This window comes from Triticum aestivum, chromosome 3B (genome assembly GCF_018294505.1).
Source record: "Triticum aestivum cultivar Chinese Spring chromosome 3B, IWGSC CS RefSeq v2.1, whole genome shotgun sequence".
Taxonomy (NCBI): domain Eukaryota; kingdom Viridiplantae; phylum Streptophyta; class Magnoliopsida; order Poales; family Poaceae; genus Triticum; species Triticum aestivum.
In genome coordinates, this window is record NC_057801.1 from 106,307,029 (window position 1) to 106,379,117 (window position 72,089).

A 72,089-nucleotide genomic window follows, 5' to 3' on the forward strand; every position below is an offset into this window, starting at 1 on the left:
TTGAGATAAACCGGAGAGGAAATGATGTGTTTGAGTGAGCGGTGAGTCACTTTGGTGAAAATCAAGGACTTGCCCAAGTGGTTAAGTCCAACTGAGTTGATTCAAAACTCCAAATTCAAATCAAATGGCAATGAAATCCAGAAAAAGAAGGAGGGCAAAAACCAGGATGTCACAATTTACGATGAGTTCTATGTCACCTCCATAAACGAGAAACATATCCTTGGTCCTCTTCAGGTACTTCAGGATAATCTTGACCATTGTCCAATGATCCACTCCTGGATTACTTTGGTACCTCCCTGCCATACTTATGGCAAGGCGCACATCAGGTCTGGTACACAGCATAGCATACATGACAGAACCTATGTGAGGCATAGGGAATTACTTTCTTTTTCTCTCTATCTTCTGCAGTGGTCGGGCATTGAGTCTGACTAAATTTCGCACCTTGTAACACAGGCAAGAACCCTTTCTTTGACTGGTCCATTTTGAACTTTTTCAAAACTTTATCAAGGTATGTGCTTTGTGAAAGTCCTATTAAGCATTTTGATCTATCTCTATAGATCTTGATGCCCAATATATAAGCAGCTTCACCAAGGTATTTCATTGAAGAACTTTTATTCAAGTATCCTTTTATGCTATCCTGAAATTCTACATCATTTCCATTCAACAATATGTCATCCACATATAATATTAGAAATGCTACAGAGCTCCCACTCACTTTCTTGTAAATACAGGCTTCTCCAAAACTCTGTATAAAACCATATGCTTTGATCACCTCATAAAAGTGTATTCCAACTCCGAGATGCTTTCACTAGTCCATAGATGGATCGCTGGAGCTTGCACACTTTGTTAGCACCTTTAGGATCGACAAACCCTTCTGGTTGCATCATATACAACTCTTCTTTCAGAAATCCATTAAAGAATACAGTTTTGACGTCCATTTGCCAGATTTCATAATCATAAAATGCGGCAATTGCTAACATGATTCAGACAGACTTATGCATCGCTATGGGTGAGAAAGTCTCATCGTAGTCAACTCCTTGAACTTGCCAAAAACCTTTTGGGACAAGTTGAGCTTTATAGATAGTAATAGTACCATCAGCATCAGTCTTCTTCTTGAAGATCCATTTATTCTCTATGGGTTGCCGATCATCGGGCAAATCCACCAAAGTCCACACTTTGTTCTCATACATGGATCCTATCTCAGATTTCATGGCCTCAAGCCATTTATCAGAATTTGGGCTCATCATAGCTTCTTCATAGTTTGTATGTTCGTCATGGTATAGTAACATGACTTCAAGAACAGGATTACTGTACCACTCTGGTGTGGATCATGCTCGGGTTGACCTACGAGGTTCAGTTGTGAATTGATCTGAAATTTCATGATCATCATCATTATCTTCCTCTCTAGTTGGTGTAGGCATCACGGGAACGAATTTCTCGGATGAGCTACTTTCAAAATTGAGAGAAGGTACAATTACCTCATCAAGTTCTACTTTCCTTCCACTCACTTCTTTCGAGAGAAACTCCTTCTCTAGAAAGGTTCCATTCTTGGCAACAAAGATCTTGCCTTCAGATCTGTAGTAGAAGGTGTACCCAATTGTTTCCTTAGTGTATCCTATAAAGACGCACTTCTCCGATTTGGGTTTGAGCTTATCAGGCTGAAGCCTTTTCACATAAGTGTCGCAACCCCAAACTTTAAGAAACGATAGCTTAGGTTTATTGCCAAACCACAGTTCATGCAGTGTCGTCTCAACGGATTTAGATGGCGCCCTATCGAATGTGAATGCAGCTGTCTCTAATGCATAACCCCACAACAACAATGCTAAATCAGTAAGAGACATCATAGATTGCACCATATCTAATAAAGTACGGTTAGGACGTTCGGACACACCATTACGCTGTGGTGTTCCAGGTGGCATGAGTTGTGAAACTATTCCATATTGTTTTAAATGAAGGCCAAACTCGTAACTCAAATATTCGCCCCCGCGATCAGATCATAGAAACTTTATTTTTCTTGTTACGATGATTCTCCACTTCACTCTGAAATTCTTTGAACTTTTCAAATGTTTCAGACTTGTGTTTCATTAAGTAGACATACTCATATCTACTCAAATCATCTGTGAAGGTCAGAAAATAATGATATCAGCCGCGAGCCTCAACACTCATCGGAATGCATACATCGTATGTATTATTTCCAATAGGTCATTGGCTCGCTCCATTGTTCCAGAGAACAGAGTTCTAGTCATCTTTCCCATGAGGCATGGTTCGCAAGTATAAAATGATTCATAATCAAGTGATTCCAAAACTCCATATGCATGGATTTTCTTCATGTGTTTTAAGCCAATATGACCTAAATGGCAGTGCCACAAATATGTTGCACTATGACTATCAACTTTGCATCTTTTGGCATCAATATTATGAATATGTGTATCACCACAATAAAGATTCAATAGAAATAAACCACTCTTCAAGGGTGCATGACCATAAAAGATATTAATCATATAAATAGAACAACCTTTATTCTCTGATTTAAATGAATAACCGTCTCGCACTAAACAAGATCCAGATATAATGTTCATGCTCAACACTGGCACTGAATAACAATTATTCAGGTCTAAAACTAATCCCGAAGGTAGATGTAGAGGTAGCGTGCCGACAGCGATCACATTGACCTTGGAACCTTTCCCGACGCGCATCGTCACCTTGTCCTTAGCCAATCTTCATTTAATCCGTAGTCCCTGTTTTGAGTTACAAATATGAGCAACCGAACCAGTATCAAATACCCAGCCACTACTAGAGCATTAGTAAGGTACACATCAATAACATGTATATCAAATATACATTTGTTCACTTTGCCATCCTTCTTATCCGCCTAATACTTGGGGCAGCTCCGCTTCCAGTGACTAGTCCCTTTGAAGTAGAAGCACTCAGTTTCAGGTTTGGGTCCAGCTTTGGGCTTCTTATTGGGAGTGGAAACATGCTTTCCATTCTTCTTGAAGTTCCCTTCTTTACCTTGCCCTTTTTCTTGAAACTAGTGGTCTTGTTAACCATCAACACTTGATGCTCCTTCTTGATTTCTACCTCCGCAGCTTTGAGCATTGTGAAGAGCTGGGAATTGTCTTCTCCATCCCTTGCATATTATAGTTCATCATGAAGCATTTTTAGCTTGGTGGCAGTGATTGGAGAACTCTGTCAATGACACTATCATTTGGAAGATTAACTCCCAGCTGAGTCAAGTGATTATGATATCCAGACATTCTGAGTATGTGTTCACTGACAGAACTGCTCTCCTCCATCTTGAAGCTATAAAACTTGTTGGAGACTTCATATATCAAAACTCAGGCATTTGCTTGAAATATCAACTTGAACTCTTGGAACATCTCATATGCTCCATGACGTTCAAAACGTCTTTGAAGTCCCGATTCTAAGCCGTAACGAATGGCACACTGAACTATCGAGTAGTCATCGGCACGCGACTGCCAGGCGTTCACAACGTCCGCAGTTGCTGGAGGGGGTGGCACACCTAGCGGTGCATCAAGGACATAATACTTCTATGCAGCAATGAGGATAATCCTCAAGTTATGGACCCAGTCCATGTAGTAGCTACCATCATATTTCAACTTAGCTTTCTCTAGGAACACATTAAAATTCAAGGGAACGGTAGCACGGGCCATTGATCTACAACATAGATATGCAAATATTATCTAGACTAAGTTCATGATAAATTAAGTTCAATTAATCAAATTACTTAAGAACTCCCACTTAGATAGATATCCCTCAAGTTATTTAAATGATACGGGATCCAAATCAACTAAACCATGTCCGATCATCACGTGAGATGGAGTAGTCATCAATGGTGAATATCTCTATGTTGATCATATCTACTATATGATTCACGTTCGACCTTTCAGTCTCCAGTGTTCCGAGGCCATGTTTGTACATGCTAGGCTCGTCAAGTTTAATCCGAGTATTCCGCATGTGCAAAATTGTCTTGCACCCGTTGTATGTGAACGTAAAGCCTCTCACACCCGATCATCACGTGGTGTCTCAGCACGAAGAACTATCGCAATAGTGCATGCTCAGGGAGAACACTTATACCTTGAAATTTTAGTTAAGGGATCATCTTATAATGCTACTGTCGTACTAAGAAAAATAAGATGCATAAAAGATAAACATCACATGCAATCAAAATATGTGACATGATATGGCCATCATCATCTTGTGCTTTTGATCTCCATCTCCAAAGAATCGTCATGATCTCCGTCATTATCAGCTCAACACCTTGATCTCCATCGTTGCGTCGTGGTCGTCTCGCCAACTATTTCTTTCTACAACTATCGCTACCGCATAGTGATAAAGTAAAGCAATTACAGGGCGTATGCATTTCATACAATAAAGAGACAACCATAAGGCTCCTGTTTGTTGCTGATAACTTTTACAAAACATGGTCATCTCATACAATAATGTATATCGCATCATGTCTTGACCATATCACATCACAACATGCCCTGCAAAAACAAGTTAGACATCCTCTACTTTTTTGTTACAAGTTTTACGTGGCTGCTACGGGCTTCTAGCAAGAACCATTCTTAACTACAACACAAAAACCACAACAGTGATTTATCAAGTTTGTTGTTTTAACCTTCAACAAGGACCGCCCGCAATCAAATTTGATTCAACTAAAGTAGGAGAAACAGACACCCGCCAGCCACCTTTATGAAAAACTAGTTGCATGTCTGTCGGTGGAACCGGTCTCATGAATGTGGTCATGTAAGGTTGGTCCGGGCTGCTTCATCCAACAGTACCGCCAAATCAAAATAAGACATTGGTGGTAAGTAGTATGACGATCACTGCCCACAACTCTTTGTGTTCTACTCGTGCATATCATCTACGCATAGACCTGGCTCGGATGCCACTGTTGGGGAATGTAGCATGCAATTTCAAAAAAAATCCTACGCTCACACAAGATCTATCTAGGAGATGCATAACAATGAGAGGGGGAGAGTGTGTCTACGTACCCTCGTAGACCGAATAAGAAGTGTTTGAAAATGCGGTTGATGTAGTCAAACTTCTTCTAGCTCTGACCGATCAAGTACCGAATGTACGGCACCTCCGAGTTATGCACACTTTTAGCTCGATGACGTCCCTCGCCTTCTTGATCGAGAAAGATGTCGAGGAAGTAGATGAGTTCCGTCAGCACGACGGGCATGGTGACGGTGATGGTGATGTGTGCTACCTCTTGAGCTTGCGTTGGTTTTTCCCTTGAAGAGGAAAGGGTGATGTAGGAAAGTAGAGTAATTTTTTCCCTCAGTTTGAGAACTAAGGTATTAATCCAGTAGGAGACAACGCACAAGTCACAGAATACCTGCACAAACAATCAAACAAACTTGCACCCAACGCGATACAGGGGTTGTCAATCCCTTTACGGTTACTAGCAAAAGTGAGATCTAATAGAGATAGATAAACGGTAAACTAAATATTTTTGGTATTTTTGGTTTATAGATCAGAAAGTAAAAGATTGCAAAATAGTAGATCAGAAACTAATATGATGGAAAAGAGACTTAATATGATGGAAAAGAGACCCCAGGGCCATAGGTTTCACTAGTGGCTTGTCTCAAGATAGCAAATAATACGGTGGGTGAACAAATTACTACTGAGAAATTGATAGAAGAGCGGTTAATTATGACAATATCTAAGGAAATGATCATGAACATAGGCATCACGTCCGTGTCAAGTAGACCGAAATGATTCCACATCTACTACTATTACTCCACACATCGAACGACTCTTGCCTGCATCTAGAGTATTAAGTTCATGGAGAACAGAGTAACGCATTAAGTAAGATGATATAATGTAGAGGAATTAACTCAAGAAATATGATGAAAACCCCATCTTTTTATCCTCGATGGAAACAATACAATACGTGCCTTGTTGCCCCTACTATCACTGGGAAAGGACACTGCAAGATTGAACCCAAAGCTAAGCACTTCTCCCGTTGCAAGAAAAACCAATATAGTAGGCCAAACTAAACCTATAATTCGAAGAGACTTGCAAAGATATCAAATCATGCATATAAGAATTCAGAAAAGACTCAAATAATATTCATAGATAATCTGATCATAAATCCACAGTTCATCGGTTCTTGGCAAACACGCAAAAGAGTATTACATGAATAGATCTCCAAGAACATCGAGGAGAACATGGTATTGAGAATCAAACAGAAGAAGCCATCTAGCTACTAGCTATGGACCCATAGGTCTGTGGTAAACTACTCACGCTTCATCGAAAGGGAATTGGTGTTGATGTAGAAGCCCTCCATGATCGAATCCCCCTCCAGCAGGATACCAGGAAAGTACCCTAGATGGGATCTCATAGGTACAAAAGGTTGCGGCGGTGGAAAAGTGTTTTCGTGGCTCCCCTCATGGTTTTGGGTTATAAGAGTATATTTGGGCGAAAGAATTAGGTCAGGAGACCCATGAGGGGCCCACGAGGTAGGGGGTGCGCCCTACCCCCCTGGGCACGCCCTCCACCCTCATGGCCGCCTTGTTGCTTCTCTGACTACATCTCCAAGTCTCCTGGTTTGCTTCTGGTCCAAGAAAGATCACCGCGAAAGTTTTATTCCGTTTGGTATTCCTTTTCCGTGAAACTCTAAAACAGGCAAAAAACAGAAACTGGCACTAGGCTCTAGGTTAATATGGTAGTCCCAAAAATAATATAAAATAGCATATTAATGCATATAAAACATCCACAACAGATAATATAATAGCATGGAACAATCAAAAATTATAGATACATTGGAGACGTATCAAGCATCGCAGACTAAGGCATAGCCTAGTGGTGGGAAGGGGCTGATGCCTTCCCACCCACCCAGGTTCAAGGCTTGGTACTTGCAATTTGGGTTTGTTGCACCAATTATGCTGTAGGGGGTTCCCTTACAGTCTTTCTATCAAAAGAAAAAAACGTATCAAGCATCCCCAAGCTTAATTTCTGCTCGTCCTCGAGTAGGTAAATGATAAAAACAGAATTTTTTATGTGGAATGGTACCTAACATATTTATCCATGTAATTCTCTTTATTGTGGCATGAATGTGCAGATCCGAAAGATTCAAAACAAAAGTTCAATATTGACATAAAAACAATAATACTTCAAGCATACTAACAAGGCAATTATGTCTTCTCAAAATAACATGGCCAAAGAAAGCTTATCCCTACAAAATCATATAATTTGGCTATGATCCATCTTCATCACACAAAATACTCAAATCATGCACAACCCCGATGACAAGCCAAGAAATTGTTTCATACTTTTGATGTTCTCAAACTTTTTCAACTTTCACGCAATACATGAGCGTGAGCCATGGATATAGCACTATGGTGGAAGAGAATATGGTGGTTGTGGAGAAGACAAAAAGAGGGAGATAGTATCACATCAACTAGGCCTATCAATGGGCTATGGAGATGCCCATCAATAGATATCAATGTGAGTGAGTAGGGATTGCCATGCAACAGATGCACTAGAGCTATAAGTGTATGAAAGCTCAAAAATAAACTAAGTAGGTGTGCATCCAACTTGCTTGCTCATGAAGAGCTAGGAAGATTTTAGGAAGCATATCATTAGAATATACAAGCCAAGTTCTATAATGGAAAATTCCCACTAGTATATGAAAGTGACAAAATAGGAAACTCTCTATCATGAAGATCATTGTGCTACTTTGAAGCACAAGTGTGGAAATGGATAGTAACATTGTCCCTTCTCTCTTATTCTCTCTCTATTTTTTCCTTTTTTTCTTTTTTTCTTGGCTTCTTTGCCCTCTCTTTTTTATTTTGGCTTCTTTGGCCTCTCTTTTTTATTTCCTCGCATGGGACAATGCTCTAATAATGATGATCATCACACTTCTATTTACTTACAACCCAAAAAAATTACAACTAGATGCATAGAACAAAATATGACTCTATGTGAATGCCTCCGGCGGTGTATTGGGATGTGCAATGAATCAAGATCGACATATACGAAAGAATTATGAAAGATGGCTTTGCCACAAATACGATGTCAACTACATGATCATGCAAAGCAATGTGACAATGATGAAACCTGTCATAGTAAGTAGAACGATGAAAAGTTGCATGGCAATATATCTTGGCATGGCTATGGAAATGCCATAATAGGTAGTTATGGTGGCTATTTTGAGGAAGGTATATGGTGGGTGTGTGGTACCGATGAGAGTTCCGCGGCACAAGAGAGGCTAGAAATGGTGGAAGGGTGAGAGTGTGTATAATCCATGGACTCAACATTAGTCACAAAGAACTCACATATTTATTGAAAAAATCTATTAGTCATCGAAACGAAGTACTACGCGCGTGCTCCTCGGGGGATAGATTGGTAGGAAAAGACCATCGCTCATCCCCGACCGCCACTCATAAGGAAGACAATCAATAAATACTTCATGTTCCAACTTCGTTACATAACGGTTCACCATATGTGCATGCTACAGGAATCACAAACCTCAACACAAGTATTTCTCAAATTCACAATTACCCCACTATCATGACTCTAATATAATCATCTTCATATCGCAAAACAATCATAAAGAATCAAACTTCTCATAGTATTCAATGCATTTTATATGAAAGTTTTTATTATATCCCTCTTGGATGTATATCGTATTAGGACTAAATTTATAACCAAAGCAAATTACCATGCTGTTCTAAAAGACTCACAAAATAATATAAGTGAAGCATGACAGTTCATTAATTTCTCTAAAACAAAGCCACCGCCATGCTCTAAAAAGATATAAGTGAAGTACTAGAGCAATATTGCCTAGCTCAAAAGATATAAGTAAAGCACATAGAGTATTCTAATAAATCATGATTCATCCGTGTCTCTCCCAAAATATGTGTACAACAAGGATGATTGTGGTAAACTAAAAATCAAACACTCAAATCATATAAGACGCTCCAAGCAAAACACATATCATGTGATGAATAAAAATATAGCCTCAAGTAAAGTTACTGATAGACGAAGACGAAAGAGGGGATGCCTTCCGGAGCATCCCTAAGATTAGGATTTTGGTTGTCCTTAAATATTACCTTGAGGTGCCTTGGGCATCCCCAAGCTTAGTCTCTTGCCACTCATTATTCCATAGTCCATCAAATCCTTACCAAAAACTTGAAAACTTCACAAGACAAAACTCAACAGAAAATCGCATAATCTCCGTTAGTTTAAGAAAATAAATCACCACTTCAAGGTACTGTTGAAAACTCATTCTTTATTTATATTGGTGTAATATCTACTGTATTCCAACTTTTCCATGGTTCATACCCTCGATACTACCCATAGATTGATCAAAATAAGCAAAGAACACAAAGAAGACATAATCTGTCAAAAACAGAACGGTCTGTAGCAATCTGTAACTCTCGGATACTTTTGTTACTCCAAAAATTCTGACAAAATTGGAAAACCTGAGAAATTTGTGATACAATCCAGAGCAAAAAGAATCAGATCAATAGAACGTTTCAATAAAATTCTGGAAATTATTTACTGGGCCAAAAGTTTCTGTTTTTCAGCAGGATCAACACAACTATCACCGTAAGCTATCCTATAGGTTTAACTTGGCACAAACACTAATTAAAACACAAAAAAACATCTAACCAGAGTCTAGATGAATTATTTATTACTAAGCAGTAACAAAAAGCAAAGAAAAAAAATAAAATTGGTATGCCTCCCAACAAGCGCTATCGTTTAACGCCCTTAGCTAGGCATAAAACACGAATAGATCTAGGTATTGTCATCTTTGGTATGCAATCCATAAGTGGCTCTCATAATAGATTCATATGGTAATTTAATTTTATTTCTAGGAAAGTGTTCCATGCCCTTGCTTAATGCAAATTGGAATCTAATGTTTCCTTCTTTCATATCAATAATTGCACCAATCGTTCTAAGGAAAGGTCTGCCAAGAATAATAGGACATGTAGGATTACAATCTATATCAAGAAAAATGAAATCTACAGGCACCAAATTCCTATTTGCAACAATAAGAACATCATTAATCCTTCCCATAGGTTTCTTAATAGTGGAATTTGCAAGATGCAAATTTAAAGAACAATCATCAAATTCACCGAAACCTAACACATCACACAAAGTTTTTAGAATCGTGGAAACGCTAGCACCCAAATCACACAAAGCATGGCACTCATAATATTTAATCTTAATCTTAATAGTAGGTTCTCACTCATCATAAAGTTTTGTAGGGATAGAAACTTCCAATTCAAGCTTTTCTTCAAAAGATTGCATCATAGCATCAACGATATGTTTAGTAAAATCTTTGTTTTGATTATAAGCATGAGGAGAATTCAACACGGATTGCAACAAGGAAATACAATCTAGTAAAGAACAATTACCATAATTAAATTCCTTTAAATCCAAAAGAGTGGGTCCATTGCTACTTAAAGTCTTGACCTCTCCAATCCCACTTTTATCAGTTTTTGCATCTAGATCTAAAAACTCCGAATCATTGGGACGCCTTCTAACTAAAGTTGACTCATCTCTAGTCCCATCTTTATCAAGATTTATATTGGAAAACAAATATTCAATAGGAGTCACATCAATCACTTTTAGATATTCATCATTATTCTCATGAAAACTAGAAGAACTCACTTTTATAAACCGATATTTTTTAGCACGCATCTTAGTGGTTCTTTCTTTGCACTCATCAATGGAAATTCTCATGGCTTTGAGAGACTAATTTATATCATGCTTAGGTGGAATAGATCTAAGTTTCAAACAATCAACATCAAGAGAAATTGTATCCACGTTCCTAGCCAAATCATCGATCTTGATAAATTTTTCTCCAATCAAAGCATTGAAATTCTTTTGTGAACTCATAAATTCTTTAACACTATTCTAAAAATTAGAGGGCATATTATTAAAATTTACATTAGAATTGTTATAGGAATTACCATAATTATTAGATTAATTACTACGAAACAGCCTAGGATTAAAATTACCTCTATACACGTTATTACCAAAAAAATTCCTATCAACAAAATTCACATCAATAGATTCATTATTATTCTCAATGAAAGTGGACAAAGGCATATCATTAGGATCAAAAGAAGCACTATTATTAGCAAACAATTTCATAAGTTCATCCATCTTTCCACTCAAAACATTAATCTATTGAATCGCATGCACTTTTTTACTAGTGGATCTTTTGGTGTGCCATTGAAAATAATTAGCCATAATGTTATCAAGGAGTTTAGTAGCCTCTCCTAAAGTAATTTCCCTAAAAGTGCCTCCCGCGGCTAAATCTAAAAGTTTTCTAGAAGCAAAATTCAATCCGACATAAATTTTTTATATAATCATCCACAAATTCAAACCATGTGTAGGGCAATTTCGTATCGTCAATTTCATCCTCTCCCAAGATTTTGCAACATGCTCATGATCAAGTTGCTTCAAATTCATAATATCATTCCTAAGGGAGATGATCTTAGTGGGAGGAAAATACTTAGATATGAAAGCATCTTTACACTTGTTCCACGAATCAATACTATTTTTAGGTAAAGATGAAAACCAAGTTTTAGCATGATCTCTAAGCGAAAACGGGAATAGCTTCAATTTAACAATATCATTATCCACATCTTTCTTATTTTGCATATCACACAAATCAACGAAGTTATTTAGATGGGATGCGACATCTTCACTAGGAAGGCCAGAAAATTGATCTTTCATAACAAGATTCAGCAAAGCGGCATTATTTTCACAAGATTCCGCATTAGTAGTGGGAGCAATCGGGGTACTAATAAAATCATTATTGTTGGTGTTGGAAAAATCACACAATTTGGTATTATCTTGAGCCATCGTGACAAAGCAAGCAATGCAACACACGAGCACATAAAAAGCAAGCGAAGAAGACGAACGGAAGATGGGCGAAGAAAAGGTAAATATTTTCGACAATCATTTTAGAGGCGGGGGAGAGGAAAACGAGAGGCGAATGGCGAATAATGTAATGCAAGAGATGAGAGTTTATGATGGGTACTTGGTATGGCCTGACTTGGCGTAGATCTCCCTGGCAATGGCGCCAGAAATTCTTCCTGCTACCTCTTGAGCTTGCGTTGGTTTTTCCCTTGAAGAGGAAAGGGTGATGCAGCAAAGTAGATTAAGTATATCCCTCAGTTTGAGAGCCAAGGTATCAATCCAATAGGAGATAACACACAAGTCACCAAATACATGTACAAACAATCAAACAAACTTGCACCCAACGTGATAAAGGGGTTGTCAATCCCTTCACGATCTAATAGACATAGATAAGCGGTAAAGTAAATATTTTTGGTATTTTTGGTTTATAGATCGGAAAGTAAAAGATTGCAAAATAGTAGATCGGAAACTAATATGCTAGAAAAGATACTTAATATGATGGAAAAGAGAACCGGGGGCCATAGGTTTCACTAGTGGCTTTTCTCAAGCTAGCAAATAATATGGTGGGTGAACAAATTACTGCCGAGCAATTGATAGAAGAGCGCATAATTATGATGATATCTAAGGCAATGATCATGAACATAGGCATCACGTCCATGTCAAGTAGACCAGAACGATTCTGCATCTACTACTATTACTCCACACATTGACCGATTCCTGCCTGCATCTAGAGTATTAACTTCAGGAAGAATAGAGTAACACATTAAGTAAGATGACATGATGTAGACGAATTAAATCAAGCAATATGATGAAAACCCCATCTTTTTATCCTCGATGGCAACAATACAATACGTGCCTTGCTGCCCCTACTGTCACTGGGAAAGGACACCGCAAGATTGAACCCAAAGCTAAGCACTTCTCCCATTGCAAGAAAAACCAATCTAATAGGCCAAACTAAACCGATAATGCGAAGAGACTTGCAAAGATATCAAATCATGCATATAAGAATTCAGAGAAAGACTCAAGTAATATTCATAGATAATCTGGTCATAAATCCACAATTCATCGGATCTCGGCAAACGCACCGCAAAAGAGTATTACATTGAATAGATCTCCAAGAACATCGAGGAGAACATGGTACTAAGAATCAAAGAGAGAGAAGAAGCCATCTAGCTACTAGCTATGGACCCGTAGGTCTATGGTCGAAAGGGCAATGGTGTTGATGTAGAAGCCCTCCATGATCGAATCCCCCTCCGGTGGGACGCTGAAAAAGGTCCCTAGATGCGATCTCACGGGTACAGAAGTTTGTGGTGGTGGAAAAGTGTTTTCGTGGCTCGCCTTGATGGTTTTGGGGTATAAGAGTATATATGGGTGAAAGAATTAGTTCAGGAAACCCATGAGGGGCCCATGAGGTAGGGGGCACGCCCTCCGCCCTCGTGGCCACCTTGTTGCTTCTCCAACTTCATCTCCAAGTCTCCTAGTTTGCTTCTGGTCCAAGAAAGATCATCGTGAAAGTTTTATTCCGTTTGGACTCCGTTTGGTATTCCTTTTCTATGAAACTCTAAAACAAGCAAAAAATAAAAACTGGCACTAGGCTCTAGGTTAATAGGTTAGTCCCAAAAATAATGTAAAATAGCATAATAATGCATATAAAACATCCAAAACAGATAATATAATAGCATGGAACAATCAAAAATTATAGATACGTTGGAGACGTATCAATTTGATCTGCACATGGCTTCGTCTAAGCACTGCGACAATATGACCGGGGGTGTAAACTATGGAGGGGGCGCCACACACGGCTAACAGTTGATGTTATGTGTTCTAGGGGCGCCCCCCCCCCCTCCACATATATATAGGTTGGAGGGGAGGGGAGGCAGCCATGCGGCGCCCCAAGTAGGCAGAATCCTACTTGGGGTCTTCCCCAATTCAGCCTCCCCCCTTCCATAATTGCTGGAGGGGGGAAATGTAACAGGAAGAAGAGAAGGAAAGGGGTCTGAATCCCCCCCTTTCCCTTCTCCCACTCGGCCTCCTTCCTTGGGGGGTGACACCACTTTTGGGATGATGTGCTTCCCTCTTATGGCCCATATGGCCCATATCTTTCCCCCAGGGGTTCCGGTAACCCCTTCGGTACTCCGATAAATACCTGATACACTCCGGAACACTTCCAGTGTCCGAATACTATCATCACATATATAAATCTTTACCTCTCGACCATTTGGAGACTCCTCGGCATGTCCGCGATCTCATCCAAGACTCTGAACAACATTCGGTCACCAAATCACATAACTCATATAATACAATATCGTTATCGTACATTAAGCGTGCGGACCCTACGGGTTCGAGAACTATGTAGACATGACCGAGAGACCTCTCCGATCAGTAACCAATAGCAGAACCTAGATTCTAATATTGGTTCCCACATATTCTACGAAGAACTTTATCGGTCGAACCATTATGACAACATACGTTATTCCCTTTGTCATCGGTATGTTACTTGTCTGAGATTTGATCGTCAGTATCTTCATACCTAGTTCAATCTCGTTACCGGCAAGTCTCTTTACTTGTTCCGTAATACATCATAATGCAACTAACTCATTAGTCACTTCGCTTGCAAGGCTTCTTATGATGTGTATTACCGAGAGGGCCCAGAGATACCTCTCCGATACTCAGAGTGACAAATCCTAATCTCGATCTATGCCAACCCAACAAACACCTTCAGAGATAGCTATAGAGCATCTTTATAATCACCCAGTTACGTTTTGACGTTTGATAGCACACAAGGCATTCCTCCGGTATCCGGGAGTTGCATAATCTCATAGTCGGAGGAATATGTATTTGACATGAAGAAAGCAATAGTAATAAAACTGAACGATTATTATGCTAAGCTAACGAATGGGTCTTGTCCATCACATCATTCTCCTAATGATGTGATCCCGTTTATCAAATGACAACACATATCTATGGTTAGGAGACTTAACCATCTTTGATCAACGAGCTAGTCTAGTAGAGGCTTACTAGGGACACAGTATTTTGTCTACGTATCCACACATGTATCAAGTTTTCGGTTAATACAATTCTAGCATGAATAATAAACATTTATCATGAAATAAGGAAATATAAAATTGTTGGGGAACGTACAGAAATTCAAAATTTTCCTACGTGTCACCAAGATCTATCTATGGAGAAACCAGCAATGAGGGGAAGGAAAGTGCATCTACATACCCTTGTAGATCGCTAAGCGGAAGCGTTCAAGAGAACAGGGTTGAAGGAGTCGTACTCGTCGTGATCCAAATCACCGGAGATCCTAGTGCCGAACGGACGGCACCTCCGCGTTCAACACACGTACAGCCCGGTGACGTCTCCCACGCCTTGATCCAGCAAGGAGAGAGGGAGAGGTTGAGGAAGACTCCATCCAGCAGCAGCACAATGGCGTGGTGGTGATGGAGGAGCGTGGCAATCCTGCAGGGCTTCGCCAAGCACCGCGGGAGAGGAGAAGGGAGAGAGGTAGGGCTGCACCAAGAGGGAGAGAAACTCGTGTGTTGGGCAGCCCCTACACCTCAACTATTTATAGGGGAAGGGGAGGGGACTGCGCCCCCTCTAGGGTTCCCTCCCAGGGGTGGTGGCAGCCCCCAGATCCCATCTGGGTGGCGGCCAGAAGGGGAGAGAGGGGAGGCGCACATGGGGTGGGCCTTAGGGCCCATCTGCCCTAGGTTTTGCCCCCCTCCCACTCTTCCCCGCGCCTTGGGCCTTGTGGGGGGGCGCACCAGCCCACCTGGGGCTGGTCCCCTCCCACACTTAGCCCATGCAGCCCTCCGGGGAACTCCTCGTGACGTCCGGGATCACATCCGGGACTCCGAACAACATTCGGTAACCACATACAAACTTCCTTTATAACCCTAACATCATCGAACCTTAAGTGTGTAGACCCTACGGGTTCGGGAACCATGCAGACATGACCGAGACGTTCTCCGGGCAATAACCAACAGCGGGATCTGGATACCCATGTTGGCTCCCACATGTTCCACGATGATCTCATCGGATGAACCATGATGCCAAGGACTCAATCGATCCCTTATATAATTCCCTTTGTCCAGCGGTATTATACTTGCCCAAGATTCGATCATCGGTATACCGATACCTTGTTCAATCTCGTTACCGGCAAGTCTCTTTACTCGTTCCATAACACATCATCCCATGATCAACCCCTTGGTCACATTGTGCACATTATGATGATTTCCTACCGAGTGGGCCCAGAGATACCTCTCCGTTAACCGGAGTGACAAATCCCAGTCTCAATTCGTGCCAACCCAACAGACACTTTCGGAGATACCTGTAGTGCACCTTTATAGCCACCCAGTTACGTTGTGACATTTGGTACACCCAAAGCATTCCTACGGTATCCGGGAGTTGCAAAATCTCATGGTCTAAGGAATAGATACTTGACATTAGAAAAGCTTTAGCATACGAACGACGATCTTTGTGCTAGGCTTAGGATTGGGTCTTGTCCATCACATCATTCTTCTAATGATGTGATCCCGTTATCAACGACATCCAATGTCCATGGTCAGGAAACCGTAACCATCTATTGATCAACGAGCTAGTCAACTAGAGGCTTACTAGGGACACGGTGTTGTCTATGTATCCACACATGTATCTAAGTTTCCTATCAATACAATTATAGCATGGACAATAAACGATTATCATGAACAAGGAAATATAATAATAACTAATTTATTATTGCCTCTAGGGCATATTTCCAACAGTCTCCCACTTGCACTACAGTCAATAATCTAGTTCACATCGCCATGTGATTAACACTCACAGGTCACATCGCCATGTGACCAACATCCAAAGAGTTTACTAGTGTCACTAAACTAGTTCACATCATCATGTGATTAAGACTCAATGAGTTCTGGGGTTTGATCATGTTTTGCTTGTGAGAGAAGTTTTAGTCAACGGGTCTGCAACATTCAGATTCGTATGTACTTCACAAATTTCTATGTCATATAGTAAATGCTGCTTCCACGCTCCACTTGGAGCTATTCCAAATGGTTGTTCCACTATACGTATCTTGTTTGCTACTCAGAGTCATTCTGATAGGTGTTAAAGCTTGTATCAACGTAACCCTATACGCCGAACTCTTTATCACCTCCATAATCGAGAAACATGTCCTTATTTACTCCAAGGACAATTTTTGACCGCTATCCAATGATCCATCCCTGGATCATTCTTTGTACCCCTTGACTGACTCATGGCAAGGCACACTTCCGGTGCGGTACACAGCATAGCATACTATAGAGCCTACGTTTGAAGCATAGGGGACGACATTCGTCCTTTCTCTCTCTTTTGCCATGGTCGAGCTTTAAGTCTTAACTTCATACCTTACAACTCAGGCAATAACTCCTTCTTTGACTGATCCATCTTGAACACCTTCAAGATCATGTCAAGGTATGTGCTCATTTGAAAGTACCATTAAGCGGTTTTTGATCCATCATTATAGATCTTGATGCTCAATGTTCAAGTAGCTTAATCCAGGTTTTCCATTGAAAAACACTTTTCAAATAACCCTATATGCTTTCCAGAAATTCTACATCATTTCTGATCAACAATATGTCAACAACATATACTCATCAGAAATGCCATAGTGCTCCCACTCACTTCTTTGGAAATACAAGTTTCTCATAAACTTTTTATAAACCCAAAATCTTTGATCATCTTATCAAAGTGTATATTCCAACTCCGAGATGCTTACTCCAGTCCTTAGAAGGATCGCTGAAGCCAGCATACCTTTTAGCATCCTTAGGATCGACAAAACCTTTCTGATTGTATCACATACAACCTTTCCTTACGAAAACTGGTAAGGAAACTCGTTTTGACATCCATCTGCCAGATTTCATAAATGCAGCTAATGCTAACATGATTCCGACGGACTTAAGCATCGCTACGGATGAGAAAATCTCATTGTAGTCAACTCCTTGAACTTGTGAAAAACTCTTCGCCACAAGTCGAGCTTCATAGATGGTGACATTACCGTCCACGTCTGTCTTCTTCTTAAAGATCCATTTATCTCAATGGCTTGCCGATCATCGGGAAAGTCCACCAAAGTCCATGCTTTGTTCTGATACATGGATCCTATCTCAGATTTCATGTTTTCTAACCATTTATCGGAATTTGGGCCCACCATCGCTTCTCCATAGCTCGTAGGTTCATTGTTGTCTAGCAACATGACCTTCAAGACAGGATCACCGTACCACTCCGAAGCAGTATGCGTCCTTGTCATCCTACGAGATTCGGTAGTGACTTGATCCGAAGCTTCATGATCACTATCATAAGCTTCCACTTCAATTGGTGTAGGTGCCACAGGAACAACTTCCTGTGCCCTGCTACACACTGGTTGAAGTGATAGTTCAATAACCTCATCAAGTCTCCACCATCCTCCCACTCAATTCTCTCGAGAGAAACTTTTCCTCGAGAAAGGACCCGTTTCTAGAAACAATCACTTTTGCTTCCGGATCTGAATTAGGAGGCATACCCAACCTTTTTGGGTGTCCTATGAAGATGCATTTTTATCCGCTTTGGGTTCGAGCTCATCAACCTGAAACTTTTTCACATAAGCGTCGCAGCCCCAAACTTTTAAGAAACGACAACTTAGGTTTCTCTAAACCATAGTTCATACAGTGTCATCTCAATGGAATTACGTGGTGCCCTATTAAAGTGAGTGCAGTTGTCTCTAATGCCTAACCCATGAACGATAGTGGTAATTAGATAAGAGACATCATGGTACGCACCATATCCAATAGGGTGCAACTATGATGTTCGGACACACCATCACACTATGGTGTCCCAGGCGGTATTAATTGTGAAACAATTTCCACAATGTCTTAATTGCGTGCCAAAACTCGTAACTCAGATACTCATCTCTATGATCATATCATAGACATTTTATCCTCTTGTCACAATGATCTTCAACTTCACTCTGAAATTACTTGAACCATTCAATAATTCAGACTTGTGTTTCATCAAGTAAATATACTCAACATCTAGTCGAATCATCTGTGAAGTAAGAACATAACTATATTCGTTGCATGCCTCAGCACTCATTGGACTGCACACATCAAAATGTGTTACTTCCAACAAGTTGCTATCTTGTTCCATCTTACTAAAAACGAGGCTTTTCAGTCATCTTGCCCATGTGGTATGATTTGCATATCTCAAGTGATTCAAAATCAAGTGAGTCCAAACGATCCATCTGAATGGAATTTCTTCATGCGTATACACCAATAGACATGGTTCGCATGTCTCAAACTTTTCAAAAACGATTAAGTCCAAAGATCCATCAACATGGAGCTTCTTCATGCGTTTTATACCAATATGACTTACATGGCAGTGCCACAAGTAAGTGGTACTATCATTACTATCTTATATCTTTTGGCATGAAAATGTGTATCACTACGATCGAGATTCAATAAACCATTCCTTTAGGTGCAAGACCATTGAAGGTATTATTCAAATAAATAGAGTAACCATTATTCTCCTAAATGAATAACCGTATTGCGATAGACATAATCCATTTATGTCTATGTTTAACGCAAACACCAAATGACAATTATTCAGGTTTAATACTAATCTTGATGGTAGAGGGAGCGTGCGATGTTTGATCACATCAAACTTGGAAACACTTCTAACACATGTCGTCAACTCACCTTTAGCTAGTCTCCGTTTATTCCGTAGCTTTTATTTCGAGTTACTAACACTTAGCAACTGAACCGGTATCTAATACCCTGGTGCTACTAGGAGTACTAGTAAAGTACACATTAACATGATGTATATCCAATATACTTCTATCGACCTTGCCAGCCTTCTTATCTACCAAGTATCTAGGGTAATCCCGTTCCAGTGGCTGTTCCCCTTATTACAGAAGCACTTAGTCTCGGGTTTAGGTTCAATCTTGGGTTTCTTCACTGGAGCAGCAGCTGATTTGCCGTTTCATGAAGTATCCCTTCTTGCCCTTGCCCTTCTTGAAACTAGTGGTTTCACCAACCATCAACAATTGATGCTCCTTCTTGATTTCTACTTTCACGGTGTCAAACATCGTGAATACCTCAAGGATCATCATATCTATCACTGATATGTTATAGTTCATCACGAAGCTCTAGCAGCTTGGTGGCAATGACTTTGGAGAAACATCACTATCTCATCTGGAAGATCAACTCCCACTCGATTCAAGTGATTGTTGCACTCAGACAATCCGAGCACAAGCTCAACGATTGAGCTTTTCTCCCTTAGTTTGCAGACTAAGAAAATCGTTGGAGGTCTTATACCTCTTGACGTGGGCACGAGCCTGAAATCCCAATTTCAGCCCTCGAAACATCTCATATGTTCTGCGACGTTTCGAAAAACGTCTTTGGTGCCTCAACTCTAAACCGTTTAACTGAACTATCACGTAGTTATCAAAACGTGCATGTCCGATGTTCGCAACATCCACAGACGACATTTGGGGTTCAGCACACTGAGCGGTGCATTAAGGACATAAGCTTTCTACTGTCCGCATAATCGCTACTGTCAACTTTCAACTATATTTTCTCTAGGAACATATCTAAATAGTGGAACTAAAGCGCGAGCTTACGACATAATTTGCAAAGATCTTTTGACTATGTTCAGGATAATTAAGTTCATCTCATGAACTCCCACTCAGATAGACATCCCTCTAGTCATCTAAGTGATTACATGATCCGAGTCAACTAGGCCATGTCCGATCATCACGTGAGACGGACTAGTCATCATCGGTGAACATCTTCATGTTGATCGTATCTACTATACGACTCATGCTCGACCTTTCGGTCTCTTGTGTTCCGAGGCCATGTCTGTACATGCTAGGCTCGTCAAGTTAACCTAAGTGTTTCGCGTGTGTAAATCTGGCTTACACCCGTTGTATGTGAACGTAAGAATCTATCACACCCGATCATCACGTGGTGCTTCGAAATGACGAACTTTCGCAATGGTGCACACTTAGGGGGAACACTTTCTTGAAATTTTAATGAGGGATCATCTTATTTACTACCGTCGTTCTAAGCAAATAAGATGCATAAACATGATAAACATCACATGCAATCAAATAGTGACATGATATGGCCAATATCATTTTTCTCCTTTTGATCTCCATCTTTGGGGCTCCATGATCATCATCGTCACCGGCATGACACCATGATCTCCATCATCGTGTCTTCATGAAGTTGTCTTGCCAACTATTACTTCTACTACTATGGCTACCGGTTAGCAATAAAGTAAAGTAATTACATGGCGTTTGTTCAATGACACGCAGGTCATACAATCAATTAAGACAACTCCTATGGCTCCTGCCAGTTGTCATACTCATCGACATGCAAGTCGTGATTCCTATTACAAGAACATGATCAATCTCATACATCACATATCATTCATCACATTCTTCTTGGCCATATCACATCACATAGCATACCCTGCAAAAACAAGTTAGACGTCCTCTAATTGTTGTTTGCATGTTTTATGTGGCTGCTATGGGTTTCTAGCAGGAACATTTCTTACCTACGCAAAACCACAATGTGATATGCCAATTGCTATTTACCCTTCACAAGGACCCTTTTCATCGAATCCGTTCCGACTAAAGTGGGAGAGACTGGCACCCGCTAGCCACCTTATGCACCAAGTGCATGTCAGTTGGTGGAACCTGTCTCATGTAAGTGTACGTGTAAGGTAGGTCCGGGCCGCTTCATCCCACAATACCGTCGAAACAAGATTGGACTAGTAACGGCAAGCATATTGAAAAAAATCAACGCCCACAACTACTTTGTGTTCTACTCGTGCAAAGAATCTACGCAATAGACCTAGCTCATGATGCCACTATTGGGGAACGTAGCAGAAATTCAAAATTTTCCTACGTGTCACCAAGATCTATCTATGGAGAAACCAGCAACAAGGGGAAGGAGAGTGCATCTACATACCCTTGTAGATCGCTAAGCGGAAGCGTTCAAGAGAACAGGGTTGAAGGAGTCGTACTCATTGTGATCCAAATCACCGGAGATCCTAGTGCCGAACGGACGACACCTCCGCGTTCAACAGACGTACAGCCCAGTGACGTCTCCCACGCCTTGGTCCAGCAAGGAGAGAGGGAGAGGTTGAGGAAGACTCCATCCAGTAGCAGCACAACGGCGTGGTGGTGATGGAGGAGCGTGGAAATCCTGCAGGGCTTCGCCAAGCACCGCGGGAGAGGAGAAGGGAGAGAGGTAGTGCTGCACCAAGAGGGAGAGAAACTCGTGTGTTGGGCAGCCCCTACACCTCAACTATTTATAGGGGAAGGGGTGGGGGCTGCGCCCCCTCTAGGGTTCCCTCCCCAGGGGTGGCGGCAGCCCCCAGATCCCATCTGGGTGGCGGCCAGAAGGGGAGAGAGGGGAGGCGCACCTGGGGTGGGCCTTAGGGCCCATCTGCCCTAGGGTTTGCCCCCCTCCCACTCTTCCCTGCGCCTTGGGCCTTGTAGGGGGGGGGGGGCGCACCAGCCCACCTGGGGCTGGTCCCCGCCCACACTTAGCCCATGCAGCCCTCCGCGGATGGTGGCCCCACTTGGTGGACCCCCGGGACCCTCCCGGTGGTCCCAGTACGTTACCGATAAAACCTGAAACTTTTCCGGTGACCAAAATAGGACTTCCCATATATAAATCTTTACCTCCGGACCATTCTAGAACTCCTCGTGACGTTGAGGATCACATCTGGGACTCTGAACAACATTCGGTAACCACATAGAAACTTCCTTTATAACCCTAACGTCATCGAACCTTAAGTGTGTAGACCATACGGGTTCGAGAACCATGCAGACATGACCGAGACATTCTCCGGTCAATAACCAACAGCGGGATCTGGATACCCATGTTGGCTCCCACATGTTCCACGATGATCTCATCGGATGAACCACGATGTCAAGGACTCAATCGATCCCATATACAATTCCCTTTGTCTAGCGGTATTATACTTGCCCGAGATTCGATCATCGGTATACCGATACCTTGTTCAATGTCGTTACCGGCAAGTCTCTTTACTCGTTCCGTAACACATCATCCCGTGATCAACCCCTTGGTCACATTGTGCACATTATGATGATGTCCTACCGAGTGGGCCCAGAGATACCTCTCCATTAACCGGAGTGACAAATCCCAGTCTCGATTCGTGCCAACCCAACAGACACTTTCGGAGATACCTGTAGTGCACCTTTATAGCCACCCAGTTACGTTGTGACATTTGGTACACCCAAAGCATTCCTACGGTATCCGGGAGTTGCAAAATCTCATGGTCTAAGGAATAGATACTTGACATTAGAAAAGCTTTAGCATACGAACGACGATCTTTGTGCTAGGCTTAGGATTGGGTCTGGTCCATCACATCATTCTTCTAATGATGTGATCCCGTTATCAACGACATCCAATGTCCATGGTCAGGAAACCGTAACCATCTATTGATCAATGAGCTAGTCAACTAGAGGCTTATTAGGGACACGGTGTTGTCTATGTATCCACACATGTATCTGAGTTTCCAATCAATACAATTATAGCATGGATAATAAACGATTATCATGAACAAGGAAATATAATAATAACTAATTTATTATTGCCTCTAGGGCATATTTCCAACAAAAATAACAACTTTATTATTTCCTCTAGGGCATATTTCCTTCAACCCTAAGTGGATATCTTTCACGAATTGGAGGGGGATCCACGAAGAATGCGAAGAACACGAAGAACAAGATGGGAAATCACAAGAGGAACACTCAAGAACAAGTCCAATCACATATTCACTAGACCAACAAACACACAAGATCCACAAGGTACATGAACAATCAATTGGAAATAAGGACATCATGTCTTGATGATCTAGATACATCCTTCCCACAAGGAGGTGTTGAATCCCTATGGACCTTCTCCAATGGAGGTATTTAACTCCAATGGAGCCTTCTCTCTCTAAAGAGGAATCCCACAAGGGGAGATACATAAGCTAAGCTCTAATGTCTAGACCTATTCTTAGTTTCCCTAAAATGGAGGAGAAGGATGGATATATATATAGGTCCAAGGCAAGGAAGGGGTAAGTGAGGGGGAAAGGGTAAACTTACACGGGCCTTGCACAAATTTGGTCCACGGATGCACTACTTGACAGTCCGGTGGAAACAGAAACTTTTGGGCATCCAGATATTGTACTATCAGATTGTCCACTTGGGGGACCGGACTGTCCGGTACTGCAATTTATGCACAACCCAAAACTGCTCTCTGGATGGACTGGACTATCCGGTAGTGCAAATTTTGCACCGTCTTCTTCCGCCGTCGCTTCCAAGCTTCCCACGCGGATGGTGTAGGTGTACACTTGTGCTTGCACTCCTCCTCATCATCCCTGGTGCTCCGATTATACCTATGCATGCACACGAGAGGAGTGTCAAGTAGTATACCATCCTCGATGGGTTCAAGTGAACACGTGTAAAGGAGACGATTCACCTTTGTGTATATGAAGTAGATGTCGCACGTGTGATACGTCTCCAACGTATCTATAATTTTAGATTGTTCCATGTTGTTATATTATCATTCTTGGATGTTTTACAATCATTTTATAATCATTTTATATCATTTTTTGGTACTAACCTATTGACATAGTGCCCAATGCCAGTTGTTGTTTTCTGCATGGTTTTTACATTGGAGGAAATCAATACCAAACGGAGTCCAAACGCAATGAAACTTTTTGTGGATTTTTTGGGCTAGAAGACATCCAGTGGGCCAGGAAAGCGCCTGGGGGGTGCTCCGAGGGGAGCACAACCCACCAGGGCATGCCTGGAGGCCCAGGCGCGCCCTGATGGGTTCTGCCCACCTCGGGTGCCCCCTGAACCGCCTCTTTGCTCTATAAACACCTCAATATTGCAAAAACCCTAAGGGAGTCGACGAAAATCAATTCCAGCCGCCTAAGAGTCCAGACACACCAGATCCAATCTAGACACCATCTTGGAGGGGTTCATCATGTCCATTGGTGCCTCTCCGATGATGCGTGAGTAGTTCTTTGTAGACCTACGGGTCCGTAGTTAGTAGCTAGATGGCTTCCTATCTCTCTCTCTCTCTCTCTCTCTCTCGATTATCAATACAATGGTCTCTTGGAGATCCATATGATGTATGTCTTTTTGTGGTGTGTTTGTTGGGATCCGATGAACTTGTAGTTTATGATCAGATCTATGTTTTTAACGATGAAAGTTATTTGAGTCTTCTTTGATCTCTTATATGTGTGATTGATTATAGCATCATATTTCTTCTCCGATATTTGGGTTTTGTTTGGCCAACTTGATCTATTTATCTTGTAATGGAAAGAGGTGCTTTGTGATGGGTTCGATCTTACGGTGCTTGATCCCAGTGAGAAAAAGAGAAATAAAATGTATGTATCGTTGCTATTAAGGACAAGAAGATGGGGTCTATTTCGACATAAATAGATCTTGTCTACATCACGTCATTGTTCTTATTGCATTACTTCGTTTCTCAATGAACTTAATACACTAGATGCATGCTGGATAGCGGACGATGTGTGGAGTAATAGTAGTAGATGCAGGCAGGAGTCGGCCTACTAATCTTGGACATGATGCATATGTAATGATCATTGCATGGATATCGTCATGATTATATGAAGTTCTATCAATTGCCCAACAGTAATTGTTTTCCCACCGTTTGGTATTTTTCTTGACAGAAGCCACTAGTGAAACCTATGGCCCCCGGGTCTCTTCTTATCATATTTTCCTTTGCGATCTATTTTCCTTTGCATTTATTTCCAGATCTATTAAACCACAAATACAAAAATACCTTGCTGCAATTTATTTGTTCCGTGATCTATTTATCCTATCTACCACTTTTACCTCATGTTATTTGCCTATCTTGAGGCGTCGTACCCGAAAGAGATTGACAACCCCTTTAACACATCTGGTTGCAAGTATTTGTTATTTGTGTGCAGGTGATGTTCACGTGGTGAGAGGAGGTTCTCCTACTGGTTCGATAACCTTGGTCTTATCACTAAGGGAAATACCTACCATCGCTATACTACATCATCCCTTCCTCTTTGGGGAATACCGACGTAGTTCTAGCAGACATCAGAAGGAATTTCTGGCGCTGTTGTCGGGGAGGATCTTCAACATCAACCAGGTTCCTAATCACAAATCTCATCTCCTTGCAATTTACATTATTTTCCATTTTCCTCTCATTTTCCTCTCCTCCACTTCACAAAAATTTGCCCTTTTTATTCGCCCTTTTTCCGTTTGTCTTTTCATTTGCCCTTTATGTCTTACTTGGCTTGTTTGCTTGCTTGCTTGGCATAATTGTGTGTTTATTGAAAATCAAGAACCAAAAACCTTATGGATCCACATACACTTTCTAATCTTTTCAAAACATCCAACTATAATGAACCAATTGCTAGTGAGTTGAGTACACTAGATTATCTTTATGAAGTTTTGCTTAGATTCATGAATCTGAAAATTGTGATGAAGTGATAAAAGAAGAAATTTATGAAGTGATTCATGAATCTGAAAAGCATGATTGCAATGGTGTTACAATACATTCTATTCATGTCAATTATGCCACTAATATGCAAAACCCCAAGCTTGGGGATGCTAATTTTGATATGTCCTCTACTTATTGCAATGATCATGATTGGGGTTATTCTTCTTACGATCTTAAAAATTTATTTAAGCCTCCTGATGAATATGTTTGCTATAATATTGAAGGTGGGTTTGGAGGAGTGTCAAGTTTAGGTAATAATGATCCCACTACTTTGGAGAATTATCAATCTTATGAATTTTTTGATAGAAGTGGGTTTGGAGAGGTCATGACTTTATTTGATGATAATCCCACTATTTTGGAAGAGTGTCAACTTTGCATGCATGTGGGTCATATAGAGAATATGTTATGTGATAGCTATATTGTTGAATTTGAGTATGATCCTACATGTAATTATTATGAGAAAATATGGTTGTAGAAATTTTCATGCTACTAATTTATCTCTCGTCATGTTGAGATTGCTATTGTCTCTTTCTTCTTCCTTGAATATGCTAGATGTTTCTTGTCTTGATAATTTGGTTGCCTACAAAAGTCCTATGAATAGGAAGTATGTTAGACTTAAATGTGTTTGTCACATGTTTTATTATGTTCTATTTGTGCTTCAATTCTTGTCTTCCATGTGAGCATCATTGAAATTTCATGCCTATCTTAATGGCTATAAAGGAAGAGCTTGTTGGGAGGCAACCCAACGAATAAAATAATTTTTTGATTTTTATTTCTGTTCTTGTGTAAATACACAATTATACCTCTGGTTACATGTGTTTTTTTCGTTTAATTTAGTGTTTGTGCCAAGCAAGGCCTTTGGGTTGATTTGGGTGAAAGTTGATTTGATCTTTCTGAAAAACAGAAACTTATGCCCTCACGAAAATAATTTTCATAAATCAGAGAAATGTTATTTTGAGTTGATTCTTTTTTCAGAAGATTAATATACAAATTTCTCAGGTTTCCCTAATTTCTCAAGATTTTTGGAGTTACATAAGTATTTGAAATATCCAGATTGCTACAGACTGTTCTGTTTTGGACATATTCTGTTTTCTTTGTGTTGTGTGCTTGTTTTGATGATTCTATGGTTTTCTTTGATGAGTTTTTGCCATAGAAAAGTTGCAATACAGTAGATATAATGCAAAAACAAAATATGAATAGGTTTGCAACAGTACTTATAGTAGTGATTTGCTTTCTTACACTAACGGATCTCACGAAGGTTTTGTTGAGTTTTGTGTGATTGAAGTTTTCAAGTTTTGGGTGATCTTACGATGGATGAAGGAATAAGGATTAGCAAAAGGCTAATATTGGGGATGCCCGAGGCACCCCAAGATAATATTCAAGAAGTAGCAAGAAAATAAGCTTGGGATGCCCCCGAGTGGCATCCTCGCTTTCTTCTAACAACCATCAGAATTTTACTCGAACCTATATTTTTATTTGTCACATATTATGAGTTTTGCTTGGAGAGTTTTGTATGATATGAGTCTTTGCTTGTTTTGCTTTGTGTTTTAAGTGTTGAATCCTTGCTGAACACACCTTTCTGAGAGAGCCAAAAATTATGTTATGCTTGCTCCTATGCTTCACTTAAATTTTTAGAGCCATGGATTTGCTCTAGTACTTCACTTATATCTTTTTGAGCACGATGTGCTTTGTTATTTTTTAAGAAATGCTCTCATGCTTCACTTAGATTTATTTGCGAGTTGGTAAAATTTTCAGAAATTCTCTCTTGCTTCACTTAGATTATTTTGAGAGAAAGAAAAAAATTATGTTCATGTTCTTCACTTAAATTTGTTTGAGCTTGTCAAAACCAACATCTGAAAATAGTCCCGAAGTGATAGATATCCAAGGAGGATATAATAAAAACTTTCATGAAGATCATTGGACAAAATAAACTTGATTCTTAGTAATGGTTTTGAGATATAACGATATGATATGTGAGTCATGTTGATGAGAAATTGTGCTTGAGTAAGAATATTGATGTTAAGGTTTATGGTTCCCTATGCAAGCACGAAAGTCAATAGTTATGCAATGAAATTTATATCCTACTTGTGGTGCATTATTTGGTGTTACTTATGCTTAATGCTTGGGTATGAGATTTTTTGCTTTTTGGATGGTCGCTTCTCAATCTTTTGCTAGCCTTCATTTTGCACTAAGCATCATCACTACTTGTGCACCCAAAACCCTTTAAACCAGCTTTGGCATATGAGTCCACTATACCTACCTATATGCGGTATTTCCATGCCATTCTAAGCAAATTTGCGTGTGCCATCTCTAATTTTCAAAATAAATTACTCTTATGTGTTCTCTACCACTCGCGAGACGGTGAGGGGTGGCCAATATTTTCCATGCTAGATGTGTTATTCTGACGATGAGTGTTTATTCACTTGTCATTGCACGAGAGTACGGCAAAGGTATTAGGGATGCCTAGTCCCAAAATGAAAAATGAATTTACTTTATGTTGTCAAATAATAAATTCCTTGGAAAGTGTTGGTATGGAGGGTACCCATGGATACGGACAAGCCATGGAAAGTGAAAGTAATGGTGGAAAAAGGAATAAACTTTATTTTTTGTTTGGGAACCGCCTATGATGTATCTAGCATGGAAAGTGTTGGGAGCTCTAAGTCATTTTCGTTGGTGGGAAAATTATGCCTCCCAAAATGTTTTTATCTCTCAATATAAGCTTTGAGCTCTGGCACCTCTACAAATCCCTACTTCCCTCCATGAAGGGCCTTTCTTTTACTTATGCAATTTTTATTTTGAATTTGAGTGTCCATCTTCTCTTATAAAGCACCAACTAAGGGGCACTACGATCGTATTTGAGCATTGGGTTTAGCTAAAATTCGAGTGTGTTTCATGAATGGATCAACGGTTGAGCATAATGCGCTAGGGATAACTTGCTTTAGTGTTGATATTTTGAAAGAAATGGTTGCTTGTTGGTATGCTTGAGTATTAAAGTCTTCATGTCAAAACAAGAATATTGCTTTGAACCATATAAAAGTCCAAATGTCCATGCTATAAAGAAAAGAAATGTGATGAACATGTTAGGTAGCATTCCACATCAAAAATTCTATTTTTATCATTTACCTACTCGAGGACGAGCAAGAATTAAGCTTGGGCATGCTGATACGTCTCCAATGTATCTATAATTTTTTATTGTTCCATGATGTCATATTATCATTCTTGGATGTTTCACAATCATTTTATAGTGATTTTATATCATTTTTTGGTACTAACCTATTGACATAGTGCCCAATGCCACTTGCTATTTTCTGCATACATCGCAGGAAATTGTCGGTAGAAACGACACCTATGGGATCAACTGGGATCCCTACTACGGTTGCGGGGTGCAGGGTTGAGAAGGAAGCAGTATCGGTGGCCAATTCAGAGCACACGAGTCATTTACCCAGGTTCGGGCCATGACGTGCGTAATACCCTAGTCCTGCTTTAGGTGTCTATTTGAGTGTTCTTGTTGTTCTTGAGCTAGCTACAATGAGTCACTTGCTCAGGGGTCCGAATCCCCCTCCAGTATGCCTCGGGCCTCCTTTTATAGGGAAGGGGATCGCCACAGTGGCACACAGGAGGTGGCATCGGGGTACTGTGGCTAGGCTTATCGCTAGCCAGACGGCATAAGGCGCATTAAATGCGAACCCCCGTCCCGTCCGTCGCCGCTCCACCCTGCTTCGCCACGCGTCCGAGCCAGCAGGACGCATGGTGCCATGTAAGCTGGCAGGCAGCTGAGGTGGCGCGGTGGAGAAGTCTTCACGAAGATTTGCATGCCACCACGTAGGCGTTGCTAAGTTGGCCTAGAAGCCTCATGTTGACACGCAGGCGCCTACCTAGCTGGTGGGCTCGCAGCTGCATGGGGAGTGGTGGCGGGATCGTGGCAGGTGTGGGCCTGGCTGTGGCCTCGCAGATGTCCTCGGCAAGGGCCTTGCCGGGGCCCCGGCAAGGGTCTTGCCACGGTGTCATAGTCGTCCCCGGATGGCGCCTCGAGGGAGAGGTGGGAAGAGTGGGGCAACCTCGACGCTGATGACGTGAAGCTCTCGATCGCCGCCACCAGGATCCGCCGCCTCATCGAGGTCGGGCTCACCCTTGAGATGATTGGGGCAGATTCCGTCCGTCGCTGAAACACTCCGCTGCATAACAAGGGGAGGCCGGCCTGGGATTATCAGTACACGGCGGACATCATGAGGCTCCGCCCTGGCCTGCAGCACAACCTCACGGTGATGGGGCACGCTTGGTATTGCCAGAGGATCTTCCAGATCGATGTGTTCGACGACGGCAGTGTGGAGCGGACCGGCAGGGCCGCAAAGTCCGGGAAGACCATCAAGGGTACTTTATTCGGGCTGCTGGCAGGGGTGGTCCCGCTGAGCAACAACACCCGCCAGTCTGACATCCTCGCCATGATGCCAGACTTTAACGCGCATGGCCTGATGCCGGGCTGGGACGAGCCCCCGGCACAAGTGGTGGAGAAGTTCTTCGACACTTGTGGAGGAGTTCGACCACGAGGAGCCGAAGCTCATCCTGGACACCACCCCAGAGGGGCTGGACTACATCGCCGCCAGGGTGGCGGAGACGGATCTTATTAAGGAGGCCGGTAGCGCTGGCGGCATGGGAGACGCGGCTGCCGTGGCCGCAGAGGAGGAGGAGTTCGCCCAGTGGGAGAAGTCCACCAAGGAGGCGGGCAGCGTCATCACTGACGCCCCCCTTGTTGAAGGCGTGGTTGAGGAGTCGTCCGAGGGGGAGGCCGAAGCTGACGACCCCCCAGCAACGAAGAAAGGACGCACCCTGTGCTGGGCCAGCTCTGGCGAGCCGGTCCGGCGCGGCAAGGGCGAACCGCGGCAAGTGGTGCCGGCAGGAATCGCACGCATGACGAGGGCCGCGGAGGCGAAGAACAAAGCCGCGGTGGCGAAGAAGAAGGTGACTGCCTCTTCTTCATCCAAATGCTACCGAACTCCATCGCCTTCCCCTCCTCCCGCAAGTGCCGACATGGAGGTCGCCTTCGACTTCTCATCCCTTGGCCCGAGGAGGAAGAGGTAGGCCACAGACGAGGAGACAGAGGACGAGTAAGCATCCTGCCTCCCGTCACTCATGTCCTTTCCCGCCACATTGCTCATCTTGACTTGTCCTTGTCTTGGCAGGGACGTGGAGACATTGGCCCAGCGGGCGGCGAAGAGGGCCAAAGCTTTAACGGGCAGCCAGCCCCCGGCGGGCACTCCAAGCGCGCCGTTGGTGGTGGAAAGCAGCCTGTGCAACAGCCCCCGGCTCAGCCCCCAGCTTAAGCCCATCAACCATTCCTTTCCCCACGTCTGCTGGTTTGTGGGGTGCTGATGCTAACCTTGTCGGGCTCTCAGAAGAAGAGCGACGGCAGGAGGAGCCACTGAGGGCTTCTCCCAACATGCCGCCCCCTTCTCCCACACTGCCCCGGGGGGCGTCCCCGGCAAGGGCATCCACCCTGAGCCCATGCAGACGAAGGAGGAGGAGGAAGTGAACTTGGGTGCTGGCGGCCCTGGCACGGGTGAGTTGGTTGGCCCCCTTGTCCCTGCTTGTTTCCTCTGCCTCTCTTTCTCTTCTTCTTCTTTTTTGGTTTGTCTCTGCCTCATTCTCCATACTGGTATCTAGGCGTTCCCTCGGCGGACCAGGGGACCACCGACGCCACCATCGAGGAGATGGCCAAGGATGCGGAGGCCGAGGCCACCAAGATCGCCACCGAGGAAGCCGCCAAGGACGCTGAGGAGGTTGCCGCGGGGTCTGTCGGGGAGTCCGATAAGGCAACCGACAAGGAAACCAGCAAACGGCCTGCCAGGGACGCCGGCAAGGGTGCTGCTGCCGAGGAGGAGGCCGGCAAGGCTGCTGCCGAGGAGGATGTGGTCGATGATCAACCCTCCTCCTTCGCTGCCTCCGGCTCAGGCAGGTACTTGAAGGTGGGCAACAACTTGTTTGTCCGCCTTCCAGGGTCGGCGAGCATCGGAGCGCCTGCTGAGGGGGAAATTTTTGATGACGAGGTGCTTGCCGCCGCCGGCCTTGAGGTTGTTGACGAGCTGAGCACAGGTGGCGGCTCCCAGGAGGAGCGGCTCCTCCGGGCCATGAGTGCCAACTTCAACAAGTTCCAGGCACTCCACCGTGCCCGCTTAGACCAGGCGAGGACCAAAGAGGCGATGGTGAACAAGACAGAGGCTGACCTCGAGGGACATGTCGCCGAGGCGCAGGCCTGGTTCCGCCAAGTCCATGAGGAGCTGAGGGTCACCCAGGAGAAACTGGCTGAGCGCAAACAGGAGCTCATCTTCAAGCAGTCCGACATCAAGAAGGCCCGGGAGATGGTGAAGGCCCAGGCCGACAAGGATGAGGCCATCTGGCACCAACGCGAGGCCGCGCTGAACTCCCAGGAGGAGGATCTTGCCGCGCGTGAGGTGGCGCTTGCCGCCAAGCTTCACGGCAAGGATGAGGAGGTCGAGAAGCTTACCGCGGAGCGGACCCGAGAGCTGGAGCAGAGGCACAAAGAAGCGCTCGATGCTCAAGCTCTGGCCCATGGCGACAAGGTGAAGGAACTGGAGGCGGAGTGGGACGGCCTGAAGAACTAAATCCTGGAGCTGTCCTCAGAGAAGAACACGCTCAATGAGGCTCTGGTCGAGGCGCACGCCGCGGTCCTCAGCAAAGCTCAGCTGCTCTCCACCTCCAATGACACCATCAAGGACCTGAAGCTTAAGCTGGAGGGCCTTGAGGGGGCGCTTGAGGAGGCCAAAACCCGGGAGGGGGCCCTAACCCAGTGCCTGGCAGAGGAGAAGCAGCTTCGAGCAAATGAGGCCGCCAATCTCAAAGATCACGTTGAGGGCGAGAAGCGTTGGATCAGTCGCCTTGCCGATGTTGCCAACAGAATCACCGAGCAACTGGCGAACATGAAGATGTCCGACGTGAAGTACGCCCCGGAACCAAATCTGAGCCCCAACGCCAATCTAACCATATTCTTTGAGAGTGTTCTTAGGGTTCTGGAGCGGCTTCACTCCAATCGGGCGAGCTCCTTGGCCGACGAGGCCCAGATGCTTTGCTGGGGAGCCATGACCAAGGTCCTCACCAAGCTGGCGTACTGGAACCCCAGCCTCGACTTCGACTCTGCACTGGATAGCTTGTCAGGTGACGCGGACCTCACAGTGCTTGAGGAGCGCATCGAGCCCATCATAAGCCGCATCGGCGGAATCCAGAGGCTGGAGGGCCAGCGCCAGGACTAGACGCCCCATTCCTTCTCGCCGCTGCGGGTTCATAACCAAGACAATTTATATCTTTAGTTACAACCGCAGCAACATTTAATGTAATATATACTCTGCAGTACTTCTGGTATGATGCATGTTATTTCCCTATTCGATCTCCCTCTGTATGTCCACCCTACGTTTATTGGGTAGGCTTGCCGGCACGTAAACCCAAACCTCTACGCTCTGAAGGACGGATCCTTTAGCGGCCGGTAGGGTGTGCTTGCTACCGTGCGAACCACCTTGCCGTTCTCAGTACGGCCGCCCGAACTGCCGAGCGGACTCGAGACAGAGGAGAGCGTTGCTAATAGTAGAAGGCCACCCTGCCATTCTCGATGTAGCCGCTCAATCTGTTGAGCGGACTCGAAACAGACCAAGGGCGTTGCCAATAACGGAAAGTCCCCACTGCGTGCAGGTTTTCCGTACAGGGGAGAAGATCTCCGAGGGGAATAACCATATATATAAAAAGGAAGAACTCAAAGTGTTGTACAACTTATCTTCTCTGTCACCATGCGGGCGTTCGCCGCCCTTGTTGACGACGTTGCTCGCCTGGTCATCTCCTTCCTTGGAAGCCATGGCGACGAAGAGCTACTGAACTAACTCCCAAACCAAATTATCTCAACAAGTGTCCCCTACCTGGCACGCCAAAGATGTCGGTGGAAACGACACCTATGGGATCAACTAGGATCCCTACTACGGTTGCGGGGTGCAGGGTTGAGAGGAGAGCAGGATCGGTGGCCAATTTAGAGCACACAGGTCGTTTACCCAGGTTCGGGCCGTGACGTGCGTAATACCCTAGTCCTGCTTTAGGTGGCTGTTTGAGTGTTCTTGCTATTCTTGAGCTAGCTACAATGAGTCACTTGCTCAGGGGTCTGAATCCCCCTCCAGTATGCCTCGGGCCTCCTTTTATAGGGAAGGGGATCGCCATAGTGGCACACAGGAGGTGGCATCGGGGTACTGTGGCTAGGCTTATCACTAGCCGTATGGGACAAGGCGCATTGAATGCGAACCCCCGTCCCGTCCATCGCCGCTCCACCCTGCTTCGACACGCATCTGAGCCAGCGGGGCGCATGCTGCCATGTAAGCTGGCAAGCAGCTGAGGTGGCGCGGTGGAGAAGTCTTCACGAAGATTTGCATGCTACCACGTAGGCGTTGGTGAGTTGGCCTAGAAGCCTCTTGTTGACACAGGTGCCTGCCTAGCTGGTGGGCTCGCAGCTGCATGGGGAGTGGTGGTGGGATCGTGGCAGGCATGGTCCTGGCTGTGGCCTCGCAGATGTCCTCGGCAAGGGCCTTGCCGGGGCCCCGGCAAGGGTCTTGCCGTGGCGTCGTAGTCGTCCCCGGTAAGGATGTTGTCGGACGTCTCGTGGGTTTCCTTGGCAAGGATCTTGCCATGGATAGTCGTCTTCCTTTCTTTGTCTTCACAAAGATCTGCATGCCACCACAGAAGTGCCCCCCGAGCCCTTGTCCCGACGAGGTTGGAGACCTTGGGCTCAAGGGCGACGCGTTCTGCTGGCGGGGGATTGGGTCAAGTTGCCCCGGCAAGGCTCCTGCCGGGACCGCGGAGGCTGCCCCAGCAAGGCTCTTGCCGGGGAGAACCACCTTGCCCTCTTGGTCTTCTGGTCTTAGTGTTGTGTTGACTGATCTGTGACTTCGGCCCCTCCCTTTGCCCTACTTAGTGTGCTCGTGGCCGCGCGGCTCCGACTGCCCGTGCACTTATTAGGGGGTACAAAGTAGTGCCCCTATTTTAGTACACCGACAGAAATCGATACCAAATGGAGTCCAAAAACAGCGAAACTTTTTGTGGATTGTTTTGGGCCAGAAGACATCCAGTGGGCCAGGAAAGCACCTGGGGGTGCTCCGAGGGGAGCACAACCCACTAGGGCGCGCCTGGAGGCCAAGGCGCGCCCCGATGGGTTGTGCCCACCTTGGGTGCCCCCTGAACCGCCTCTTTGCTCTATAAATACCCCAATATTCCAGAAACCCTAGGGGAGTCAACGAAAGTCAACTCTAGCCACCGTAGAGTCCAGAAACACCAGATCCAATCTAGACACCATCTCGGAAGGGTTCATCATGTCCATTGGTGCCTCTCCGATGATGTGTCAGTAGTTCTTTGTAGACCTAAAGGGTCTATAGTTCGTAGTTAGATGGCTTCCTCTCTCTCTCTCTCTTGATTATCAATACAATTGTCTCTTGGAGATCCATATGATGTAAGTCTTTTTGTAGTGTGTTTGTTGGGATCTGATGAACTTTGAGTTTATGATCAGATCTATTGTAACGCCCCAGATTCGATGCGCCAGGTGTCTGCCTATTTTTCGCCGTCGTTTCCATGTCATTTGCTTGCGTGTTGCATTTTATCATGTCATCATGTGCAATGCATTGCATACATGTTCGTCTCATGCATCCGAGCATTTTCCCCGTTGTCCGTTTTGCAATCCGGCACTCCTATGCCCTCCGGAGTTCCCCTTTTTGTCTCCTGTTGTGAGCGGGTGTTAAACGTTCTCGGAATGGACCGAGGTTTACCAAGCGGCCTTGGTATAGCACCGATAGACCGCCTGTCAAGTTTCGTGCCATTTGGAGGTCGTTTGATACTCCATCGGTTAACCGCGTAGCCCGAAAGCCCCTTTCTCTGTGCAGCCCAACACCTCTTACCACAGCCCACCAAACCCATCCAAACCCCCTCCATGCTCTCGGTCGTTCGATCACGATCGTGTGGGCGAAAACCGTGCCTCATTTGGAGCTTCCTAGCTCCCTTTATATATAAATATGCCCTCCCCCCAAAAATTCGTAGATGAAACCCTAGCAAAACTCCTCCCCGCGCCGCCGGACGCGTCCGCGTCGCGCCGGACATGTCCATCACCGCCGCCACATCACTTCGGCCAATCGCAGGCCGCCACCTCAGTGTCGCCGCCTCCGCGTCCAATCCGGAGCCGCCACCTCACCTCCCCCGCGCCCACATCGCCGCCGCCACCCCTTACCATTTGCCTCACCACCACCTATATTTCCCTTGGGAGTAATTAACCCAAGGGTCATCTTATTTTAGCCCCCCCGGGCCAATGCTTGTCTAAGTGTTGGTCCAAACTAGAGCACCGTGCGGGACCATCCCTTGGCAACTTGGGTTACGTTGGTACCTGTACGCTTAGCTTATCCGGTGTTGCCCTGAGAAAGAGATATGTGCAGCTCCTATCGGGATTGTCGGTGCATCAGGCGGTCTTGCTGGTCTTGTTTTACCATTGTCGAAATGTCTTGTAAACCGGGATTCCGAGCCTGATCGGGTCTTCCTGGGAGAAGGTATATCCTTCGTTGATCGCGAGAGCTTATCATGGGCTAAGTTGGGACACCCCTACAGGGTATAATCTTTCGAAAGCCGTGCCTGCAGTTATAGGCAGATGGGAATTTGTTAATGTCCGATTGTAGATAACTTGACACTAGATCCGAATAAAAATGCATCAACCGCGTGTGTAGCCGTGATGGTCTCTTTTCGACGGAGTCCGGGAAGTGAACACGGTCTTTGGGTTATGTTTGATGTAAGTAGGAGTTCAGGATCACTTCTTGATCATTGCTAGCTTCACGACCGTTCCATTTGCTCTCTTCTCGCTCTTATTTGCGTATGTTAGCCACCATATATGCTTAGTTGCTGCTGCAACCTCACCACTTTACCCCTTCCTTTCCCATTAAGCTTTGCTAGTCTTGATACCCATGGTAATGGGATTGCTGAGTCCTCGTGGCTCGCAGATTACTACAACAAGAGTTGCAGGTACAGGTTATGCGATGATCATGACGCGAGAGCGATGTTACTTGTTTTGGAGTTCTTATTCTGCTTCTTCGATCAGGGGATAGGTTCCAAGTCGGCAGCCTGGGCTATTAGGGTGGATGTCGTTTGAGTTTCTGTTCGTGTTCCATCCATAGCCGGATGTTGCTCTTATGTATTGTGATGTTGTATTCATGTGGCCTTGTTTGCCTTATGTATGTATCCCCATCTATTATGTAATGTTGATGTAATGATATCCACTTTGCAAAAGTGTTTCGATATGTGGTTCTATCCTTGGTGGGACCTTCTAGTCTCTTTAGGATAGTATCGCATATTGGGCGTGACAAGTTGGTATCAGAGCCTCGACTGACCCTAGGAGCCCCCTTGATTGATCGTGTAGTTTGGCCATTGTTGAGTCTAGAAGAAAACTGTTTTTCGGAGTCTAGTTATATCGGAGAGTAGGAATTCTTTTTACTCCTCAGTCCCTTTGTTGCTCTGGTAAGGAATCTTGACGTAGGTGTTTTGAATTACTTCTCTTCCCCTTCAAATTTTCTTTAGGTTCGCGCGGTTAGTTTTTCGTTCGTTGGTTCTCTTCTCTTTTCATCCGGTGCATTTCTCGTCAAGTTGACTCGAGCATCTTCATCTTTGCCAAGTTCAATCCTCAGTTGTTTTATTTTCCCACCCGCCCACCCCTTTTCTTCTCGGAACTGGAGTCCGTAATCGAGTATCCATCCTACTCGTGCGAATCCTTTGCTTTCTTCCCTCAATCATTTCAACCGGTGAATTCTCATCTCGGTGGACATTCTTCATCTCTTTTTCTTCTCTGGTGGATTCAATTCTAATTTTTGGTAGTGATTATATTCTTTTCCTCGGCTCAAGTGTTTTCCCTGCTCGTTCGCCTCTCGCCAGTTTATCCTTCCGGAGTGTTCAAGACATCTCAGAAGATTCGTCTGTGTTCCAATTAATTCGAGGTTGTCACCTCATTCAAATATTTCAATTGTTCTGGTGCTTCATCTATCTGTTCATCATCCTATTCAACAGTGTTTTCTCTTCAGTGGGCCCTAACCCACAGGTCTTTTCCCACGATCTTACCTGACTCTTCGAATTTCCCGGAGTTATTCCCAAATTCTTTTCAAAGTGCGACGTAAGAATGGATTTCATCAGTCAGATGCCATCTCCAAGATCGCTTTCAAATTCTTTTCATCTCGGATTCTACCTTTCCTCTTTTTCATTATTCCGGAGTTTCTCAACAATTTTGGTGGTGTTTCTCGTCGTCTTTCTCAGCTTTGAAGACCGAAGAAGAGTCCCTCTTAAACCTTGTCCGTTCTCTCGAAGTTTCGTGGTTCTAGCTTCATGTTATCAGTCTCGAATTATTCCATTTGCCAGATATTCTTTTCACCCATCCGGAGTATTTCAGGAGTTGTTTTTCCGTCTCGATCATCCGGAGGCCATCTTTTTGGAATATTTCTTCGTTCCAAGTTTTCAGATTCGTCCTCCAATTATTCTATATCCGTGCCCCTTCGGTCATCTCAATATTATCCCGGTGCTTCGTTCAAGTGTTCTTTATCAGCTCATGATCTCTTTGTTCTGTTGCATCTAAATCCCCTCGAGCATATTTGTTCTGCTAATTCTTCCCAGTAATTATTTCTCTTTCATCAGTCATTTCCGAATTCTAACAGTGGTTCGTTCAAGATTCTTTTTTCTTTGTTATCATATTAATCCATTCCTTCTTTCAATCCTATCGGTGGTTCATGAAGACTTTCTCAAGTTTGCGATATGTCACTTCTAAATCCTTTTTCAAGAAGAATAAGTAGTATGTAAAATCCATTGCTTGTCATCAAATTAATTTGATGAAGGATAAGCATACAATAAATCTTATTCTTATTTCCTCAAAGTGAGTAATCCCTTCCTTCGAAGTTTGTTCGTGAGGAATAAATTCTAGTTCCAAGTGTCTTCATCTTTTATTTTCCGGAGTTCAAATTTCCTCAGTCATCTCGTCAGAACCTCCATCTAAATCATCGCAACGCTCATCTTATTCTTTCATCCTTCATTTTATCTCGTCATCCTTTTGTTACCGGAGTTCTTCATGGTGGTTCTTCATGATTTAATTCTTTCTTCAAGAGTTCATCAAGATTCTTGTTGGCGGAGTTCAAGTATCTTTTCTTCTCGCATCTCGAAGTGCAATTAATTCTCTGTATTCTTTTGAAATGGAGTTTTGCATTTCTTCTTTCTTCTCGGTTATTTAATCTTTTCCGCTCGAGGCCGGTTATCAGCTCATAAATTTTGAGATGTTATCCATAAGTCCACGACAAGCTTATTCTTTTCGTTGTTGAATTTTCTCAACAACTCCATTCAATCTTTTCTTCTAAGGTTGCTTTCTATTTCATTCGTGGCACAAGTTTTCTTCTCCGTTCTTTTCATTCAACTCTTTTAATTCTTTCCGGAGGTTTTGTGTCATGTCTTCATCAGGTATCATTCCATCCCCTCAAGTTCATGTTCTTTTCTTTCCATGTTCAATCGGAGTTTTGCCTAAATCCTTTCAGTATTATTCGTTTCTTATCTCGTTCTAACCGGAGTGGTTTCATAGTCTATCTGATTCCGTGAGCTTTCGATCCTCGTCATTCTCGTCATTCCTCTCTTCTTCTCGAGTGCTCTTGATTCTTTGCTTCTTCTCTTGAGTTCTTGCTTCACCTCATCCCTTTTCCCTTCCGTCTCAGTCCTAAGATCTCAGGACGAGATCTCTTGTTAGTGGAGGAGTGTTGTAACGCCCCGTATTCGATGCGCCAGGTGTCTGCCTGTTTTTCGCCATCGTTGCCATGTCATTTGCTTGTGTGTTGCATTTTATCATGTCATCATGTGCATTGCATTGCATACATGTTCGTCTCATGCATCCGAGCATTTTCCCCGTTGTCCGTTTTGCAATCCGGCACTCCTATGCCCTCCGGCGTTCCCCTTTTTGTCTTCTGTTGTGAGCGGGTGTTAAACGTTCTCGGAATGGACCGAGGTTTGCCAAGCGGGCTTGGTATAGCACCGGTAGACCGTCTGTCAAGTTTCGTGCCATTTGGAGGTCGTTTGATACTCCATCGGTTAACCGCGTAGCCCGAAAGCCCCATTCTCTTTGCAGCCCAACACCTCTTCCCACAGCCCACCAAACCCATCCAAACCCCCTACATGCTCTCGGTCGTTCGATCACGATCGTGTGGGCGAAAACCGTGTCTCATTTGGAGCTTCCTAGCTCCCTCTATCTATAAATATGCCCTCCCCCCGAAAATTCACACATGAAACCCTAACAAAGCTCCTCCCCGCGCCGCTGGACGCGTCCGCGTCGCGCCAGACATGTCCACCGCCGCCGCCACATCAGTCCGGCCAATCGCAGGCCGCCACCTCAGCGTCGCCGCCTCCGCGTCCAATCCGGAGCCGCCACCTCACCTCCCCCGCGCCCACATCGCCGCCGCCACCCGGGGCCCAGATCCGGCCCGCCCTGGGGCCGAACTAGGCCTCGCCGGGCCCGCTCGCCGCAGCGCGCACCCCCGCGCCCCTCACCGACCTCGCCCCGCCGCGGAGCCTATCCGCCGCTGCCCAGGGCTCCGTCGGCCGCCGCCGTCCGGTCCCCCGGCGTCGCGCCGCTCCGAGTGCCCGCCGCAGCGCCCCGCTGGCGTGCTCCACCGGCTGCGCCCTCGAGCGCCTCCCTCCGCGACGCCGGGCCTCGCCGTCGCCTCCAGCGCCGGCCACCACGCGCCTCCGCGCCCGCTCGCGGATCCCGCAGATTCGCCATCCCGCCGGCAACCCCAACTGCCCGGTGCTCCTCCTCGCCCCGGATCGGTCGTCTCCCCACTGCAACTCCTCATTCCAGCCCTCTTCGGCATCCTCCTCTCGCCGGAGCAGCTCCCCGGTGCCGGAGCCCCGATCCACCGCCGTTCGGTCGTCGGGAGGATGACGATGCCCAGCGCCCCTCCATGTGGGCCACGGCCCAGCCTCCCCTTCCCCTCCGGCCCAGCGGCCCGCTGGTGAGCATCCCCGCCTAAGGCTCGCCTAGGCGTCGTCTAGTAATATTGCGCTCGGCTCTGTTTTTTTTTTACTAAGTCCCGAAATATTTTGACATTATCATGCCATGTTCATCACATCATAACTCCATGCATACTGCTCCGTTTTATGCGTGTTATATGTCAAATTGTTCGTCTCAATGAGTACTTCATTTCATTCCATTGCATCATGTTCATTTGAGCTCATCTTGATGCCTGAATCATCGTTGCAAGAGTGCTATATGATGTTGTCTGCTGTCTGTTAACAGAACATGCTCAATTGTCATTTTTGCCATGTTTGATGTGTGCATCTTATGAGGTTGATGTCTATGTGTGTTTTGAACTATGCCATGTCTTCTTTACAGAGGTGCTTACCATGTATTTTTGTGATCAATGTGGTGACTAGCACAAGCATGCAAACTAGGCTTCGTGATGTTGCTGATTTTAGTCCCTGTTCTGCTGTTATTTTGATGCCATGTAAACTTGATGCTACAGAGAGATCCATGCATGTTTTGAGATACTTTAGTAAGGACTTTTTGGTCATATGGTTATGTTCTAGCCATTAATGCCCCTGTTTGCAATTATGGTGTAGTCTAGCATGTCATTTTCTTGCTCTACTTTTGCTACAAAATGTTTCCTGGCAGATTGTTTACATGTTATTCAATTTTGCCAAGGTTGTTGTAGTTGATCCTTGCATGCTATGAACTTGTTCTTGCCTTGGTTAGCTTCATAAACATGTCTTATTGCTGATGATATGCTTATCTTGTCATGCAATGACTTGTGGTGAGTGAATCAAGCTTGTTAAGTAGTGTACTTGTTGTTACTGTTTTGCTAGGCTGAATCTGTTATTTTGTGATGCTATGTAAACCTGCTGGTACAAGTCATTCTATGCATAATCTGGAGATGTTCACTAAGTGTGTTTTGTTATACATGTCATGCTCTATCCATCCATCCATGCCTTTATTTGACATAATAAGTTCCTATAACATGTTGTTTGATATCTCTAAACATTGCAACCTGATGTTATTTTCTACAAATCTGAACTGTTATTATTTGCAATTTTGCCATGTGTGTTTGAGCATGTTCTAGTGATTTCTGGAGATAGCTCAGTGTTCATGTTTTGTTAAGCTCTACCTGTACATCATGCCCATGCCTTTTATTTTCATATTGGTATGTTGTAGCATATTGTTTTGTTGCTTGCAAGATGCCTAGTTGCTGTTTTGGACAGATTGTTGATATATCATGTTTGGAGTGTATGTGTTGAACCGTTGCTTCGTTTTGAGTGTGCTCTATATGAAACTTGCTTAGAATTGTATGTAGTTTCATATTATCATGTTGCATCCATGTTTTGAGGTGTTTGCTTGATGTTTGGGTGCATTTTGCATCAATGCCATGTTTAACTTGTGTTGCTCATATCTTCTAGGTCGTAGCTCTGAACTAAATGAACTTTATATGTAACTTGACTACAATTTCGTGTAGATCATCTTGTTGCATATTAACTTGCTATTTAACAACTTGAACATAAGGTTTATCCAGATTTGGACCAATTTCGAAATATGCATATGAGGACCTACCGGAATTGTGATATGTTGTTCCCGGCCTCATTTAAACTTGCCTTGGTGTGTTGCTCTTGTTTGCATCGTCTCTTGCCATGAGTAGCTTCATGTAGCTTTGTCATGCATCATGCTTGTGTGTGCATCATTCTTTGTTCATGTGTGGTGTGTTTACCTTGTTGTGTGCTTCTTCTCGATAGTTCCTGTTTTGTTGCGATCGTGAGGACTCGTTCGTCTACGCTTGGTTCGGCTTCATCCATTCGTCTTCTTCATGGACTCGTTCTTCTTCCTTGCGGGATTTCAGGCAAGATGACCGCTACCCTGGATCTCACTACTATCATTGCTATGCTAGTTGTTTCGATCTATCGCTATGCTGCGTTACCTATCTTTTGCTCCTCAAGCCTCCCAAATTGCCATGAACCTCTAACCTTTGACACCCTTCCTAGCAAACCATTGTTTGGCTATATTACCACTTTGCTCAGCCCCTCTTATAGCGTTTTTAGTTGCAGGTGAAGTTGAAGATTGCCCCATGGTGGACAGGATTATGTTGGGATATCACAATATCTCTTATTTAATTAATGCATCTATATACTTGGTAAAGGGTGGAAGGCTCGGCCTTATGCCTGGTGTTTTGTTCCACTCTTGCCGCCCTAGTTTCCGTCATACCGGTGTTATGTTCCCGGACTTTGCGTTTCTTACGCGGTTGGGTGATTTATGGGACCCCGTTGACAGTTCGCTTTGAATAAAACTCGTCCAGCAAGGCCCAACCTTGGTTTTACCATTTGCCTCACCACCACCTATATTTCCTTTGGGAGTAATTAACCCAAGGGTCATCTTATTTTAGCCCCCCGGGCCAATGCTTGTCTAAGTGTTGGTCCAAACTAGAGCACCGTGCGGGACCATCCCTTGGCAACTTGGGTTACGTTGGTACCTGTACGCTTAGCTTATCCGGTGTTGCCCTGAGAACGAGATATGTGCATTTCCTATCGGGATTGTCGGCGCATCGGGCGATCCTGCTGGTCTTGTTTTACCATTGTCGAAATGTCTTGTAAACCGGGATTCCGAGTCTGATCGGGTCTTCCTGGGAGAAGGTATATCCTTTGTTGATCACAAGAGCTTATCATGGGCTAAGTTGGGACACCCCTGCAGGGTATAATCTTTTGAAAGCCGTGCCTGTGGTTATAGGCAGATGGGAATTTGTTAATGTCCGGTTGTAGATAACTTGACACCAGATCCGAATTAAAACGCATCAACCGCGTGTGTAGCCGTGATGGTCTCTTTTCGGCGGAGTCCAGGAAGTGAACACGGTCTTTGGGTTATGTTTGAAGTAAGTAGGAGTTCAGGATCACTTCTTGATCATTGCTAGCTTCACGACCATTCCATTTGCTCTCTTCTCGCTCTTATTTGCGTATGTTAGCCACCATATATGCTTAGTCGCTGCTGCAACCTCACCACTTTACCCCTTCCTTTCCCATTAAGCTTTGCTAGTCTTGATACCCATGGTAATGGGATTGCTGAGTCCTCGTGGCTCACAGATTACTACAACAACAGTTGGAGGTACAGGTTATGCGATGATCATGACGCGAGAGTGATGTTACTTGTTTTGGAGTTCTTCTTCTGCTTCTTCGATCAGGGGATAGGTTCCAGGTCGGCAGCCTGGGCTAGCAAGGTGGATGTCGTTTGATTTTCTGTTCGTGTTCCATCCGTAGCTGGATGTTGCTCTTATGTATTATGATGTTGTATTCATGTGGCATTGTTTGCCTTATGTATGTCTTCCCATCTATTATGTAATGTTGATGTAATGATATCCACTTTGCAAAAGCGTTTCGATATGCGGTTCTATCCTTGGTGGGACCTTCGAGTCTCTTTAGGATAGTATCGCATACTGGGCGTGACATCTATGTTTTTATCCATGAAAGTTATTTGAGTCTTCTTTGATCTCTTATATGAGTGATTGATTATAGCCTCATATTTCTTATCCGATATTTGGGTTTTGTTTGGCCAACTTGATCTATTAATCTTGCAATGGGAAGAGGTGCTTTGTGATGGGTTCGATCTTACGGTGCTTGATCCCGGTGAAAGAAAGGGAAACGACATGTATGTATTGTTTCTACTAAGGATACCAAGATGGGTCTATTTCTACATAAATAGATCTTGTCTACATCATGTCATCATTCTTATTGCATTACTCCGTTTCTCGATGGACTTAATACATTACATGCATGCTGGATAGCGGTCGATGTGTGGAGTAATAGTAGTAGATGCAGGCAGGAGCCGGTCAACTAATCTTGGACATGATGCCTATGTAATGATCATTGCCTGGATATCGTCATGATTATTTGAAGTTCTATCAATTACCCAACAGTAATTGTTTTCCCACTGTTTGCTATTTTTCTCGAGAGAAGCCACTAGTGAAACATGTGGCCCCCGGGTCTCTTCTTATCATATTTTCCTTTGCAAATTCCTTTGCATTTATTTTCAGATCTATTAAACCAAAAATACAAAAATACCTTGCTGCAATTTATTTGTTTCGCGATCTATTCATCCTATCTACCACTTTTACCTCACGTTATTTTCCTATCTTGAGGCACCATACCCGAAAGGGATTGACGACCCCTTTAACACGTCGGGTTGCGAGTATTTGTTATTTGTGTGCAGGTGTTGTTTCCTTGGTGTGAGGAGGTTCTCCTACTACTTCGATAACCTTGGTCTCATCACTGAGGGAAATATCTACCATCGCTATACTGCATCATCCCTTCCTCTTTGGGGAAATACCGATGTAGTTCTAGCAGACATCAACGTGTCACTCGCCAAACGGACTCTTGGCATGGTGATGTCTATAGGATGCTCTGCATCGTCCCCTCCCCCTTGGGAAAGATCCGACCTCGGATCGAAAACCAAATCACCATGGTAAAGAGATGGCATCGTCATGTAGAAGTGGACGTTCAACAAGTAGTTATCATCTTGAAGCTCATAGTGGTCACTCTCCAATGTCGCACCGTCGTGTGGTTCCTTCAAAAGGAGTAAGGACAACAAGCACTTGGAAAAACAAATGTGGTTAGCATTAGTGCAAAACCAAGCATTGAAGTGACGATTCACCTAACAAGTGTCGTCATCGTGCATAGCATAAGGTGTGACAAAGGATTGTGACATGGCATGTAAGCATATGAATTTAGCACAATCAAGGTCATCATGGAAACGATCATGTAAATGTGAGGTAGTGATGCAAATATGTGTGACAAGAGAATAAGCATCTACCTCATGGTCATAGCAATCATTCATAAAGCACTCAACAAATGGTCGATGGTAGGAATAAGAATCATTCACAACAACAAAATAAATGAAGTGTCTAAACACATAGGTCAAGTGCAAGACAATCCAAGCATAACGGGCATAGGGTGTAGTGAAGATAGTGTGGTACTCAACACAATAGAGAGGGAAAATGTTCTTCGTGTGTGATGTAATCAAGTCAAGCATGTAGCGTTCAATGGGGCATGTCATATGTGAAGTGATGACATTGTTGCAACCAAGCATATTATAGGAGCAAGTAATCCAAGAATTGGATTCAACACACAAGGCATATATGTCATGAGGCATGGAAATGTGGCAATGATAAGTCAAAGAAAGATCTCTAGCATCTATGCAATGTGTTAAGGTGCAAGCAACACATGAAGTAGGATTCACAATATTCATGCTCATAGTATGGGGGTTCTCAAAAGAGAAGGATATCACCTTGAAAGCATGTCCTTGTGCATCCTTCACAATTCTGAAGCACAAGCAAGTGCAATGTAGAAGCGAGTCAGCCGCAAGTGGGTCGTCCCAAAAGTAATGTCTTAAATCATAGAAAAACATTTTCTTTTGCTGGTATGTGAAACTAGGTGGTATAAATTTAGCAATAGTATAATTAGCATAATCAGCATACCAAGGAGTATTACGAGAAGCATTTATGACAGCTAATTGTTCATCAGGAAAGCTATCATCAATAGGCAGTGGGTCATCAAGAACATTTTCTAACCTAGACAAGTTGTCTGCAACGGGGTTCTCAGCTCCCTTTCTATTAATAATATGCAAATCAAATTCTTGTAACAAGAGAACCCACCTAATAAGTCTAGGTTTATCATTTTTCTTTTCCATAAGATATTTAATAGAAGCATGATCAGTGTGAACAGTTACTTTGGAATCAACAATATAAGATCTGAACTTATCACAAGCAAATACAACTGCTAAAAATTATTTTTTCAGTTGTAGCATAATTTCTTTGGGCACTGTCTAGAGTTTTACTAGAATAATGGATAACATTTAATTTCTTATCAACTCTTTGTCCTAGAACACCACCAACAATGTAATCAAGAAATATGTCAAAACCTCCAAATATAAGGGAGAATAATATGGGGGCAATCTCATAATCAAGAATAAAAGCATTGTTGCACTCAAAGCATGGCAAATCATCTAGCATGAGAGAGGCAACATATGGAGACATATGACAAGAAGCAATAGTAGTCATATGCAAAGCATGCAGATGGTTCTCATCAACTTGTAGCGACCCAACCTCAGACGGTCAAGTCTCTGTGCTTAAGTGTCATCCCTGGATCGGTATGCTGACACACACAGTACTCGAGGATTTATAACAGAGGTAAATCACATGTATAAAGTAACGTAAATACTATTACCTCAATCCATATAGCGGAAGAAACAACAAGGTTGTGGATTCCCATCAACACCAACGGCAAAGTTGAGTGTAGAAATCGTAACCCTAACGTATCACGTACTCGTCGAAAGATTCCTGCAACATAAGACGTTGCAGCCACAAAGGGTCAGTACATTGAATGTACTGGAAAATTAACACCATAGGATAATGATGTAATAATAGCTATCACTACATGCATATTTGGCTGGTGGAAAGCTCTAAGCTTATTTTTGCATAAAGCCAATTTTTTCCTACAACAGAGGAATCTATTTTATTTAACTACATAGTTCATTGAAATCATTGAGAAGGTTCCTCCAACTCAATCCCAAAGTAATAATTATAACCCAACAAATTACTTAAGTAATGTGATGAGATCAACATGATAATCCAAGAACCAGATACTCAAAATGTCCATAACCGGGGACACGGCTAATCATGATTATTTTGTACACTCTGCAAAGGTTTGCGCACTTTTCCCCACAAGACTAGATCTCCTCCATTGGATTTCTTGCACTACATGGTGTTTGAGAAATGAATAACCGAGACACAGTCTTTCAGAAACATTAACTCTTTACTCTGGGTGGACAGTTACACCTACTTTCCCCTACATCTGCTAGCCCACCACTGAAAGAGGTCATGCAATAGACTCAACTATGCTAGAACCCATAATAGCTTGTGGCTGCGCATGGAAGTTTCTAGCATGAATAATCTTATGATCCCTTTGAGCCTGGGTGGCATTCCATAGGGTGATCACACGGGTACTCGGGGATCCCCTTGGGCAAGCACTAGGTTCTCCAGGCGCCCGGGCAAACCACTGGGTGCTCCAAGGTGCCTCTACCATTCCACCCAGATGTGTATTAAAGTAGCCACCTTAAGTTAACCTTTAATAATAACTCTCACATATGTCATGAATCACTCAAACCAAACCACGTACACGAGCATAGCATAGCAGCATAAGCATAACATAGTAACTCTCGGGGTTTTGATATAAAGGATAATAGGTTCTACCTCATCAACTACTTCCCAATACCCACATGTAATCAATCCTACTCATGCAATGTTCGAGGGTTGAAACTAATGCATAAAAACTAGGTAATAAAGGGATATGATCAAAGTGTGAACTTGCCTTGTACTGTTGATGAAGATGATTCGCACTCATAACTCCTGATAGTTCTACTCGTCACACTCCGGTCAATCTATCGTGAGCAAGCAATAGTAACCACACATAAGAAATCATTCAAAAGATCGGAAAGAACGAAGAAAGCAATTCAGAAAACTTCGGAACCAAGCAAATGACCCTTCCAAAAGAAAACAATTTCTAACAGTACCAAAATTAAGTGAATTTGGCCTTATCAGAAAGTTTAGGTCAAGAGCTTCAATTTGCACCCCGCGCCAGTTGCACCACTTCACCCTGCCATTAGAGATCCCCGCCTCGCCGGATCAGAAAGTTTACGAGGCTGGCAGCGGCGCAACTGGCGCGGGGTGTGGCGCAAGCAGGCAACGGCGGCGGAGCGGTGATGGTGCAGCGGTGGCAGCGCGACTGCAACCAGCGGCGGCGGCAAGATGCGACGCAGGCGGCGGCGAGATGCAGGAGGGGCGGCGGTGCGAGCAGAGAGAGGGGGAGAGGTGTCGGCCTCGGCTTTTAAAGGCCAGGAGCCTCGGGAGGCGTGGGCGAGGGGCAAGGCGCGGCGGCGGCGGACTCCGGGAGAGTCCCGGTCGGCCACGGGGAAGAAAGGCGGTGGCAGCTATGGGCCTGGGCTTGGCTGGGAGCTGGACCGGCCCAGTCGGTGGGAGAGAGTTTTCTTTTTTCTTTCTTTTTTTACACACAACCAAAAATAAGATAAACCAACAAAATAAAATATATACTATAGGCATATAATATATCAAAATTTTTAGAAAAAGATTTCCTACAACACGAACATTTTTCTAAAGTCAAATAAAATCCACAAAAAATTTAAATAAAGCAAACAGTGCTACTTGTGCAATAAATACCAATAAAAATCATTTAAAAAATACCAAAATGATTTCAAATGAATTTCTCTCCAATTTTATATTGTAGGGAATCATTTTACCCTATTTTCCATATATTCTATTTTTGGAGAAAAATAATTTGAATAAAACTCAAATAAGTCCAAATTGAAAATAATTTTCAAAGGGACTTTAAATTGGATTTCTTTTAAACTCCCAACTCATATTTCATATGTTTTGAAGAAGTCATTTTATCTTCTCTCATGAAAATCATTGAGTTGCTTAAAGTTTCTGAATTTGAAATAGTTCCAAATGGAATTCAAATCTTTTTGAAACCCTTTTCATTTATTTAAATGGAAGAAGTCATGTCATCTTCTCTCTAGGGTTTTGTATTTTGAAAATAATTTGAATTCATGGAGACCATAAAAGCAAGATGAAAGTTTGGGAAAGTCCTTTTATTCCCTCTCATTTAACTTTCAAAAGTTTCAAATTTCACTCAATTTCACACAGCACATCACACAAGCAATCATAACTATGGCAGCGGCGCAACTGGCGCGGGGTGCGGCGCAAGCAGGCAACGGTGGCGGAGCGGTGATGGTGCAGCGGTGGCAGCGCGACTGCGACCAGCGGCGGCGGCAAGATGCGACGCAGGCGGCGGCGAGATGCAGGAGGGGCGGCGGTGCGAGCAGAGAGAGGGGGAGAGGTGTCGGCCTCGGCTTTTAAAGGCCAGGAGCCTCGGGAGGCGTGGGCGAGGGGCAAGGCGCGGCGGCGGCGGACTCCGGGAGAGTCCCGGTCGGCCACGGGGAAGAAAGGCGGTGGCAGCTATGGGCCTGGGCTTGGCTGGGAGCTGGGCCGGCCCAGTCGGTGGGAGAGAGTTTTCTTTTTTCTTTCTTTTTTTACACACAACCAAAAATAAGATAAACCAACAAAATAAAATATATACTATAGGCATATAATATATCAAAATTTTTAGAAAAAGATTTCCTACAACACGAACATTTTTCTAAAGTCAAATAAAATCCACAAAAAATTTAAATAAAGCAAACAGTGCTACTTGTGCAATAAATACCAATAAAAATCATTTAAAAAATACCAAAATGATTTCAAATGAATTTCTCTCCAATTTTCTATTGTAGGGAATCATTTTACCCTATTTTCCATATATTCTATTTTTGGAGAAAAATAATTTGAATAAAACTCAAATAAGTCCAAATTGAAAATAATTTTCAAAGGGACTTTAAATTGGATTTCTTTTAAACTCCCAACTCATATTTCATATGTTTTGAAGAAGTCATTTTATCTTGTATTATGAAAATCATTGAGTTGCTTAAAGTTTCTGAATTTGAAATAGTTCCAAATGGAATTCAAATCTTTTTGAAACCCTTTTCATTTATTTAAATGGAAGAAGTCATGTCATCTTCTCTCTAGGGTTTTGTATTTTGAAAATAATTTGAATTCATGGAGACCATAAAAGCAAGATGAAAGTTTGGGAAAGTCCTTTTATTCCCTCTCATTTAACTTTCAAAAGTTTCAAATTTCACTCAATTTCACACAGCACATCACACAAGCAATCATAACTATCTATTTAATATAACATTCCAAAATTTAGAATTTTGTGATGTTACACAACCGCATCAGACGAGCAAGTATGAATCATTGGTGATGCAACATAAGCAAGCATATCAATCATGTCGTGCAAACTAGTGGAGCAGAGATGCAACACACTAGGGGAAAGCATGGAAATCATGACATGTAAACAAATAGTACGTATAGGCAATGCACATGACATATCACAAGCACGAACACAAAGCAAGATCATAGTATCATCATAGGAATGTGTCATAAATGGAACATGGCCATAACAAGCAATATCTCCACCAAGCTTGCAAATACACATACAAGTATGAGAATCAATTATCATGTGTAATGCAAAGCATGGGTCACAAATGCATGGAAAAAGGCATAGAAATGAGCATTTCATGCAAAGTGAACATGGCAAGATGGGCATAGAATATGTAATGGACAGCAACCCATAACCATGTGAGGGTCATGTAGAAGAAATGTGCGATGTCATTACACAATGGAAATGGTGTGAAAACCAATCCGTGGGATCCCAAATAATCATTGCTATCTAGAGCTCATTTCGTTAACTCATGGGATTGTGAGGTTGACAAGTATTCATGGGCACCTACACAAAAGAGACACAAACCAAAGAAAGTGTGTGTGTGGTAAATGTACACATCATCCATCATAATGTGTATGTGCACGTGTGAGATAGCACAAGATAAGCATCGCCCAAAGAAATTTTATGCATGGTATAAGAACATGTCATCCATCATGAAAGAATAATTATTGTGTATAACACGATGGGGACACAAATTGAGTATACAAGTATATGGCACATCAATATCATTTTCATTCATGGGGATCATATTGTGCACATAATAATTATTGGGATTATGCAATAGATGGGATTGATCAAAATCTCCTAACGTGTATGAGGAAACTATGGGGATCTCCTCACGAGCAATATCGGAAACATCATACGGAGAAAATGGACAACATCCAAAACAATTCATATCGGAAGCTAGGTGGTCATGGCATGGCATTGCAAAGGTTGCATGTCAATATCATCACAAGAAAAAGAAATGCCAATAACCATGGGCTTGTCATCTATGCCATAAGTGCAAATTGGGTTCATTTTATTGCCGTATGCATAGTTACTACAAAGATATTGCAAATATGACATATGGTTGATCTCATGCATAGCATATGACAAGTCAAGTGGATTGTCAAACATGATGTGGCCAAGAGAACTATCACAAGAAATACTATGCAACATGGCATTGCAACTAATAGACTCCACATGGCAATCATCAAACTCATCATAAATGGGTAAATCATCACATGGGAAAGTCGCACTAGCATGAAGCATGGCAATAGGTGGATCAACGTCATGCAAGCAATCAATATCAAGATAGTCCATTAGTTTTATTGTTATTGTTATCTTCATATCAAATATATATTCCTCCGAATACGAGATTATGCAACTCCCGGACACCGGAGGAATACCTTGTGTGCTATCAAACGTCACAACATAACTTGGTGATTATAAAGATGCTCTACAGGTATCTCCGAAGGTGTTTGTTAGGTTGGCATAGATCGATATCAGGATTTGTCACTCTGAGTATCAAAGAGGTATCTCTGGGCCCTCTCGGTATTGCACATCATATGAAGCCTTGCAAGCAATGTGACTAATGACTTAGTTGCGGGATGACGCACTACAGAACGAGTAAAGAGACTTGTCGGTAACGAGATTGAACTAGGTATGAAGATACCGATGATCGAATCTCAGGCAAGTAACATACCGATGAGGGAATAACGTATGTTGACATAGCGGTTCGACCGATAAAGATCCTTGTAGAATATGTGGGAACCAATATGAGCATCTAGGTTCCCCTGTTGGTTATTGACCGGAGAGGTGTCTCGGTCATGTCTACATAGTTCTCGAACCCGTAGGGTCCGCACGCTTAACGCCCGATGATGATATGTATTATATGAGTCATGTCTACATAGTTCTCGAACCCGTAGAGGTAGTTTGGAGTCCCGTATGAGATCATGGACATGACGAGGAGTCTCGACAAGGTCGAGAGGTAAAGATTGATATATTGGAAGGTTATATTCGGGCACCGGAATGGTTCCGGAGTGTTTCGGGTATTTTTCGGAATACCAAGGAGTTACCAGAACCCCCCGGGGGAAGCAATGGACATCATGGGCCCTAAAGGAGAGGCAAGGAAGGTCGTAGGAGGTGCCCCCCTGATAAACCACAAGTGTAGGGGATCGCAACAGCTTCCGAGGGTAGAGTATTCAACCCAAATTTATTGATTCGACACAAGGGGAGCCAAAGAATATTCTTGAGTATTAGCAGTTGAGTTGTCAATTCAACCACACTTGGATAACTTAGTATCTACAGCAAGGTATTTAGTAGCAAAGTAGTATGATAGTAATGGTAACAGTGGGAAAGATAAAGATAGCAAAAGATAGTATTTTTGGGGTTTTGTAGTGATTGTAATAATAGCAACGGAAAAGTAAATAAGCAAAGAACAATATATGAAAGCTCGTAGGCAATGGATCGGTGAAGGATAATTATGTCGGATGCGATTCCTCATGTAATAGCTATAACATAGGGTGACACAGAACTAGCTCCAGTTCATCAATGTAATGTAGGCATGTATTCTGAATATAGTCATACGTGCTAATGGAAAAGAGCTTGCATGATAACTTTTGTCCCACCCTCCCGTGGCAGCGGGGTCCTAGTGGAAACTAAGGGATATTAAGGCCTCCTTTTAATAGAGAACCGGACCAAAGCATTAACACATAGTGAATACATGAACTCCTCAAACTACGGTCATCACCAAGAAGTATCCCGATTATTGTCACTTCGGGGTTGTCGGATCATAACACATAATAGGTGACTATAGACTTGCAAGATAGGATCAAGAACACACATATATTCATGAAAACATAATAGGTTCAGATCTGAAATCATGGCACTCGAGCCCTAGTGATAAGCATTAAGCATAGCAAATTCATAGCAACATCAATCTCAAAACATAGTGGATACTAGGGATCAAACCCTAACAAAACTAACTTGATTACATGATAATTCTCATCCAACCCATCACCGTCCAGCAAGCCTACGATGGAATTACTCATGCATGGCGGTGAGCATCATGAAATTGGTGATGGAGGATGGTTGATGATGACGATGGCGACGAATCCCCCTCTTCGGAGCCCCGAACGGACTCCAGATCAGCCCTCCTGAGAGAGATTAGGGCTTGGCGGTGGCTTCGTATCGTAAAACGCGATGAAACTTCCTCTCTGATTTTTTTTCTCCGTGAGACGGAATATATGGAGTTGGAGTTTAGGTCGGCGGAGCTATAGGGGGGCAACGAGATAGGGGGCACACCCAGAGGGGGTGGGCGCGCCCCCACCCTCGTGGACATGGTGTGGGCCCCTGGTCTTCATCTTTTGCGAGCATTTTTTATATTTTCTGAAACTTGTCTCCGAGGATTTTCAGGTCATTCCGAGAACTTTTGTTTTCTACACATGAAACAACATCATGGTAATTCTGCTGAAAACAGCGTCAGTCCGGGTTAGTTCCCTTCAAATCATGCAAGTTAGAGTCCAAAACAAGGGCAAAAGTGTTTGGAAAAGCAGATACGTTGGAGACGTATCAACTCCCCCAAGCTTAAACCTTTGCTTATCCTCAAGCAATTCAGTTGATAAATTGAAAGTGATAAAGAAAAACTTTTACAAACTCTATTTGCTATTGTTGTTGTAAACATGTAAAGCCAGCATTCAAGTTTCAACAAGTATTATGAACTAACCATACTCACAATAACACCTCGGTCTCACAATTACTCATATCAATGGCATAATCAGCTAGCGAGCAATAATAATAAAACTCGGATGACAACACTTTCTCAAAACAATCATAACATGATACAATGAAATGGTATCTCGCTAGCCCTTTCTGAGACCGCAAAACATAAATGCAGAGCACCTTTAAAGATCAAGGACTGACTAAACATTGTAATTCACGGTAAAAGAGATCCAGTCAAGTCATACACAATATAAACCAACAGTAATGAATGCAAATGACAGTGTGCTCTCTAGCGGGTGCTTTTTAATAAGAAGGTGATGACTCAACATAAAAGTAAATAGATAGGCCCTTCACAGAGGGAAGCAGGGATTTGTAGAGGTGCCAGAGCTCAATTTTAAAATAGAGATCGAATAACATTTTGGGCGGCATACTTTCACTGTCAACGCAACAACTATGAGATGGCTGTATCTTCCACACTACATGCATTATAGGCAGTTCCCACGCAGAATGGCAAAAGTTTATACTACCCCACCACCAACAAGCATCAATCCATGGCTTGCTCGAAACAACGAGTGCCTCCAACTAACAATAGCCCTGGGGGAGTTTTGTTTAATTATATTGATTTACTTTGATCTTTTTGGATCATGGGACTGGGAATCCCGGTTACCGGCCCTTTCTCGTGAATGAGGAGCGGAGTCCACTCCTCTTGAGAATAACCCACCTAGCATGGAAGATATAGGCAGCCCTAGTGGAAACATGAGCTGCTCGAGCATACAAAACAAAATTTCATTTGAAGGTTTGGAGTTTGGCACATACAAATTTACTTGGAACGGTAGGTAAATACCGCATATAGGAAGGTATGGTGGACTCATTGGAATAACTTTGGGGTTTAAGGAGTTTGGATGCACAAGCAGTATTCCCGCTTAGTACAGGTGAAGGCTAGCAAAAGACTGGGAAGCGACCAACTGAGAGAGCGACAACAGTCATAAAATGCATTAAAACTAATTCACACCAAGTACAAGCATGAGTAGGATATAATCCACCATGAACATAAATATCATGAAGGCTATGTTGATTTGTTTCAACTACATGCGTGAACATGTGCCAAGTCGAGTCACTCAATTCATTTAAAGGAGGATACCATCCCATCATACCACATCATAATCATTCTAATAGCATGTTGGCACGCAAGGTAAACCATTATAACTCATAGCTAATCAAGCATGGCACAAGCAACTATAATCTCTAAATGTTATTGCAAATATGTTTACTTCATAATAAACTGAATCAGGAACGATGAACTCATCATATTTACAAAAACACGAGAGGTCGAGTTCATACCAGCTTCTCTCATCTCAATCAGTCCATCATATATCGTCATTATTGCCTTTCACTCGCATGACCTAACGATGTGTATAATAATAAGAGTGTACGTGCATTGGACTAAGCTGGAATCTGCAAGCATTCAACTCAAGAGAGAAGACAAAGTAATATGGGCTCTAAGTTAAATAAACAATCATGCATATGAGAGCCACTAAACATTTTCAATATGGTCTTCTACTCTCAACCCCCCAAAGGAAAGAAAAGAAAATAAAACTATTTACACGGGAAAGCTCCCAACAAGTAAAAGAAGAATGAGAAATCTTTTTGGGTTTTCATTTTAATTTCTACTACAAGCATGAAAATTAAACTAACTAATTTTTTTGGTTTTTCTTAAGGTTTATCAAACACACAAAAAGAAAACTAGAAAAGGAGAATTAAACTAGCATGGATAATACAATGAAAGAGTATGAGCACCGACGACTAGAATAGTTTGTGAACATGAATGTAAAGTCAGTGAGAAATACATACTCCCCCAAGCTTAGGCTTTTGGCCTAAGTTGGTCTAATACCACGGACCGCGGCTACTCTCCCCGGTGTATTGAGAGGTGTAATCAGGATACCATTGGTTGGAGATCTCCTCCGGATCCCACTGATAAGATGATGGATGATATGGGTCTAGTGGTGGTTCTGGCTCGGGCTCAGGCTCTGGAGTGGATGCTTGGCCTCGATGAGCATACACCGCTTCCGGTGTGACAAGAAAATTATCTGCAGTCAAATCAAACAACAGAGGTGCAGGCAGAATAATAGTCTCATTGTTTTTCTTATTAAATTTCAAGTTATATAGGAGTATCTTATCATTGTTATGAACAATAAACTCGTGTGCTACCATGCTCCTGTAATCTAAAGTGTAAAAAGGCAAAATTGTCTCCTCTTCCTCATAGTGCCTAATAGGTATCTCAAAGTGTCTACAAGACGTGCAACATAGGTACCTCCAAAAATGGGGCCTTTTGTATGATTCAGGTTTAGACGTTTAGCAATAACGGCACCCATACTAAAACTATTATCACCAAACAAGGCATGGAGTAGAATAATAATATCTGGGACACTGAAGTTTCCACTATTTCCACGACCAATCAAGCATCTACTAGCAAATATGGCAAAATAGCGCAAAGCAGGAAAGTGTATGCTAGAGATTCTCGCATCAGAACCTTTCTTTGGATCCCCTACAGTGATAGTGTTAACAAAGCCATCCACATCGCTAGGATGTGGTTCCTCTAATTTTTCCCCAAAGGGTATCCTACATACCGCGCAAAAATCACGTAAAGACATTTCTCTGAATTCATCATATAAATGAAATGATACTGAAGGCGGTGACTTCTTGGGATAATAATAAAAGTTTTGCACGAAAGTATTGGTAAGTAAGAGATACTGATCGATCCGGTCAAGGAGGAAATCGGTGAGGCTTGCATTCTCGATCAAAGAATAAAATCTTCATAAATTCCAGCTTCTCTCAAGAAATCATCGCATGGCCATTCACACGGCCGTATTTTCGCTATGCGAGGAAGATTATATTTGGCCTTTTCCTTCTCTTTAGCTTGTTTTTCCTGGGGACCTTGGCTAGAAAAGCCCCTCAAAAATCTCTTTAACATTTCCTGAAAATTTCTGAAATTTTAGTAACTTCAAAATAAAAGTGAATAAAACTAAACAAGGTGGATAGCAACTACTCTTACAAGTGCCTAGAGCCTATATCATGCATTAAAATTACTTGGTACCTCATAAATTTAACATGCAAGCTCAAGAACAGGGTCACCAAGGCAGCAAGGATTTGCAATGAATAAAGCACTAGTACAAAAACTATTTGGACCAATGGAGGAGTCACATACCAAGCAACAATCTTCCAAAGCAGTTTTGTGAATGGAGCTTTGAGCAAGGAGATCAAAAATCGCAGCAAAATGAGCTAGAACTCGTGCTTGAGCTGGATGGGGATTTTTTGGGGGGAGAAGATGGAGTGTGTGGGTGCTGGCATAAGTGGAGGGGGTCCACCAGGGGGCCATGAGACAGGGGGGCGCGCCCAGGGGGTGTGGGTGCGCCCTCCACTCTCGTGGCCAGGTGGCAAACCCCCCTGCAGTGTTTTCAGTGCCTAAAATCCTCAAATAATTCATAAAAAACATACCAAATTTGCAGGGCATTTGGAGCAATTTTTATTTTTGGGATATTTTTTATTGCATGGATAATTCAGAAGACAGATAGATAAAACTATTTTTGCTTTATTTACTTTAATTAACAGAAAGTAAAAAGAGGGTACAGAAGGTTGTGCCTTCTAGTTATATCCATCTCATGATCATCAAAATGAATCCACTAACAAGGTTGATCAAGTCTTGTTAACAAACTCATTCCGAATAACACGGAACCAGAGAAATTTCAAAGTGACACTAGGTTACCTCAACGGGGATATGAACATCCCCAATAATAAGAATATCATACTTTTTCTTGGAAGTAGGGAGAGGAAATTGAAAACCTCCAATAATAATTGATGGAATTTTCTCAATAGTATTTAAGCTATGAATGGTTGTTTCCTCAGAAAATGTACCGTATGCTCATTTCCATTAACATGAAAGGTGACATTGCCTTTGTTGCAATCAATAACAGCTCCTCAGTATTTAAAAAGGGTCTACCAAGGATAATAGACATACTATCGTCCTCAGGAATATCAAGAATAACGAAGTCTGTCAAAATAGTAACATTCACAACAACAACAGGCACGTCCTCACAAATGCCGACAGGTATAGCAGTTGATTTATCAGCCATTTGCAAGGATATCTCAGTGGGTGTCAACTTACTTAATTCAAGTCTACGGTACAAGGAAAGAGGCATAACACTAACACCGGCTCCTAAATCACATAAAGCAGTTTTAACATAATTTCTCTTAATAGAGCAAGGTATAGTGGGTACTCCGGGATCACCAAGTTTCTTAGGTATTCCACCTTTAAAGGTGTAGTTGGCAAGCATGGTGGAAATCTCAGCTTCAGGTATTTTCCTCTTATTAGTGATGATATCTTTCATATATTTAGAATAAGGGTTTGTTTTAAGCATATCAGTTAAGCGCATGCGTAAGAAAATAGGTCTAATCATTTCAGCAAAACGCTCAAAGTCCTCATCATCCTTTGTCTTGTATGATTTAGGAGGGAAGGGCATGGGTTTCTGAACCCATGGTTCTCTTTCTCTACCATGTTTCCTAGCAACAAAATCTCTCTTATCATAACGTTGGTTTCTTGATTGTGGGTTATCAAGACCAACAGCAGGTTCAATTTCTATATCATTATTATTACTAGGTTGAACATCTACATGAACATTATTATTAGCATTATCATCTGGTTCATGTTCATCTCCAGATTGTGTTTCAGCATCAGAGATAGAAGTATTATTAGGATTCTCATGTGTTTCTACACTAGGTTCACTAGAAGCATACAAAGTCCTATCCTTCTATTTTTCTTCTTCTTAGAAGATCTAGGAGCATCTAGATTATTATTCTGAGAATCTTGCTCGATTCTCTTAGGGTGGCCTTCAGGATACAAAGGTTCCTGAGTCATTTTACCAGTTCTAGTAGCCACTCTAACAGCAAAGTCATGTTTATTATTTAATTCAACTAGCAATTCACTCTCAGCTTTAAGTACTTGTTCAGCTTGAGTAGCAATCATAGAAGCATGTTTACTAGTGAGTTTAAGTTCATCTTTAACTCAAGGTATATAATCATTCAAGCGTCCTATCATATAAGCATTATTCTTCAATTGTCTACCAGCATAATCATTGAAATTTGCTTGTCTATCCATGAAATCATCAAATTCATCTAAGCATGGACTATGAAATTTAGTAGACGGGATTTCTTCTTTATCATATCTATAGAGAGAATTTACCTTCACTAGCTGTATCGGGTTATCAAGACAATGTGTTTCTTCAACAGGCAATATGTTAAGACCATGTATTTCTTCAATAGGAGGTAAATTCTTAACGGCTTCAGCTTTAATACCTTTCTCTTTCATTGATTTCTTTGCCTCTTGCATATCTTCAGGACTGAGAAATAGAACACCTCCCTTTTTCGGAGTAGGTTTAAGAATAGGCTCAGGAGTTGGCTTAATTGGTTCAGGAATTGCCTCAGGAATTCGCTCAGGAAGAGTCAAATTATTCTCATTAGTCAACATATTGTTCAATAATAATTCAGCTTCGTCGGCTGTTCTTTCCTTGAAAACACAACCAGCACAACTATCCAAGTGGTCCTTGGAAGCATCATTTAGTCCATTATAGAAGATATCAAGTATTTCATTTTTCTTAAGTGGATGATCAGGCAAAGCATTAAGTAATCGGAGAAGCCTCCCCCAAGCTTGTGGGAGACTCTCTTCTTTGATTTGCACAAAATTATATATTTCCCGCAAGGCAGCTTGTTTCTTATGAGCAGGAAAATATTTAGCAGAGAAGTAATAAATCATATCCTGGGGACTATGCACACAACCAGGATCAAGAGAATTAAACCAAGTCATAGATATCTTAAGGATATAATAATAGCGAGACGTCTCATCATCAGTAAACAGGATGGCTATATCATTTAACTTGGTGAGATGTGCCACAACAGTTTCAGATTCAGTGCCATAAAAAGGATCTGATTCAACTAAAGTAATAATCTCGGGATCAACAGAGAATTCATATTCCTTATCAGTAACAAAGATAGGTGAAGTGGCAAAAGAAGGGTCATGTTTCATTCTAGCATTTAGAGTCTTTTGTTTCAGCTTAGCTAATAATTTCTTAAGATCTGATCTATCAGTGCAAGAAAGAAAATCTCTAGCAGTTTCTTCATCCATAACATAACCTTCAGGAACAACAGGCAATTCATAATCGTTCAGAGAACCTTCATCATCACTATCATCAATAATTTCATTCTCCCTAGCCTTAGTAAGTTGTTCATCAAGAAATTCACCTAATGGCACAGTAGTATCAAGCATAGAAGTAGTTTCATCATAAGTATCATGCATAGCAGAAGTGGCATCATCAATAACATGCGACATATCAGAATTCATAGCAGTAGTAGGTTTAGGTGTCGCAAGCTTATTCATAACAGAAGGAGAATCTAGTGTAGAGCTAGATGGAAGTTCCTTACCTCCCCTCGTAGTTGAGGGATAAATTTTAGTTCTTTGATCTTTCAAGTTCTTCATAGTGATCAGCAGATATAAATCCCAAGTGACTCAGAGAATAGAGCTATGCTCCCCGGCAATGGCGCCAGAAATTAGTCTTGATAACCCACAAGTGTAGGGGATCGCAACAACTTTCGAGGGTAGAGTATTCAACCCAAATTTATTGATTCGACACAAGGGGAGCCAAAGAATGTTCTTGAGTATTAGAAGTTGAGTTGTCAATTCAACCACACCTGGATAACTTAGTATCTGCAGCAAGGTATTTAGTAGCAAAGTAGTATGATAGTAATGGTAACAGTGGTAAAGATAAAGATAGCAAAAGATAATATTTTTGGGGTTTTATAGTGATTGTAATAATAGCAACGGAAAAGTAGATAAGCGAAGCACAATATATGAAAAGCTCGTAGGCAATGGATCAGTGATGGATAATTATGTCGGATGTGATTCCTCATGTAATAGCTATAACATAGGGTGACACAGAACTACCTCCAGTTCATCAATGTAATGTAGGCATGTATTCCGAATATAGTCATACGTGCTTATGGAAAAGAACTTGCATGACATCTTTTGTCCTACCCTCCCGTGGCAGCGGGGTCCTAGTGGAAACTAGAAGAACGCCCGTGCGTTGCAATGGGGCCACATTAACTTCAAGAGTTCAATATTACGACATTGGCGACCTTTTTTACCATCAAATCCTCACACACACACTCTCTCCCTCCCTGTTCCTCACTCTCTCTCCCCCTCTCCCTCTCTCTAACACACACACATGTCCATCTTATTGGGTACGGGACCATAATTCATCTATTTCACACACACACGCTAGTGCATAACAATATGGATTATGTGTATTATATTTGCCATCAGAACGGAGGGAATTAATTTCATGTAAATCGTTTAGCCACAGCTCCAAGAATATGTGGAGGATGTGGCCCGGGTCGGTGTCGGTGCCGTCAGGCGCGGGCCAGGGGCCTGCTTCCAAGTGCACGTGCAATGCACGTCTTCACAAATATTATAACCAGATGTGAGAAATCACATACTAACACGATGTTGCAATCAATTTGTAATTAAAGAAGCCAAAAGTCTTTTTTCTTAAACCAGAATTCCTTATGCTGGAGTTTAAACAAACCCCACAATAACATGATCAATTTTTTTGCTCTACTTATCACCTAATTAAGCAAATGCATGACTTATGAAGCGGATAAGAAATCATGTTAACTTGGAACTAAAATTCCAACAAAAGAGTGAGGAACAAACCTTGTTATCATTGCTCTGAAGTCTGAACCTCCCCCTATTTGTTAGTGAAATGTGAGTATGCTTCGAAGATAATAATTTCTTATGCAACATATGCTTTTACATTTGAAAGAGCTACAAAATATGTTGACCTACCTATGTGCACTTCCTAAATCAAGCGGATAAATTATTTCTATCGGCAATATAAAATACTAAATATTAGTTCGAATTGAATAATACAGCAGAATTGTCATTTCTGACTTTTCATCCATCACTGAATACGAAAGAAAGGGACAATGTCCACTAACCATGCAAATATTCTGACCATGGGATATTTAGGCTGGCGTATATGGGAAATCGAAGCTAAAAATGACTCGATGAGTTAGGGATACATCAATAAATATTGTAAAAAGTGATAAAAACAAACCTGCAGCAACTCGCGACCCCACGAACTCGTATTCGCAATGAGCATGTTAGTGAGGCCGCCACGGTAGGCTAGCACCAAGGGACAAGGGAAACAACTGCCTTCCCATCCAACCTACTAATTCTGCTGGCGCTACTTTCATCCTAAGCCCATGAGTACCGCTAGTGTGTTGCCACGTACGGAGAAACTACGAACTGAAATTTTCATCCAAATCATGAAAAATGTTAATGTTCCTCTCCTCTCCCATCCCTCGTGTGAACATACCCAATTTGTGGTTGGCTCGCTACATTTAGCGTAGCTCTGATGTGCACTGCCCTCACTCTTGATTAGTTGCCATAGTGCCACGCATCTACGCCAACAAGCTGGGAAAACAAATGCACATGTTACACCGAGTCAAAATCAACCATCCCACAATTGTACCAATAGAAAAGATAATAACCAAAATTTAACAGAAGAACTACTGCTTGGCTCCCAGATCCATCTCGATAGCCCTTGATCTGGCTGTTGAGCTTCTCCTAGCCGCCTCAACATCACGTCATTACCAAACATGTAGTGGATGACTAGTGGGACAAGGATTAAGAAATAACATGAGGTGAAAAATACGATGGCTGTCAATTCCATAAGACGATCCAAGTAATTTGACAAAACAGATCGGGAGCATCTTGTATAATCTCAAAAAAGCAACTAAAATATGAGAAATGAATTGATGAAAATCAGCCCCTGCTCTCATTCATGCTTGCTTTTGTAATGGGAGGCAAGGAATGGGGATACCGGGAGAAGAAAGGAGCACATGGACGGCAAGCCTCCACCACCGGCAAGTGAGGTTGCTTCACATCCAATCTCCACAGCCGCCGTCTCCATGGGGACGAACTCCCATGTTCACAACCGGGCTCCCAACTTGCCGCTGCCTCGCCGACCTTGACAACGAAGTAGTCCCTCCCTTCGATCCCATTCGCAACAGAGGCGACACCCATCCCAGCGGACGGGTCCGCGGTGAGATCCCTACTGGATTGTGGTCGCGCCTCCCCAAACCTCATTGCGGGACACATGAGAGGGCGCCGTTGCCATGGTCGGGCTTGGATGGGGAAAGGAGGCGACATAGCAGCAACGGCACCTTCGCCGGGATTGGTGGCGACGGCGGCGGCGAGCGAGCGGGAGGACAACGGCGGCGAGAGAGTAGGAGGGTGGTGGCGGCAGTCCATCGGCCGACGTGACGTGAGAGGAGGGTGGGGATGGGGCTGCGATCTGGACGTATGGAGCGGTCGAGAGGAGGGGAAGCAGGCGGCTGGGTTTTTCCATCGTGCGGGTTTTGGGGGAGGTCAAACGAGAGGGGTTTTTTCGTGCGGGACGCAGAGCAACGAGGGCGGACGTAGGGAGACGGGACGCGGTCGGTTGGCAGGAAAAGGAAAGCTACGCATTTTTTTAGGCAGTAGAGATGATTGATGATAAGAAAGGGAAAATCACATCAATATAAGGAATTATCCCATCAATACTTGATTGATTGTGATTTATTTTTTATATGGTAACTAATCTGATGGGTTTATGTGGGTGGTCCATCAATACTTTATTGATTGTGATTTATTTTTTATATGGTAACGAATCTGATGGGTTTATGTGGGTGGTGAAGCGAAAAGGCAGGTGGGAGGGAGACGAAATAAAACCAGCGAAATAAAACCAATCAAAGTGGTGAGACGAAAAATAACCAGCGAAAAATAACCGGCGGACTATACACCAACTGCTCCATTAGGAGTAGAGATTAATGGATATTAAGGCCTCCTTTTAATAGAGAATCGGACCAAAGCATTAACACATAGTGAATACATAACTCCTCAAACTACGGTCATCACCGAGAAGTATCCCGATTATTTTCACTTCGGGGTTGTCGGATCATAACACATAATAGGTGACTATAGACTTGCAAGATAGGATCAAGAACACACATATATTCATGAAAACATAATAGGTTCAGATCTAAAATCATGGCACTCGGGCCCTAGTGACAAGCATTAAGCATAGCAAAGTCATAGCAACATCAATCTCAGAACATAGTGGATACTAGGGATCAAATCCTAACAAAACTAACTTGATTACATGATAATTCTCATCCAACCCATCACCGTCCAGCAAGCCTACGATGGAATTACTCACGCACGGCGGTGAGCATCATGAAATTGGTGATGGAGGATGGTTTATGATGATGATGGCGACGAATCCCCCTCTCCGGAGCCCCGGACGGACTCCAGATCAGCCCTCCCGAGAGAGATTAGGGCTTGGCGGCGGCTCCGTATCATAAAACGCGATTGAACTTCCTCTCTGATTTTTTTCTCCGCAAGACGGAATATATGGAGTTGGAGTTGAGGTCGACGGAGCTGCAGGGGGGCCACGAGACAGGGGGGCGCACCCAGAGGGGGTGGGCGCGCCCCCCACCCTCATGGACAGGGTGTGGGCCCCCTGGTCTTCATCATTTGCGAGCATTTTTTATATTTTCTGAAACTTGTCTCCGAGGATTTGCAGGTCATTCCGAGAACTTTTGTTTTCTACACATGAAACAACATCATGGTAATTCTGCTGAAAACAGTGTCAGTCCGGGTTAGTTCCATTCAAATCATGCAAGTTAGAGTCCAAAACAAGGGCAAAAGTGTTTGGAACAGTAGATACATTGGAGACGTATCACACCCCCCCCCATGTGGAGTCCGAATTGGACAAGGGGGAGGGGCGTGGGCCCCCTTTCCTTCTCCCTCTCCCTCTCCCTCTACTTCCCTCTTTCCCCCTTTGTTGGAAAGGAAGGGGGCGACTAGGACTAGGAGTCCTAGTTGGACTCCCCCCACTTGGGCACGCCCTAGGCCAGCCCTCCTCGCCTCTCCTCCTTTATATACAGGGGCATGCAGGGGGCACCTCAAGGAACATCATTTGTTTATTAGCCATGTGTGGTTCCCCCCTCCATCGTTTACTCCTCCGGTCATATTGTCATAGTGCTTAGGCGAAGCCCTGTGCGGATAACATCACCATCACCATCACCACGCCCTCATGCTGATGGAACTCATCTACTCCTTCATACCTCTACTAGATCAAGAGTTCGAGGGATGTCATCGAGCTGAACATGTGCAGAACTCGGAGGTGCCGTACGTTCGGTGCTTGATCGGTTGAATCGAGAAGACGTTCAACTACGTCAACCGCATTAAGCTAACGCTTCCACTTTCGGTCTATGAGGGTACGTGGACACACTCTCCCCCTCTTGTTGCTATGCATCTCCTAGATAGATCTTGCGTGAGCGTAGGTATTTTTTTGAAATTGCATGCTACGTTTCCCAACAGTGGCATCCGAGCCAGGTCTATGCGTAGATGATATGCACGAGTAGAACACAAAGAGTTGTGGGCGGTGATTGTCAGACTGCTTACCACCAACATCTTATTTTGATTCGGCGATATTATTGGATGAAGCAGCCCAGACCAAACTTACATGACCATGTTCCTGAGATTGGTTCCACTGACAGACATGCAACTAGGTTTGCATAAAGGTGGCTGGCGGGTGTCTATTTCTCCAACTTTAGTTGAATCGAATTTGACTGTGGGCGGTCCTTGTGAAGGCTAAAACAGCAAACTTGATAAATCACCATTGTGGTTTTTTGTGCCGTAGGTAAGTATGGTTCATGCTAGAAGCCTGTAGTAGCCACGTAAAACATGCAACAACAAAGTAGAGGACGTCTCACTTGTTTTTGCAGGTCTTGTTGTGATGTGATATGGTCAAGACATGATGTGATATAAGTTGTTGTATGAGATGATCATGTTTTGTAAAAGTTATCGGCAACTGGCATGAGCCATATTGTTGTCACTTTTGTCAGGACCCCGATCCTAAGTCACACCGATCTAGCATGTAACACATCATATCACTTTGCGGCCTCACGCACGGTATTCCCACGGGTGCCACCTTACCTGGCCCGGGACCATTTGCGCATTTTGGCTCACGTATAAGATAGTGCCGCTAGCATCCATACGACAAAGAACCCGGGCTGACATGGCTAGTCGTGAACCCAAAGTGGCACTAACTTACAGGGACAGGCATACATGACCCAACAACGAACGTGTCGGTCATCAGCGAGTGAATCCAGGCTGTAGCACTGGGCTAGCAGGACTCCGGTGAACCAGGTTGTAGCGGGCTAACAGGACTCCGATATTCATCGCGTGACATTTCCCCGAAGGGACAGACACAGGAACGAAGAAGAACACATGCCGGCCAGCCTAAGTGTTCCGGAGCAGTAGCAAGCTACCATGGCTCAGTGGAAACACTAGGAGACATTTCCCGGTAAGAGAGGCTACTAAGGATAAACAACTAGATAGTCAGATCCCACACATACCAAGCATTTCAATAACATACACACAATATGCTCGATATGTGCAAATACAACATGGCATCACAACATGACTCTACAACTCAAGTATTTTATTCAATAGGCTCCGAGGAGCGAGATATTACAATCATGGGTCTCATGACCCAGCATTCAGAGCACACAAGTCAAGCACAAGCGGAAGCTTAACATATCTGAGTATAGACAACTATAAATGAAAAAGGCTGAGAAGCCTGACTATCTACTAGATCCTGCCGAGGACACAAGATCGTAGCTGAGGTAACAAGCTAAACGTCGAAGTCCACGCGGTACTACTAGCGAGACTGAAGTCTCTCTGCAAAAACATAAAATAGGCAAACATGAGTACAAATGTACCCAGCAAGACTTACATCAGATATATCTACATATGCATCATTATCAACAAAGGGGTGGTGGGGTTTAACTGCAGCAAGCCAGCTTTGACTCAGTGGCTATCCTGAACTACGACTGCAAGTAACTCTTTTGAGGTGGCGCACACGAGTCCACATAATCACCATATCAATACACCACTATCGATCCGCTCCCGTCTCCCTACGAGAATGCCATCCATAGCACTCACGCTTATCTTGCATATTTTAGAGTATCCACTTTCACTTCTCTATGAACTGTACAGGTAACCCAGAAGTCCTTTACCACGGACACGGCTATTCGAATAGATCATATTAACCCTGCAGGGGTGTACTTCTTCACACACGCTCTCACCACTTACCGCCGTTTACACGACATGTACTCGGCAACCTTCAAACGGAAGCCCGGCGAGGGTGTCGGCCATGACCTGACTAACCACACAAGTCTCTCGTCCAGGTTTATCGCCTATTTGGGTTCCATCCGCAAGGAGATCCGGCCGGGGTGTCGCTCACGGCCCCAAACGATGTGTGCAAGGTTCCCAAGTCCACCATCCGGGTGCCACTTGGTACACCGGGCCATTGTGCCTAGTCTGTCCCAAGCCCACCTGTACCGGGTGCCACTTGGTAGACTACTAACACTACCTACAAACACCAGAAACTAGTTGCAACTCCTAGACAGAGATCATGTTGATTAATAAGTCGAGAGAGTCAATTAAGGATCCCAATGTGTGGTAGTAGCTGTTCATGGATCACAAACACAGAACTCAATTCCTGAGGACGGCTGCAATGAGACAACCCACCATGTACTCCTACATGGCCTCTCACCGCTACCTTTACCAAATCGTGTTCACACACTTAGCTCACACACAGTAGGACATGTTTACACACCTCCAATTCATCCCCGATGAATCAGACCTGACTCAACTCTAAGCAGTAGCAGGCATGACAAACAAACATGGATGAGTAGGCACATCAGGGCTCAAACAACTCCTACTCATGCTAGTGGGTTTCATCTATTTACTGTGGCAATGACAGGTCATGCAAAGGATAAAGGGGTTCAGCTAGCACAGCAAATAGCAAATATCTCGTTGTTGTCCTAATGCAGTAAAAGAGAGCAAGAGCGAGAGAGTGGGATTTTATCGGAATGAACAAGGGGGTTTTGCTTGCCTGGCACTTCTGAAGATAGCATTGAGTATTCATCAGTGTCAACGATCACAACGTCGGAACATCGTCTACCGAGAGGGAACAAGCACCGACAAACAAAGAAGAAACACAATCAATGCAATGCACAATATGATGCATGATCATGACATGGCAATATGCTGTGGTTTGGGCTAATGCAACTAGCAGCAAGTTAAATGGAGTTGGTTTGAATCCAAGATTCAAATTCAAACTCCATATGTGAGGGTTTAAATGCCATTTATATGATTTGTGCTAAACAGCAGCTATAGTTGCTCTAACATGCATGAAAATGGTGCAGATGGATAGATTGGATTTTTCTGATCATTTTCCATATATAATTTGTTTCATTTGGAGTTACGGTTGATTTTATATGATTTTTAGAAGTTTAGGCCTTTTCTGGATTTTCTGATTTAAATTAAATCCAGAAAAGGTTATGGCGTCAGCACTACGTCACTGTGACGTCAGCAGGTCAACTGACCCGGTCCAGGTCAAACCTGACGTGTGGGGTCCACACGTCAGTGACACAGTTAACCGACATGGTTAATTAAAATTAAACTGAACCTAATCTAGTTTAGCTAAGGCCTGGGCCCACATGTCAGTGGCTAACCTAACTAACTAAGTTAATTAACGCTAATTAATCTATCGCTTAATTAAGCAAGGGCCTGGCCCACACGTCAGTGGGTCAGGGGAAAGTCAAACCCGGTCAAACGGGGTCAAACCCGCCGGGCCTGGTCCACGGCTCGTCGCCGGCAACGACAGAGACGGTGGAGGGCTTCGAAATTCGCCCACGGTCGACCAAATCGACCGCGGTTTGATCCTATGCGTAGCTGGGGCTCGCGCGCGTCTGTTAGGCCAAGGGGTAGTAGCTGGGGTGGAGCGAGCTCGCCGGAGTCGAGCTCGTGGCGGCGGCCGGAATTCGGGCTAGCACGGGCGCGGGGTTGCAGCTCGATTTAGAGCAAACGAAGAGCACGGGCAGAGGCTACGGGGCAGATGGAACTCGACCAGGTGCTCATAGGCGGCGTTGGCCCACCGTAACGACGACGGCGACATTCGCGGCGGCGGCAAGTTTTCGGCAGAGGTAGGGAATGGAGCTAGAGCATGAGCATGAGCAGGGGAGGAGGGGGAATCAGTCCGTGAGCTCACAGCGGTTGCAGAGGTGGCCTCGGCGTGCTCGGGGAAGCACCGGAGCGAGCGGGGCGGCGAGAGGGATCTCTGGCGGTCCGAGGTTGAAGACGGCGATAGGGCGGTGCTGCGGTGCGTCCCGGCTTGCTTGACTTGGCGGAGAGGTCGGGGATGATGTGGCGGAGCTCCTAGGCATGTCGGAGAGGCGAGGGGGAGGCGGTGGCTGCGGCTATGGGGAACGGCGGCGACGGCTCCGCTCGGGCGCGTGCGGGGAGAGAGCAGAGGAGGGGAGAGCGTTCAGGAGAGAGTGAGAGGGGCCAGGGGGCTGCGTGGCGTCGTGGAAAACATCCAGGGAGACGAGGAGGCAGCCAGGAAGGCAGGGAGGAGCTGGCGCGGCTCGCCTGCGCGTCGGGCACGCAGCTGCTTCTCCTCCTGGCAAGAGGAAGAAGACAGTGCTGCCCCTGGTGGGCCGGGCTGGCTTTGCCCAGCTGGGCTACTACAGGGATGGGCCAGATAGGGCAGGTCAGTCCTTCCTCTCTCTCTTTCTTTTATTCTATTTTTCTTTTGTTCTGTAAGTTTGTGGCATTACTAAAAATATCTAGGCACTTTCAAAAATCACCAAACTGTGCATGCCCAATGTTTAGAATATATCCAACATGGAACATTTTGGTTTGGGATTATTTGGACATTTAAAATATTTTATAGAATTTAAATGTCCAAATTCAAATACTTATGATTTAATTCAGTGACCTTAGGATGACCTACAAAAATGGGCACCATTTTTGTCAGAGGTTTAAGACCAGGGCAAAGATGATGAACATATTAGAAGGGCATTTCAGGTTCATTGAAAATGATTTTATGTTGAACCTATTTGATTTGATCTGGTGCTAGGGTTTGATAAGTCCCCACTTCAAGTTCATTTGAAAAGTTAAACATGAAGGCCTAGCCTACTGCATACCAGGACCAGGGATGTGACAACTCACCCCTACTAAACAAGAATCTCGTCCCGAGATTCAGGCGTAGGGTAAGAGGAAGGGGAAAACGCAACTAACGTAATCTTCACGATCCAGGTTGCACTTCAAATGAACGTTGATTCAATCACCATCTTTGTCTTGCCGTCTTGTTCTGAGAACTCCAGCTAACATGACAAGAAGAGGAAAGGAAAACTCTAGAAGGATCGATCTTCTCGAAGATCGAGCAACTCAGGATTAACTCATGGAATGAGACATAGAACCATCTCTCAGACTGAGACATGAAGCACACATCTAGAGGGATGGAGTGGAACAAATGACGAGGGTTCACTAGGTAGACAACAATTCCACGCTTGAGAAGGTGGTGATCGGTTGTCAACGTAGCGAGGAGTTGAGTTGCCATGATGCCACAGCAGAACATCCTGGAGGAGGGTGATTCGTAGATTATTACCTTAAGTGGCAAAAAGAATTACCTTTGATTCAGAGATCATTGAAAATCTTTTATACCAACCTAAGGCAATTCTCGAGCGACCATTTGGAGGGGTTCGGTAGAATGGCATACCAGGATTAGAATGGATGATGTGGATTACCTTGTTGAAAACAACACAAGGGATGATTTTAGTAACAGGGGAGAAGCTCAATAGAAGAGAGTGAGTCCACTGTTTGAAAAGTTATAGCATAATCGAGGAAACTGAGAGCAATCCCAGTTAGTGCCGATGATAACACCTAGCGCTTGCGCGTGCTCTCAAGAACTTGAGCATTTCCATATTCATCAAGGTTTTACCAATATCCGTGTCAAGGAACCTAGCAACACAACGTACTAC